Genomic DNA, 71721 nt, shown 5'->3' with positions numbered 1-71721 from the left:
ATGTGGCCGTTAAGTTCAGAACAATAAACTGCAATGTAGTAATACTGGTTCTTATTTAACATCAAGAGAAGCCACAATATGGATAATACTTGAACTCTAGTCACTAATTTCATGTACTAGTGGTACTTTCATGAGATTAAAGTGCAAAGGAAGTGCCAGAATAGTAACACGGCAATATATTTTGAGACCAGACACAATCAAATGCTCACGTCATCAAAAGTACAGACTTAAACTATGTAGGGTTGACCTGTAATAAGTGTTACGCAAATTGGCGAAAATCAAAGGAACTTTCCATCCCAGAGGAAACGTTTGAATACATAATCTGAAGAGAAACTTTTTTATCCAAAAACCAATTTTAACACTAGCTATTTCATGAATTGACTGTCAAATCAACAGAAATTCCATGTACGAAAACATGTAACACCATAAAAGGCTCCTCAGATAACTAAGAAGAATGCACTTATATTGTAACAGGAAAAGATAAACACATAAGATTAAGAATAAGATGTAACAAGACCACGACAATCTAGCCCACAATGTAACCCTGCCTAAACACTGACAGGCCATTACATTTGATTTAATTAAAAGATTTCAAAATCAGTTATAATATCTACTAAAGAAAACACGCTCGACCAGAAACAACCAATAATAATTTATCAACGTCCCTCGCTCTTCAGGTATCATCATGTACCATAGTGGTTAGCTTGCAGCTTCAGGCATGGATAAATAAAATGAGCTGCGCGAGAAATACTTTCCATCTTTTGAACAAGAAATAATGAAATACCAAAGTATCTAAGGAAACAAAAATCTTGAATACAAATTCACAATGTACATAGACCAACCTTTCTCTCCATCTGAGAAGAGCTTCCAAAAGAGGTACAGGTGTATGTCGTGCCACCATAGCTAAAGAATCCAATACTTGTTCATAGGCAGGATCAGATGGTCGAAGGTACTGTCCATCCTGTTAATTTTGCACGCCAAAGCAAGAAGCGGTGTTGGAAAGTATAAGTGAATATTGTCAACTACTATAGACCTGAATGAATGGATATAGCATCTCAGCCATTTGCATAATCAAGAATGGTTGTTCCTAAACGGATAGTTGACCGTTGAGACCGGTGCAGTTCTTGCATGATATTAGCCAAAGAAGTTTCATAGGATTATCAAATTAATCTATCAAAAACAGGTCTGAGATTTTTTGATAAGGCTTAACGCAGTTACAACAAGGCCATTCATGAATTGCTTGCCCTATACTTAAGCATCAGGTCTCCGATTGCTGCAATTCATGTTTGATATCGAGGCAATTCATGTTTGATATCGAGTCACCAGTAATTGAGCCATCAACAATGGGTTTATGAGAAACTCCAGTAACTCTTATAGGCCATATGAGTTAATATGATCCCAGTCTTCTAAGTTCTTACTCTTATAGGCCTTTATCAATGACTTCTTTTTACCTCAGCAATTTTGAAGTCCAGAACGCTAAATCTGCATTCCTGGACTGATGTTATGGTGGTTGGAATCGCTTTGCCTTTGGGATGATCATAAATGGTTTATTTCTTTCATGTAGAGAGATTCTTAGATATTATTCGTTAGTCCAAATGTTACTCTTTCCTTGGATTTCAAAAGTGAAAATTATCCCTTTTAGACTTAGTTGATCCTTGAAAAATGATAATGACAAAGGTAGCTTTGAAGATCAATAACCAGACCAAACAGATGGTGCCACCGGTTGGATTGGTCCTCAAATTTCTTGAACAATTCGCAGTACGTGTAAAAAATTACAGTCCAACCGCAAAACCCCTAGCTTTGGAGGAGTTTGCTACAGTCTATCCGTCCCTGATTACGGGCCAAACAGGGCTTTAAAAAACTGGAAAAAAAAAAAAGAACGAATTAATTCGTGCTAAGCTCTATTTTGATGCTTTTTACTTTGTAATCATAAGCTTTTACGATAAGCTGAAATAAATACACCTTGTCTACCCACAATAACTTGCAACGGAAACTGCATTCCTTTAAACCCAAATATAATTCTGAAGAAAAATAAGGAAGCCCATATACCAGAAAAGCATAAACCTAAGTCAAATCAACAACCAAATCTCGTCACAATTTCACAATTAAGGCACCAAAAGTTCTATTTTGATGCTATTTTACCCTCTAATAATAACCATTTACCATAGGCTAAAATGAATAAGCCTCATTTACCCCAAATAATTTGCAACGGAAACTGCATTCCCTTAAACCCACACATAATCTTAAGAGTAAAATAACGAAACCCGTATACCAGAAAAGCATAAACCAAAGTGAAATCAACAACCAAACTTCGTTAGGAATTCGAAAATTAGGGCCCAAAAGTTCTATTTTGAAGCTCTTTTCCTCTCTAGTAATAAGCTTCCACCATAAGCTGGAACAAATACACCTTGTCCACCCACAATAATTCAACAATGAAATTGCATCCACTCAAAACCACAAATAAATTTGTGAAGTAAAATAGCAAAAAACACATATAAACCTATGCAAACTCAACAACCGAACTTCGTTTGGATCTTGAAATTAAGGCCCCCAAAGTCCTATTTTGAAGCTTTTTTCCTCTCTAGTAATAAGCTTTAACCATAAGCTGGAACAAATACATCTTGTCCACCCTCAACAATTTGCAAATGAAATTGCATCCACTCAAAACCGCACATAATTTCGAAGCAAAACAGGGAAACCCATGTAAAGTCAACAACAAAACTTCGTTTGAATCTCGCAATTAAGGCACCGAAAGTTCAATTTTGTTGCTTTTTTTTACTCTCTAGTAACTAGCTTTAACCAATAACCATAAACCGGAACAAATACACCTTGTCTACCCACAATAATTTGCAAATAATTTTCAAGTAAAATAGCAAAAAGCCCATATAAACGCAAAATCAATGACCAAACTTCATTTCAATCTCACAATTAAGGCACCCATATACCAGAAAAGCATAAACCTAAGTGAAATCAACAACAAAACTTCGTTAGCAATTTGACAAATTGAGGCCCCAGAGTTCTATTTTGGAAGCTCTTTTACTCTCTAGTAATAAGGTTTAACCACAAGCTGGAACAGACACCCTTTTGTCTAGTGTCTACCCACAATAATTTGCAAATGAAATTGCATTCACTCAAAACCACAAATAATTCTGAAAGTACACTAGGTAAACCGATATGAAAACCTATCTGGAGTTAACAACCCAACTTCGTTTCAATCTCACAGTCATGGCACCAAAAAGTTCAAACCTGGGCTTGAGCGGTTTCGATTCGACGCCGGGCGAGAGGGAGGAACCGCTGCAGCAGCGAATCGACGATCAGCTTCGCCGCGCTCCCCGCCTTCATTTCACCTTTTGAGCAACAACAACAACACAAAAATTACAACTCGAACTTCAACACCAGACCCGACATGTTCGCTTATTACTCCGTTGCCTCGATAAGTACACGAGACGGGAATTTTTCGTTCCCTGGAGAAAAGCCCAGGACAGTGGAGAGATCTGTCGGGGGGTATCGATCTGGTTTTGGGCAACAGGAATTTTGTTTCAGTTCTGCCCCCTTTTTTCCCTCTTTTGGATTCCCGGGAAAATAAAACAATTTTACGAGGAGATTTCCTGCTTTTTACAAGTGGTTTATAAAATAATTTACATGTGGTTTATATATTTATATTTAAGGGTATTTTGGCTTAATAAATTTTTTGATTATTTGTTAACTCTATTCAAATTTTGTATTCGTTTATTATTCCTTTACCACTTTTTTTTTTTATGAATTATTGATTTCTTTTGATGGGAGAAATTTTAAAAATAAAAAAATACAATTAAAATATTTAAAAATTCCCTAAAATGAAAAATAATTCAAAACATACCAAAAATAATAATTATTTTATGTTTTTCAATTTTTCGACATAATTTTATACACATAGATCCCTCGAGAATCAATAATTCAAAAAAATTAACGCAAAACTAATAAACACGTAAAGCACTTGAAGTAAGACAAAAGAATAATTTAAAAAGATTGTTGAGCCAAAGGCTTAAAACGCCACTTAACTACTGAGGGTTTATTTGATAATCTAAATTCAGCACTTAAAATTGAATTAATTAAGTAATAAGTGATTCAGTAGGTTTGATAACGATATTATACATTATTTAACAAATTAAATGCTACTTAAAATGTAGGCTAAAAATAAAAAATAAGTAGCTTTGAGCTACTTAATTGTGACTGAATTTTTGTGTACTTGCATTTAATCACTATACCACCACCACAACCACTCCCACCACCACCACCACTCCCCTATCACTCCATCACCACCACCACCACCACCACTACCACACCGCCGCCGCCACAATGTCACAATTGCACAACTATCACTCCACCGACACCACTCACTATAACCATTACACCATCACTCCACCGCCACCGCCACCATTACACCACCACCACCACTCATCGCCACCGTTCATCACCATCACTCCACCACCACCATTACACCACTATCGTCAGCACTCCAACACCACCACCACCACCACTCCATCACCACCAACACACCACCACAATCACCATTCTACCTAATTTATAAGTACATTGTGACCATTAGTAAATTAAGAAATAATCGGAACTAAAATTAATTTAAAATTTTTTTAATTCAGTACTTAATATGTTTATCAAACAATTTTTCAACTTAAAAAAATTGGGGGAATTGCTGTTAAGTGGGGATTGGGGCAATTTATGCCCAATTCATGGGACACTTTTTCCAAATTTTTCAGCCATGGAAAGGAAAAGAATAATTCTTAATATATGGTATTGAAGACAAAAAATACCCCTCTTTATTGTAACACACATTCAAGGAGCAATGAACATACACTCAAGGAGCAATGTACACATACTCAGGGAGCAGTATTATATGATTGAAAGTGCAATATTATGTGATTAAAAGAGCAGTGAAGCTATGTCCAACGATTCCAAGTCATTGAATTTCCACCGATACCTTATACATGATGCCGTTTTGGAAATTTTTTTTTTTTGGTGTTGAAACATTTGGTTTCATCATTCTCTTAGGACTCTTCAACGAGAGTCCTAGAGCTAAAAATTAATTATGATTCTTTTAAATAAAATGATCAGAAAAATAAAATCTTTGCACTAGTTCAACCTGATTGAAAATCGAAACACTTATTTTTTTCATTTGGTTTTATGGTCCTCTTAGAGCTTTTCAACGAGAGCCCTACAGTTAGAAATTAATTATGATCCTTTAAGATAAAATGATAAGAAAAATAAGATCTTTACACCGGTTCAAAATGATTGAAAAATTGGAACACTTAATTTTTTTCATTTGGTTTTATGGTTCTTTTAGGGCTCTTCAACCAGAGCCTTAGAGTTAAAATTAAATTATGATCTTTTAAGATAAAATGATTAGAAAAATAAAATTAATTTTTTTCTTAAATGATCATAATTAGGTTTTTGCTCTAGGGCTCTCGTTGAAAAGCCCTAAGAGAACCACAAACCAAATGAAAAAAATTAAGTGTTTCAATTTTTAATCCGTTCGAACCAGTGCAAAGATATTATTTTTCTGATCATTTTATAAAAAGGATCATAATTAATTTTTAACTCTAGAGCTTTCGTTGAAGAGCTCTGAGAGAAGGATAAAACTAAATGTTTTAACAAAAAAAAAATTTATCCAAATCCAGATTCAACTTAGATCCATAGAAGAGGCAACTTAGATTCATAGAATCGGCAATTTAGGTCAAAACCCAGATTCAACTACATATCGACTCATGATCTTATACAAGGGGCAACTTAGATTCATAGAATGGGCAATTTAGGTCAAAACCCAGATTCAACTACATATCGACTCATGATCTTATACAAGGGGCAACTTAGATTCATAGAATGGGCAATTTAGGTCAAAACCCATATTCAACTACATATCGACTCATGATCTTATACAAGGGGCAACTTAGATTCATAGAATGGACAATTTAGGTCAAAACCCATATTCAACTACATATCGACTCATGATCTTATACAAGGGGTAACTTAGATTCATAGAAGGGACAAATTAAATTCATAGAAGGGGCAATTTAGATTCATAGAAGGGACAATTTAGGTCCAAATCCAGATTCAACTACATATCGACTCATGATCTCATACAAGGGGCAACTTAGGTTCATAGAAAGGGCAACTTAGGTTTATAGAATGGGCAACTTAGGTCCAAACCCAGATTCAATTTAGGTCCATAGAAGGGGCAACTAAGATTCATAGCAGGGGTAACTTAGGTCCAAACCTAGATTCAACTACATATCAACTCATAATCTCATACAATGGGCAACTTAGGTTCATACAATGGACAACTTAGGTTCATAGAAGGGGCAACTTAAATTTATATAAGGGGCAACTTAGGTCCATAGAAGGGGTAACTTAGATCCAAACTCAGATTTAACTACAAATTGACTCCATAAATGGGGAATTTCTTTTTCTCCGTTTTATGTATTGGGAATTTTATTTTCTCCGTTTCATTTATGTGCAATTTCACAAAAACTTGAGGGCATAATAGTCATTTTAGGTGGCCATTTCCATGTATTGGCAATTTCTTTTCTCCTTTCCATGTCTAGATGAATTTGGAAAAAAGTGGTCCATGAGTTGGGCATTATTTGCCCCTCTTACCAATGTCTGGTAATTTTCAGCATTCAACTTTCGGTACTTAATTTGTCAGCATTCAGTTTCAGTTTTATCAAACAGACCCTAAGTCTTAGTTATTTTAGGATTTATCTTTTGGTCTTATTTTGAAAAAAATCGTGCTTATTCTTTCACTCCTTGCTTCTCTTCCAAATCTTCTCCCCTTAAAATATCCAAAAAATTATAAATAAAATACAAATCTTAAGAAAACAAACTTATCAGAAAAACATATCAAGATTATAATTCATCACACTATGATACATGATTATAATAACAAAATATGTCGTTTATATATTTACCACCGTTGATTCAAAGTACAAGTGCTCAACCTCTTTTCCAAAACTTGATAGATGCGGTTATATTGATAAAAAATCAAGTACAACTACATTGTCCAAAGACTTAAAAAAAAAACCCGAAAAAAAAAAAATACAAAGCCCAAAGGGCCCACCAAAAAAAAACCTAAACATCTAAAAAAAGAAAGAAAAAGACATCATTTCTCACCACCATCTTCATTTGTCACATCCATTCTCGACATAACCGCCGCCTTTGTCATCTTTATCTTTAGATTAAAAAAATAATGGTGTATCAAACCATATCGAAGGCCTATTCCGACCACCAGAATCCACCTCATCGATCGCCGAAGAGCCCATAATCGCTCTCCTCAGGAGGAGGGGCTAAGGTGGAGAGCGGTGCATGAGAAAGGAAAGGGAAGGGTTTTATCTTTCTATGACCAGAAAGAAACCCTTAAATCACCCCTCTCTCTCATCTTTCCAAAAACTATGCTCAAGTTCTTTAGGAATCGATGATAAATTCACCATAATAAACTGAATTATCATAATTTAACAAAATGGCCAAACTATTCAAGAATTATGATAAATTTATAATAATAAGAAAGTATAGTAAAACTAATTTTACAATACCCACCGTTGAGATCTGACGCCTTTAATGATTCGAGGTATTGAACACTTTTTCTGCAACTTGAAGATGAGATGATATCGGTTTTTGGGTTTGTTTGATTGTGCACATGGTGGTGGACGACATCCTTTAATACTCTTCCTGTACAAATTAACCCGCTCAGAAGCCATGAACAGTTAACAAAACAGACCTTCACACTGTACAAATTTCTCAGTCTTTTCTCTCTCCCTAATGCACATAATATAGAACTATATATATATATATATCTATATAATAAAACAGAGCTGTGTTTGAATTCAAAGACAACCAACGCTCCAGATTTGTCCCCTCCTTCCTCATAAATCAACGCCCTCCATTCTACAAAATGGCATGCCCGTAAATACTTAACATTTTTTGAGCATTCCCAATCACATATTCCTGTGCCTAATTTGGAAATCTGATTTCCAGACCCTAATTTGAGCATTCAACACCTTGATTTCCAGACCCTAATTTGAGCATTCCTAATTTGGAATGGAATTATAAGAAGTACGGGATTTATAGCCTTATTAATAGGAGTTTTTTTTTTTTTGCCATAATCGTTGCCATTAGGAAACCAATCAAGCATATTTTTTCATGAAGTATGATTTTGATTTAATTTTATTTCCTTTTTCAAAACCTAATTTTGTTACCTTTTCCTTTTGGTTCACAATTTGAAACCTTTTGCAATACTGTTTTTCTCTTTCTCTCTCTTCTTTCGGTAGTTCCTCCACTCCACAAGCCAATTGTTCTTCTACACAGGTTTGCACCTTTTCTCTCTCTCTCTCTCTCTCTCTCTCTCTCTCTCTCTCTCTCTCTCTCTCTCTCTCTCTCTCTCTCTCTCTCTCTATCTAATGTGGCATTGATTTCTTTGTCTATTTTCATATAGTTGAATTGGTTGCCGTTCAATTTCTCGGCCCTAATGTGATAACAACAAACGTGATTGGGGTATTTTTGATGCAATTGAGATGTACGTGAGGTGTGAGCAACTCTTTTTTCCTGCGTTGATTTTTTTGTCTGTTTTCATATAGTTTAATTGGTTGTCGTTCAATTTATTGGCCCTAACGTGGTAACAACAAACGTGATTGGGGTATTCTTGATGCATTTGATTGCAATTGAGGTGTACGTGAGATGTGAGCGACTCTTTTTTCCTAAGAAGTTAGGGCTATTGAGATTCATCAGGTTGTTCCCTCTCGCGGTTGAACCTCTGACAATCCCCCAGATGCTGGTACGCGATGTATTTTTCTTTTTCACTTTTGAATGGGTTTCAATTGGTTCTATTAGTTTTTATTTAACGTTAGTTGCACTTTAAATTGGGCATTGCACTTGCTGAACTTTTGATTGGTTTTCAGTTGGGTATTTTGATCCTCACTTTAAGCCAATTTCTATCAAAATCTTACAAACTCAAGGTATGTAAAAATCATTATTTTTTTCCGTATAATTATCACTCTAAGTTGATTGTCATTGAGATGTAGTCTATCAATTTTGGTTCTTGGTTTGTTTCAAATATTGTTCACATCGCAATTTCCTTTTGTTAAATTCCGTCTGATTGTTAAGAGATTATTATGGCATAATGGTAACTTGAATTATTGTCTAAAAGCTAGATTCAACAGTACCAGAGGGAAATTACCCATCTTCAATCATAGCCAGATTTCATTTTGGTTTCACTTGCATTTGCATTTGGATTAGATTTGATCATGAAACATTATGAAACCAAATTAGCCACTCGCTAAAATAGAAGGGTTTTGTGACAAAAACTAAAGGAATAATAAGCATTACGGTTTTCAACTATGACGGAAGAAAATGGATATTACCATATGAGAGAATCTTCCCATCCATACCAGATGTTACAATCTCTAAATCAAAAACAGAAAACAAACCAATGCCACGTTGAATTTCCATACCACAAGTTACAATCTAAACCAAATAAAGAAAACAACCAATGCTATGTTGAGTTTGTTGTGGACTAATTTGTGAGTACATAATAATTTGATGGTTAGTTCTCATATTTATCAACTAGCCTGTTTTAATTAGAGACTTTATTGTCATAGTTTTTTTTCTTTCTTTTTTTTCATGGACTCATGATTCAAGTAATGGGCATGTTAAAAATGCTCTGTGTTTAGATTTTCATTTGATTTTGACTTTTTTTTCTATGATTCCCTTGATACTGCTTAACATTATAGTCACTGAACTCGGTCAGATAGCTGCAAAAGAAGTTGGCAATAGGATGATGGGGTGATTGGTTTAGTTTTAGATTTTTTTGCATCGTTATTATTCCCTTAATATTGTGGACCGCTTATTATTCTTATTTTGTTGTTTCTCTTGCCCCATTTTTAGGTTTCAGAGAGGTGAACCCTAATGGAATATAATATAGCATTTTGTTTAGTGCTTTGCCACGGTGTTAGATGCAGCAGGGGGTGAATGATAGAAAAGTTATTGAGATTGAATATGATTCAACAATACAAGGGCTGAATAAATTCTTCATATTGAGATTGAGAGATTGAATTTATTTCTGCGCACTCTTAAACTTTCAGTGTCGTTAGTTGTGTCCAACGTGTTTTTGATTGGAGTTGCATTATCGTGGGGAGAGTAATTTTAAGCATCTTCGATTCCACATGCAAACTTTTTCTTGGCAAGGGGAACAGGCATGAGGGGTTGTGTACTGGTGGAATAAAATGGTCTATCAATCTCACGAGTCATGACTGCAAGGGGGTATGGAAGAAAATCTATTCCCCAAGTTTACTACTAGGTTTTCTGTTGCGTTTTTATATTTTCATCGTTGTTTCGAATAGGAAAATGATTCATAATAACTCTGAATTTTATGAGGTTTATGCGCGTTTGATTTTCTGCATGTGGAAGTTAGGAATTAGTAAAATATTTTTTCTTTATTTGCTGAATCAAGTAATTAACCAAATCAATGAGTATGCTTGCTATTTTTTCTTTATTTTCTTTTGGATCAGCAAAAGAATTTTGTTAATTTCTGAACAAAAAGTAACAAAGATTAAACGGGAATGGAGGAGAAAAAGGCATCAACCAAAAACCTACATTCCAACTATGTTGGCATGTGCCTAGGTTAAAAACAATCACATGCCACCTGCTACCAAAGAAAGAAAAGAGTTGGCAAGGAGCCAACCACAAGCGAAAACTATTAACCAAATACATCATCAAGAGCATCATTGTAAACCAAAAAGGGATGAATTTGAAACCACCATATCGCCACACTCAAATGAACTTGGAATCGTTGGACAAAGGGTTGAGATATTGCACATGAGCCCACTATGGTATGTGCTGAATGTTCGAGCCGTGCCTTCAGGCACGGGCATGCACTAGTATATATATATATATATATATATATATATATATATATATATATAGAGAGAGAGAGAGAGAGAGAGAGAGAGAGAGAGATGCACATAATACAGACCTATATATATATATATATATATATATATATATATATATATATATATATATATATAGAAGAAATTAAATAGGCATCCTATATGGCAGACTTATTTAGGTGTTCATCCATGTGAGTTTGAATACTTAAGTCTTCATCCTCAAAATGTTTTTTTGCCCAATATACCCCTAGTAATGTATTAATTAATATATATGTCGAATATTTTTATTTTATTCCTTAGTTATAGGCCTACATTCCCAATCCTCCCAATCTCCCCAAATTATCGGCTTAAAGTAATCCAATTGAAACAGATTATCCTATTTTCACGTTCACGCCTATTATCCTCCCACCATTAATTGGCCCCGACTCAACCAACGGCATAAATCGTCATACTAATTAATCACAGATAGATTTATCAATGCCACCATTCTCCTCCCGTCGGATCTGACATCTGCCACACGGATGAACTTGTTGAATTCAACGGTGTCGTTGGCGCCGACGTCCATGGAGGCAAGTAAGGCGGGGATCCGGTGAGACTTCTGTCGGCGTCCGTGGTGAGACTAGCGGGTTTTATTCCGAGCAAGCAGAGAATGGCAGCAAGCTCCACTATGGTGAGACTTCCGTCGGCATCCATTTCGAAGCGCCGGAATATGTTTCGTAGTTAATCCAGTTTGGTGGGTTTCTGTAATGGATGTGATCTAGTTGCCATGGCTATATTTGGTGAGATTTAGTTTTAACTATAAATTTGCTAAAAAAAATCATGATAATATATAGAAGATTTGAATATATGGTGGGCCTAATTTTTGTACCGAATTTGGATGCTTTCTTGTAAAATTGGTAGATGTTCTTGGTAATTTTGTAGAAATTATTTGTGAGAAGTCTGGTCGATTTGATTTGAATGCATGGTTTGTCTGATCATTTTGTGGTGAAATGGGTCGTGATAAAACATGGTGAAATTGCAGAATTTTGTCATGAAATGATTGTTGTAGTTGATGATCCTCAATTCTCACGAAAATTTATGTTTTATGGTGATTTCACAATTTTTGTCATGATTTCGGTATGTGTTTTTGGTTTCTTTAAATTTTGTCATTATTTCGGTTTAGTATAGTGTATGTCGACATAATTTTACAATACGTATTCATGACATTTTTTTGTTTCATGGTGATTTCATAAATTTCGTCATGATTTCAGTAAGTGTATTTCGAATTTTTCAAATTTTGTCATGATTTTAGCTTAATTTAATTATGTTTATAAGGATGAAATCGACATGTGATATACCATTAGAGAATTAAATTTAACTCATAGTGATAGATTGTATGAGAACTTACGTAGAGGCTTTATTTGGGACTACAAATATAATTTATCATTTTTAGTAACTCAAGTATCTCATTTGACTTTTCTAAAAACTCATAAATTCAACACCTGCTAAGACAAATTCCATTCAATTCAACATTGCAAAAAAAGCACAAAATAGAGCTCAAGACAATCACTGAATGCAACAGAAATGCAGCAAAGTGTATTACATAAGCCAAAGTCATTCCAACATCACAATACATAACCATCTGTGGTCTACCGTTTGCAGTACCAAGTTCAGTAAGCAAAAAACATAACCATTACATGTTCAGTAAAGCTAAAAACTGGACCATTACATGTTCATGACTATTCCATGTTCAGATACAAAAAACAACTAATTGATATGCATTCCAGTTTCGTAAAAGGAATTACTTGTTTGCATCACACAAAAATCGGTTCAGAACTTGACTTGACTACACAAAAAGTTATCCATCACTTGAGAACTTTAATTGATAACCACACAACCACATTCACTCTTATCTACATTTGGAATGATTCTTACAGCCTTTTTCACCTGCACAATGATGACAATATCATTAACATGTACTTGGCAAAAAATTTAACAAAAAACACATAATGCACAATAAAAAAAATATGAAGACTTACAAGTAATTTAGGCCTCCTTGTAGCAGTATTATTCTGTTCAGTTCCTACACCAACGTTTGCAACAATCCCCTTTAATTCGTTTGAACCAGTGCTAAGATCTTTTTTTCTGATCATTTTATCCTAAAGAACCATAATTAATTTTTGACTCTAAAGCTCTTGTTAGTCAACCCTAAGAAAATCATAGAATCAACTATCTCTTAGGCTAATTAATGAGAGCCTTAGAGTCAAAAATTAATTATAACCCTTTAGAATAAAATGATCAGATAAATAAGATCTTCACATCGGTTCAAACGAATTGAAAATTGGTGCAATTAATTTTTCAACCCTGTATAGACCGTTTATATATTAAAAATTTTGGTTAAAAAATTAAGTGCTCCAATTTTCAATTCGTTTAAAGCGGTGCGAAGATCTTATTTCTCTAATTATTTTATTCTAAGGGTCATCATTAATTTTTGACTCTAAAGCTATCGTTAGTTAGCCTTAAGAGATATTTTATTCTACGACTTTCTTAAGGCTGGCTAAGAGCATCTCCAATCCATAAAAAATAGAGGATGGATGTAACACATTGAGGGGAGATTTTGTAATTTATTTCATTTTTTCTTCACTTTTTGTACTTTTTGGGAGAATCTTTGAGGGACCCATCGTCCTTTTTAGAGTTTTGGAGGAATTTTGTACTCCAAATTTACTTTTGATCCTCCATTTTTAGAGGACCAAATTTACTTTTAGAGGATCAAACTCTAAAAAGGACGGTGGGTCCCTCAAAAATTCTCCCAAAAATTACAAAAAGTGAAGAAAAAAGAGAACAAATTATAAAATCTCCCCTCAATGTGTCACATCCATCCTCTATTTTGGAGAAATAGAGGTGGATTGGAGATGCTCTAACGAGAGCTTTAGAGTCAAAAATTAATTATGGTTCAAAAAAATAAGATCTTCACAATGATTCAAACAAATAAAAAATTAGAGCACTTAACTTTTTTTTGCTTGGCTTTCCACCAAAGAGGGCCTTTTGTCTTTTCCCTTTCAGCCCCAAAATGGTAGCGTTTTGAGTCACTACAATTCTGTGGTGACTTGGGTCACCACAGCCCCCCGAGTCCCTGCCAGGTCATGTATCCATGGTCCCACTATATGCCCACGTGTACATCTAACTCAACCATTCTGTTTGGTTTTAGATGGTGGGTGACGACATGTGTTGAATTGATGAGTTTTTATAAAGCTTAGGTGTTTATATAAAACTTAAGAAAGATCAAGTGTTTATGTGTAATTTGTGTGAAAGATCAGGTGCCTATGTGAAATTTTTCCTTTTTTTTTGGGTACTTTGGAATTGAGATGGAACTATGGTTGGTTGGACTTAACATTTTATTTTTTAACTTTCTTTTGTAGCAACTGAATTTTTTCAGCTTTCAGGAAAAATACTACACTCCGACAAGAGGAATTTGAAAAGTAGATAATCATGAACTTACTTTCGGAAAAAGTTAGTATAAAAAAACGAAACAAAATTAAGCTCGAAATTTTGCACTTTGACTTATTTTCGACTTCAGTTTACTTTTATTTTAGGTTTAGATCATATTTTTTTACCTTTTTTTTTTACTCCAGTCGCCAAGCCAAATAAATAACGTAAAAAACTTGTTTCGAAACTAAAGCCAGTAAAAAAAAACTAAAGCCAGTCATGAAGCAATTGAGAGAAAAGGAATGAACTGCCCGCGAACTTTTACAAACTTTAATCATCCGGACGCAATATTTTACCAACAGGACGCAACTTTTACCAAATGGACGCAAACTTTTACTCTATGGATTATGGACGCACACTTTGACTCGATGGACTTAAACTTTTACCAGGTGGCCGCAACCTTTAATTTGATGGTCATTCCCGATCAAACGAATAAAATCTCTTTTATGGAGTATTTTCTAATTTCTACTAACTAGCTAACCAAACAGATCTCCTCTCTCTCTCTCTCTCTCTCTCTCTCTCCTCAGAATGACGACGGAGATGCCGCCTCCACCTCCCAAGAACCCCTCCGCCGCCACCTCCTCCACACCCACCTCACCTGAACCCCAAACCGAAACCCTAGACGAACCATCAACCTCTGCAATGGCTCCTCCACCTCCCAAAAACCCTGTCCAGTCCGACGCCGTTCTGTCCCATTCCAACGGCCGTGAAGAACCCCAACCGACCCCTTCCCAAGATCAAGAAGAGCCAGCAGCGCCCGTCGAAATCTCCGACGCCGGAAACTCCGCGCCCACGCGGAGTGTCGATGGCAAACAAGAGCAGCGCCCGAGTGTTGCGGTTCCTTATACGATTCCCGAGTGGAGCGGACCTCCTGGCTATGATTTCTCGTTGGAAGTTCTTAAAGGAGGCTCCATCGTTGATCAACTTCATGTGTAAGTCTCGTCTCTTCGGCTTTATGTACTCCCTCCGTCCCTTCACATAATGTATGTGTGCGAGCGTGAAATCAACTTCCAAAAACATCACAAACTAGAACGTTTTCGCTAAACTAAATGGACTAAAGCATATGTTTTCACGGATTTCTAGGCTGGTCATTTTCCTCATACATCAATTAAAATACCATTTAGTGGAAACAAACTTATTATTGTCATTAGCCTGTAGTCAAATAATATAGCGGAAACTCCTAGGGGTTGGCCTAGCTTGGGACTTAGGGTTGCTCCCTCCTAAGGTCTTCGAAACCTCTCAAGTGCTATCTCCTTAAGGGTCAGTCTGCTCCGGTTTTAATTGGGCTCCCTCCAGGTGGGCAGTGGGATTGGACCCCCAAGATTAGTCGCGGTGCGCTTAAGTTGGCCCGGACAGTTGAGTTATCAAAAAAAATTATAGTTGGGAACGCACATCACATACTAAAATGTGCATCAATGATTGAGAGCGGGAGCAAAGGGTCTAATGTGATTTAGTAGCTCCATCCCGTATTGTTTGTCCTGTACGGCAGGTCTCCCTCATAAGTTTAATGAGATTTCCAGCGTTAGCTCTTGTTCTCTACCTTTAAGTACTTTTTAATCATTTATGAGGTTTATTTTGTAAAAACTGTGTACTTTTTTCGTTGACTTTTCGTACTTAGCAAATAATTTGGGGCATCCCCAAATAGAATACCAAGGAAACAAAATGGGACGGAGGGAGTATTTTTTGTGTGTTTACTATTTGAATTTATTTTGCCTAAGCGAGAAAATTGAAGATCCATGTACCTCTGTTGATAGATTAGGAGATAGTAACATCATAATGGCGACAAAGTTCGCGACTTAGAGCAGTCCACTAGTTGATGCGAAAATGGCATTGCCCAAGCCATTTTTTAGCTTGCTACATTGTAAAAAAGACACAAAATAACAATGTCAGAAAATGGTTTGGTGCCATTTGGGCACAATCGCAAGTTAAGACCATCGGATTAAGCACTTTCAAAGATTATTAAAAAAATATATATATCGCCATTAAAAAAAAAAGACCATCGGATTAAGCCCATCGCATTTTTCTATGCAAATCAAATGGCTGGATTATGAGGCAAGTTTGGCATTGACTTTGAAAAAAGAGTGGAGAGGATTTTGCCATTACTGATACCAAATTTTAGCTTTGGGATGAAATTTGACATTAGGGTGGACCTGCTCTTACAGCATCTCCATTGGTAAAGCTGAAATTTGGTTGGCTATTTTAAATAGGAATAGATCAATTTTCTAAGCAACGCTGCTTGGATAGCGGACTAGCTATATATTACCATCACAGTATCACCAACTTTTGATGTTGAATGTGACATGAACTGATGAAAGTATTTGGCACAAGTCACAACCGTTGGCAAAATTAAGTAGCTAAAGCTGATTGAGCAATTGCCAATTGCTAAGAATGGCCGGCCAAATATAACACCATTTTGAAGTTTCGTGCCAAATTGTAGCAATAGCAACCCAAATAGCTGCCATTGGAGAAGCTCTTATATACACCAAGCAGGAACCAACCACATGCGCGTATAGGATCCATTATCTGATGCTGTGTCATTTAAGAGGTCGCCACATATGTTACTTTTGTCGTTGCATTATTCATTGTGAAAATAAGTAAAGTTCCCAGTTGTAATTTGTATGCATATGAGTAAGAGTGCAGGAATTAGGACTTGGATTCTCATCGTAGTCAAGTATTTGGTTGAACTAGTAACCAACATTTGGATTCAGCTGAGCAAAAAAAAAAAAATTGGATTCAGGTTTACATTTGGAAGCCTAACTTATCTATTGAATACTTTTCATATATCGGTTGTATTCTAACAAAAATTTGATTTGGTTTCATCTAGTCACGAGAAGGGGGCTTACATGTTTGGGCGCGTAGACCTTTGTGATTTTGTTCTCGAGCACCCAACCATTTCTCGCTTTCATGCTGGTATGAATCATCTTCTCCTGTTTTGTTCATTTTCTTTTCTTTTCTTATTTTTCCTCTGCCTTTTCATTAGCTAAAGAAAAGAGATGTGGGATTTTTTTCTCTCTTTGATGCGGCACCATTGAGCTTTTTTTTTTTAAATGACTAATGAGTGACATTAGACTACAGGGTAGAGGATGAGTTTACTACACACAAATCACTATAAATCACATCCACGAAACCAGTGTGCAAACTTAAATCAATGATTTCTCCATGACTGGCTATCACTTAAATAACTCTTGGATCCAAACCCTTTGATATTACCAAAAGATGTCAAATTTTGTATTCCTGCTGATGTAGTTCGAGCCTTTGAGGAGATTGTAGAACTTCAAACTAGGTTTAAGACTTCTAGTCTTCAACCTATCTAAAAATCAAGGCAGGAAAGTAGTTGGATGTGGAAACGACGCTATGGCTATACACGATTTTGGGGTCTTTATTGTCTAAGCTCCATGTTACGAGTCCAAATACCCAGTTTGAAGTATTTTCATTTATTGGATGTGGATAGAAACGAGTACAATATGCTATTCTCTATGAGAAGTTCAACATCAAACTGTATGTCCATCTACAAAAAACATCAAACGGTGTGTAGCGCTGACCCACTCCAGAATCACATAAGATGTTGTTGTCTTGTTAAGGATGCCCTAGGTAGTGCATACTTTTTCTTGCATATTTTTGTAAGATGGCTGAGACCATATTTTAGGATTTGCATCCCTTCTTTTTACTGTTTTACTTGTTGATCTACTTTTAAAAGCAGATAAGACTTAAGAGTGGTTAAATGGATCTCTTTTGTATTGTTGATTTTTCACAGAATGTATATTCATGGCCAACTATGTATTGGGATTTGATACTGGAATTACAGTAAATATGAACCAAACATGTAACATGTATTGAATTTGTAGTGACAGAATTAACACAAAAGTGTAGCATTGTGGCTCTTCTTCTGTATGGAGGAAATAAGTCCGAGTAAATTTTATTGCATTAATGGAAAGTCTACGAATGGCGATGTTATATTGCTTTGAGCAAGAGGTTCTTTGTCTACAATGATACTTTGGGTGTCAGATGTGTAGAACAGTTTTCTGATGGATGGAGTTCTAAATTTGTTTTGCTGTACCCCCACAATACAGATATGCCTTTTAATGCAAAAAAAAAGATTGTGTTTGTCATAATAAGGGCCAGATGGTTGATTACTCAAATACCGAGCAGGCGAGCACGGATCACATTAAGTGTATTTGACTTTAATTCTTGTAGACTGTTTTTCTTTTGAGAAATGTTAGTAATTTGACGATGGGCGTGATTTCTAATTTGGTTATGTGACCACATGTTTCATCTATGCTAGTTCTTCAGTTCAAGAGAAATGGAGGTGCTTATCTTCATGACCTTGGTAGTACGCATGGGACTTTTGTAAACAAGAATCAGGTATCTCTTTTGTTTATAATGAACTTGCTCTCAAATGCATGGCAAATTTTCTAATCTATGTATTTTTTTATTTTAAACATGCAAATGACTGATAATGAGTTTTCCATTATTTGATAGAGTTGGTATTTTTTTTAACACATTAGATGGACGTGATCATCCTTAATTCCAATGTTCCTATCAATCATCTATTCTCCCTCCATTTATGGCGATGTTGAAATCAATCAGTTATGGTCCCGGCATTTAGGGTTTATGGCAATTTTGCAATCAATCATCTACATATCAGATGTGGTGTATTTGTTTATTCATTTCTTAGTTTGGATACAAAGCACTTTGATGTCTCTGCATGAAAGCTTGGAAGATTGCCTGCTTGCAAATCTCTCTCTCTCTCTCTCTCTCTCTCTCTCTCTCTCTCTCTCACACACACACACACACACACACACATTTAACTGTGCATCAATATGGAATTTGGAGAGTGAGAAGCATTAGTGCGTTAGGGCATTTAGAGAGAGACACCCAATTTCTATTATTGCAGAATGGTGTACCATGTGCAAGAGGACCGAGGAGAGCTGTCATCACCTTTTTTTGCATGTGTTGGTTGGCTTATTGCAAGGATTGCTTCGGAGGTGGAGATTGAGTAGAGGTTCCTTCTCCTTGCAAACATATGTTTGTTTTTTTCGGTCAAGCGGAAAATTTGCAAACATATGTTTGTGATCGATTATAGCACTTCTGATATATATAAGAAGGTAAGGTGTCTTTGGATGTGCTTAGGTTGCTCGCAGATGTCAGTGTTATGGTTGGAAAGTGTCACTAGAGATAAGGAGGAAGGCTTGGAAAGTTTATGTTAAAGCATCCAACTCCAAACCAATTGGCAAAGAGTGGAGCGGCCGCTCAGGCTCATATACTAGTTTTGGAGGAGATAATTAACCAATGTGGGACAAATGCCAACACTCCCCCGCACATGCGACCCCTGATTCGCACGTGGAGAGGTCAACAAAGCATCCGGAACACATGGATCACAATTAAACAAAGTGCAACTATGGCACAAACAAAGGGGAAAAGCCTCCGAAAATCTAGCTTTGATACCATGTTAAAGCTTCCAACTCCAAACCAATTGGCAAAGAGTAGAGAGGCCGCCCAGGCTCATATACTAGTTTTGGCTTCGCTTCTTTTTGGGTCTCCCTCTCTTCCATACAAGGGGTCATATTGTATTTGATTAGTGGGAATGGGAAACTAGTCTATGAGTTGTAGTTTCTTTTTGACATTTCTCTTTTGTTCTTTTGAGGACTTTTCGTCCCTTACACTCCTTTCGTTTTTCTTCTTTTCTTTCCAATACTATATATATGTATGTATGTATATATACGTTTTCCAAAATTCCTTTGTTTCCCATGTGGGTTTCCTCTTGCTTATGCATAATGCCTGTGTGTGTGTGGACCAAAATTAAGTTTCAATTCGAGTGCCTGCATTAGATATTAGGGTTAAGCAGTTTGCAAACTTGGTTGGTAAGTTTAAATTCATTATTGCTGAACCACCCAAATAAGTGACTTGTCTTTTTTCTTTTTTAGAACTTAGAGTGTTTGGGCCAGCTTACGGCACCTTGACTAATCTTTGGGGGACCAATCCCACTGTTCACTAGCGGGGGGGCCAATTGAAGCCGAGGCAAAGCCCTGTTGCAGAACAGGAGGCAGCTGTTCTGGATCTGTAGGAATAGTAGATTAGTGGCGGAATTATTGAACCTTAGTGCTTTTCTAAACTAACCAATTGTTTATGTCGTGAAAATTGTTTGAGTTTGTTGTACCAACAGTAATAGATATGGTGGAGCATTTTTCCTGATTGATAGATATTCTCAATGGTATTAGGTGAAGCCAAAGGTGTTTGTCGATTTGCATGTTGGAGATGTGATTCGATTTGGCCAGTAAGTACTTCAATTTCCACTTTTCTTGTGATACTAATCTCTGACATTTTTTCTTTGGCAACCGTTCTGGTTATTCTTGAATGATTTGTCTATACAAGCCTACATTCATTTTTGGTCCTTAAAGTATGCGCTCTGTGGCACTTTGGTCCCTGATCTACTTGTTTCCCACAGGTATAAAATGTGTCTATTGGTCCCCATGTCTAACGCCATCCTGATCTTTGAAACAAGGGTATATTTCAGAGAACACTTTTTTTGGAAAACTAATATGCCAGTTATACCCTTGTACAACAAAACACAATAAGTTGCGCACGCATCATATGCAAACGTAATTATTCAAGCAAAACCAATTTTACCTTCCAGTCATATTTCAAGACGTTTTATCATTCATTTGGAAAAGGTTGTGTTCAACTTAACTATATCGCAGAGCCAATGCTTTGAAAGTTCAACTGTTGTGCAAATTGGAAAACAGACCGGGTCAAGAGTCACGGGTTCAAAATCTGATTAACTAGACTCAAACTATGGCAGCATGAGTTTTTTTATAACCAGCAACAAGAGTAATTTTGTTGTGGAAGATGAAAAAGATACAAGAGGGGGGGAAAAGAGGTCCACCAAAGGGGGATTAGAACCAAACAATGCCTCAAACTACCTGTCACAAACCGCCCTCCAATGACATCATCATTACCTAAAATATATAGTTTAAGTTGGACCTATGTAAAAATAATGGTATTACATATAGAAGACAAATTACCTAAGATCCTGAATTTTCTGAAATATTCTTCTATTGCCCCGTTATTTGTAAATGAAAAATCATTGCAATTTAACATGTCTATGCTACACTTGGTCCAAGAAGGATAGGATGCAGCTAGTTATAAGGAAGGGAAATAATGATGGTTGCCCTTTCCCTTACCAGTTAAAAGGGAGTCAATGGAGAATAAAATCTGATTTTATTCGTGGTTGCCATCTAACATTGGTCAATTGCTTGAAGAATGATTGTTCTATACTTAAATTATCTCCCTCGTCTTTGCAGTTATGTTGTCTTGGATGTTTTAATATCTGTCTGCATTGATAAACCCTTGCGTCTTGCACTTGTTTCATTGGTCCCACATCAAATAGGTATCAATGACATTTGCATGTGGGCTCTTATAAAGTCTTTCCATTCATTTAACAAATGACAAGCCCCCACTCGTGCTGAAAATAGCTGGCAGCAGCACATTGTAGCCAACTGTACAAAACTGGCTGCTTCAGCTATCTGGGAATGGTTTGCATTGGTCAACGGATGAACTACGGTGTTAACTGTTTTTTACAGAGTACTCCAATTTTTACTCCGAAATGGTTCTGGTGGTTTGTGCCGACCGGACTAGGTCGGGTTTTAAAAGCAGTGGTTAGAATCATGCTTGAATTAAGCTCACTCACCTGAACTTACCCATGCACTCAGCCACAAGACATTCCTCCCCATATTCTCCCTTGTTTCAAACTGCCTTAGAATGCCCCCCTAACCCCATAACTCACCCTTTTCGTATACCTTAACTTCTTGCTGCTCAACCCCATAACTCAACATGCCACCAGCCATCACTGTTGGCCACCACCACGATCATTCTCTCTCCTTTGTCTCCCCCTTTTCAGCCCTCCCTGCCAACCAGGTCCATGGCTAAGTATCCCCTTTGCTGGCACCCACCACACTACCACTGAGTTCCACTACCTTGTTATTGTTTAATTCATTGGGGATGAAGGTGAGCTGAGTCAACAATGGGGTTAACTGATGGTGACCGAACTTGATAATTTGGATGGAGTGTTTAGTGATATTTCAAAAAATCTATGCTTCTGTCAGAAATTGGACGATGTCAGGTGTAGAAAGATTGTGGACCAATTGGCACAAATCAAATCTTTGCTGGCCAAAAGTGTCCTTTAATATCCTCTGTAATCCATCCCATCGACTAGGCAAAGATGGAAATATATATATATATATATATATATATATATATATATATATATATATATATATATATATGTTTAAATGAAGTGTGGTCATGTGTTTGGTGAAGTTTATATTGGTCTTTTGTATGCATAATGTAAGCCTTGGGCCCGACAATTTTTCATGGTTGGGGAGTCCACATATCGTGGTTGTATTCAAGGCATGTTAGATTCTTGGGGTTGAATAAAGTTAATCAGTTGAAGGTGCTTATACGAACTTAACTTTTGGGCTTTCAATATGTCTTTCCATTTTTTCCCCTGCTCATTGGTTCAATTTTTATTTTGTGCAGGTCATCTCGATTATACATACTCCAAGGACCATCTGAGTTAATGCCACCAGTAAGATTGTTTTACCACCTGAATTTTTGCTCTGTTCTGTTTTGTATTGTTTTACCATTTTAGCATCTATTTATGATCGACTTTCATTGGGCTTTGGTAGTTCAACACGATGCTGAAATAGGTTCACTTGTGTATAAAATTCGTTTCTTGCTTACTTCTTCCTTTCTTCCAATCTTGTTTGATTAACTGATGGGTTATTCCCTAGGTCTTTTATTATAAATCTGTGTAGCTCCTAATCCACAAAGGAATTTTCAGTTAGTGGGTCACAATCATCTCTTAGAATAATTTGACAACTCTCTTAACCGTTAAGAATGAGCTTTGTTATGCTGGAGCCTAAGTTTCAGTTCATATACCCCAGCTTTTCCTAGTGACAAAACTAATTATTTGACAAGAAGTTGGAAGTACACGCACTTAAGTGTTACTATGATATATTTTCCTCTTAGATTTGTCTTCTATATTCTAATAAACAAGTTCATATATACATTTCCTCTTTTGATGATAACAACATCTAGTGTTGTAAGGAGAGAGATGATTGTTTAGGCCCTTTCGTGACCTGCAAATACCCATGTTATCATCCTGGCTTTTCCTGTGAGATTGTGTATGTCTTGATGTTATCATACAAATATTTTTTGGTAGGAGTTAGGCTTTGACCTCCTTCAGTGACAATATCTCTTAAGCTTTTCCTCCTTAAAAACTGAGGCATGCATTGATGCGACGGAACTTTCGTCATCATTATGCAGTATTGCACAGTGTGCAACATGCTGTCTCCATGTTTTGTACCGTAGAGTGTAGACTATTTTTGGTATATGAGGCCTGATAACATTATCTTGTTTCCTGTGCTTATACGGAGTATTAGTTAGTATTGCATCAACTAATTTTTGGAGTTATGGTTGGAACAGGAAGAAGTGGGTGTTTTGACCTATGTAAAATGGCTAGCCTGCATTTCTACTGCTACTATTGGTTTTGTTATACTCCCTCCATCCCTAATGATTAGTCCTCCTTCCAATTTGGGATATCCAAAAAATGTAAGTCCTCTTTGAAAAAAGTCCGCATCAATCTTTGAATTTCCAAGGCCATCCTTTTAGATTAAAAAAATTGAGAATAAAAGGTTTTTGTTGGGTAATCCCTTTGAATTTGAAGCTGAGGGCGTTTAACTGCAAAACAAGCATCTCCGCAAGGACTAACATTGTGGGAGCGAGGGAGCATATTATTGTTATCACAATATCTGTTGACATCTAAATCATTGTCATGTGTCCACACATGTGTGCTTTGCTATTGTTACAGCTTATTGTGTTGCTTGTATTGAAGGAACGGGACTTGAAGAGCATAAAAAATTCTAAGATGCGAGAAGAGATGCAAGATATGAAAGCTTCACTTTTGCGAGCGAAGCGTGAAGCCTCTATTGCTGATGGTGTCTCATGGGGCATGGGTGAAGATGCCATAGAAGAAGCTGAGGTTACCCTTCTTACCATTTCAAATGTAGAACACCTTGATCAGTTGTGGGCATGCATTTGTACATGTTAATGGTGCTCGACAAAGCTGCAGTTATGCTACTGTATGTTCTGTTCTTTACATGGATTGCATAAATGTCTGAGCGCACAGTTGCAATTCTTATGGTACAAGCATGAGGAAAGAGTCAGATTAGGTACATAAGAAGCAACAATTAGAACCATTTTTTTTATTGATGACTATTTCTGCAGAAAAACAAGTAACTTTGTTTGGGATGTTCTTCTCAGTGCAGTTTTTGTCACTGTTGTTTTCTAAGGGCATCAGAATGGGCAAAACTATAGTACTATTGGCAACTTATCATAGATTTTTCCTCTCCTTTTAGGAACTCATTCGTAAGAACTAGGCTAGAGATACATGTCTCTTTTGGCACGCGCAAGAGCTTCAATTGAACACTAGACTTGAAAGGAGGGTGTTGAACTCCCAACTTAATGAGTACCTCTTTCAATGCCCTTACAACTGGCCCAGCGGTTTTCAAAGTTTTATGCTTGAAAATGAGCAAGGTTGTACTATAAGGAATGTTGAAAGTCTCTCTCTCTCTTTTTCTTTTCTTTTATAATGTTCTCGTCTTGGAGAGGGGCTTATTTCTTTGGAGTGGGGGAAATTCTTGAGGTATCGCCGGGTCTGGGCCCTGATTCGGTTCTTCTTGCAAGCAGCATGTGTTGTCTTACTGCTCAATTATAGTCGGGGTAGTGCTTACCAGTCCATGCAGCCATGTTGTTTTCTTTGAAGAATATGTATTATTTGTACTTCCTTTCTTGTTGTCACACTATGGAGAAAATAAAGTTTATCCCATTTATCTGTCCTACTAACCAAAGTGATTTTGGATATTCAGGAAGATGTTGATGAAATTAGTTGGCAAAACTACAAGGGGCAGCTCACAGAGAAGCAGGAAAAAACCCGTGATAAAGTTATAAAAAGACTAGAGAAGGTTAGTTTATTTTGTGTTTTTTGGAATCTTTGACACTCTCATTTTCTTGCTTGTATTTTGGATCTCTCCATTGCTTCCAATTTTATTTATTCAAAGTAGCTTACACACGCAAAAAAACATTCTTTAGATTACCTTGCCAATTTCACACTCTGTTGTTCTCAAATATTGTATTCTCTGAGAATACAATATTTGTTGAATATTCGTCTGAATCCCTTTTAAAAATATTCAGTCATCTTTTTATTATGTGGATATTCGAAGAGAGAGTACTATGGATGTACTTTCCCATAAGTTCTGCTATTAGTCAAGTTCTGAAATTGATCAATTCTCTGTCTTATAAGTTAGTCTGCATTGTCTCCTTCGTAAATTGTAGGGTTTATGCTTTGTTACTACTGAAGTGTTGCTCTGTTGCAGATTGGTAATATGAAGAAAGAAATAGATGCTATTCGTGCGAAGGATATTTCTCAGGGTGGGTTGACGCAGGGGCAGCAAACTCAGATTGCTCGGAATGAACAGAGAATAGCCCAGGTATAATGTCAAAAACTAGTGGAAGAATGGTTATCCTCTGTTCTTCCTTGATCGGCTACAGTATTAAGTCCTCATCAAATAATCTGGTTGAGTTTTTATCTATCCTTCGTAGTATCTTCTCTTCTTTTGTTTTTTCATTCTTGGAATTTCTTTTTTGTTTTGAATTTTCTCAGATAATGGAGGAGCTTGAAAATTTAGAAGAGACTCTAAATGAAAGTATCCAAGAAAGCTTAGGTGCTCGTGTTGGGGGAATGTCCCATGCTAAGAAGAAAGGAGTGGCAGAAGATGAAGAGGAATATTCGAGGTACTTAGGAGTGGTGAACTTCTTGTTGTGGAAAAGTAAAACAGAAAACTTTGGGTATTCAGTTAGCTAATTCATTGTCGTGATGATGGTCATTAAATTAACATCACGGCCATGAGGTAATATTTTTTTGTGACTCCACCCACATGGTTCTTTATGGATTGGATACCTGTGTGACTCGTTTAAAAACAAATGCACAAGGAACAGTATGCATAACAATACATCTCTCTCTCTCTACACACATATATATACACATACGTAAGTATATACAGATATATCTATTCTTTTTCTCTGATGGCCTCTAAGATCTAAATTTTGGTAGAAATCAATGGATGACTATTAACGTCTAAATTTTTTCTTGGGAATTGTTTAAACTCCATACTGTCTAATTGTCCAGTGATGAAGACGAGTTTTATGATCGTACTAAGAAGAAGGCTTCTAAGCGTAAGGGTGGTGAAAACCAGTCAATTGAAACAGCTGATAGCCTTCTTGATAAGAAAGATGCACTAACTACAGAAATCGAAGAGAAGAAGTTGCTTCTGGAGGAGAAGGATAGGATGGAATCAGAAAATGCTGGAGAAGGTGCTGGAGATGCTCTTGATGCATACATGTCTGGATTATCCTCTCAACTAGGTAAGCTATTCTGCAGATGATATAATCTTTTCTTAGCTTTTGTTCATTTGACTGTTAAATATAACCTGTTGAGATTTAAGATTGCAAAATATTCCCATCATTCTTGCCATCCACTGAAGCTCACTGAATTACTTGACGCAACACCACCAAGGCTTATCAAACCTTGTTGAGAAAGTGATGAACTCAATGGTGGGGTCAGTCATGCATTGTCTTCCTGTTCACTGAACAAAATGTGCTTTTTGGGGTAAAAAACAAGGTACTTTTAGTAAGTAGAATTTGGGAAAGAACGTCCAAACACCAAATGTTTATGGTGGTAAAGAAACAAGTACATAAGATTCGTATGGCATGTACGATCCACATATTATAACATGGGGTTGAATGCCAGATCCTGTGGGGCCGCATTTCCAATCTTTGTGGTTGTAGAAATTGGTTGGAGGAATTATCCACATGTTGGATAACTGGTCCCCCAATAACTTGGGATATAGCATACTTAAGGAGAAGGGTATTGACTGTATTGTAACTAAACTGAATGTTAGTCTGGCTAATCAAACATGCCTGTACGGAATGTAGCAGCAAATCTATCTACATAGACAAAAGGCTACAGGGAGCTTTATTCCAACCACCGAAAGAGGAACAATGATCCTCACTGGAGGCAGTGACAACTGCTTTTTGCTAAAAAGAGCATAATCCAAAGGAAAAGGCCTGAAACAAAAAATTATTTACTTGTACGAAAACATAAAAAGTGCAAGGGAATTGATCCTCCAACCAAAGGAGTTACGATGATTCTAATTGCTTCTTTATGATTAAGAGAACAACCAAAGGAGTTACGATGATACTAATTGCTTCTTTATGAATAAAAGAACATAATCCCCTCTAATTGGCTACTACATTGAATGATTTTGCGACTTTTGGAAAGAGCTCCCACCAAACTACACTACTCAAGGACTCCTAGAACAAATAGCTGATCATGGTCTGACCTAGAGGTCACTTCTTTTTTATCCAACAAAGCCTACTGGAGCCCCTGAACATAAAACCATCTTGCCGATCAAAAAAAAAAAAAACGCAAGACCATCTCTCTCTCTCTCTCTCTCTCTCTCTCTCTCTCTCTCTCTCTCTCTCTCAGAGCTTTGACACGAACAATGTTGGGGTACTGGTGTATATATTGTAGAATGCGGTCAACATATGTTAGATTCAACTAAGAATTAATGTATAATGTAGTTGAAGACATAGTTCTGAAAAGTACAGGGCTTTTACTTTGTAAGATTTTTGTTGCTGGTTGTTTCACAGTACTTTCATTAAAGTTGAGAATTTCTTAGTCGATTTAATTGCATGTTTTATGTAGAATCTGTGATTTTCTGGTAGTGGTTCGTGTTGTGGTCTGTGTGGTTGTCTTGTTTGCAACTCATCTGTGACCTTCTATCCTTCCCTGATTGCAAGCCTTTTCTCTTTTCCAAATTTATTTATATTTATTTTGCTGTCAGTGGTATTATGAGAGCACTGAGCGGCCACTTTGTGCATACATTGCCAAAGGTTTAGGTCTGTCTCCAATCTTCCCCCACCCATAACCTCAATGATTGGGGACTAGATGGGTTCTGTTATGGTTATTTATATTTATTTTGCTGATTTCCTGTATCAAATGGCAGTTCTTGACAAAACTGAGAAGCTTCAGAACGAATTATCAACTCTTCAGTCAGAATTGGACAGGATAGTCTACTTGCTGAAGATTGCCGATCCAGCTGGGGAAGCTGCTAGGAAAAGGGAATCAAACTCACAAGATCCAAAACCTAATCTGTTCAAAGTCCCCACCTCTGCAAGTGTGAGAAAAACAAAATCAGAGCCAAATAGAAAGATTGAATCAGAAAAATCAGTGAATAGCTCCGACAAGAAACAGGACACTACTAATGTGACGTCAGGCAAGAAGCCAGAAGAGGGTGAGGTTATAGTTGATAAAACAGAATGCAAAGCTACTGAATATGTTGCTGTCAAGCCTCAGTGGCTTGGAGCTGTTCAAAAAACAGAGACAAAAGAGACTCAACTGGAGGGCCCTCTAGAAATGCAGGAGTCTGATCAGTTTGTTGATTACAAAGACAGGAAGAAGGCTCTGGAAAATCAAGATGCTACACAATTGAACATGGAGTTGGGGATTGAAAATGCAGCTCCTGGTCTTATAATAAGAAAGCGGAAGCAGGTTGTCAATGAAACCAAAGCTTCCGAACATTCCACAATTGCATCCGAAGGAGCTGAAAGTAGGGCAGAAGATGCTGTGGCACTGTTATTGAAACATAAAAGAGGATATTACGCATCCGATGATGAGGCAGGCCAGAATACTGAGGATATTCCACGTCGGAAAAAACCTGGGAAGGATAATAAAAAGCCAAAAAGAGTGCTTGGTCCAGAGAGACCTTCATTTCTTGGTGGCGAAACAGATTATGAAACCTGGGTGCCTCCTGAAGGTAAAATTCTTTGGTTTCAGTTATTGACAATCACTTTATTGCATGTTTTTTTTATGTTTTCATTTCTGATGTTATGCTTGTGGTACTTTGGCCAGGCCAATCAGGTGATGGACGGACTTCATTAAATGAGCGTTATGGTTACTAATTTTTTTTGCATTAACAACGTAGCTATTATTTGGGCTCTTCAAAGATATGATGTCACGCCTTGAGAAACTGCACGTGGCACTGGCTGATTATCAATTCCTTTGCATTGGATTGATGAAGCTGTTGATTAAGTCAGATGGCTATGGATTAGAACTCGCTGAGAGCTGCCGGCTTGTGGCATTATGCATCAGTGGAAGGAACACCTATGTAAGGGTTAAATGCTTCTTGGTTACTATAGTTGCTTAAAAAAGGTAAACTCCTGTGTAGAAAATGAGGTGTATAGGCTCTTGCTCCTAATTGTGTCGGATAACTTTACTGTATATAGCTCTTTCGTAGTTTTCTCCTCTTACAAAAATATTACACAAGGCCTTCTGGGATTTGAAATTTTCAGATTCGAGATTGTGTAATAGGCTACAGGAAATTGCATACAAAGCTTTTTTGAGATTCTGTAGTTTCTTTGTAAGGCGATAACATAATTTTGAAACAGCCTATTGTGATTAATGGTCTCAAAGACCATAAGCTTGCACAGAATCACTTAGCATTGCCCTAAAGACAGTTGCTACGTAGAAAATGAAAACGGAAAAAAACAAAACAGAACCCCCCTACTACTAACCATTCAAAGTAGAGTGATACAAAACCAGAAACTGAAACGAACACTCCCAATGGTCTCTGCTTCCATGCACATACAGATAATTGATTCGTGCTTTTACCTTCTCTACTGAAGTGAATCACCATTGTATTCTCATTGAGAGTTCCAGCAGATGACTTTTTCATTCAAAATGGTGATAATTGGAGCTCCACTAAATAACTTAAGTTGACTAAAAGTTGAATAGATGGCCAAACTTGTGCAAAGAAAACGGACTGAGAAGATTTCCACAAACTCCTTTTACACATGTTAAAAGAGAAAAACAATGAGGGAGATTTTGAAAAATTGCACCGTACATGTTGGGGGACAAGTAGATTGTGATCGTCAAAATAAACAAAGAGAAAAAACAAAATGAACGAGGCTGACTGATAACAGGAGAAGATTTATCAACACTCTTACTGGCGATAACTGCATTTCTTGGACTATTAAATTCATTTACAGATTTCTGTACAACATATACAAGATGGGAGCTGGAACAACTCATAATAACAGCAGTATAGATCCAGCAGCAACTGCTGCAACTATGCAATCCCTCATGGAACGGAAAATTGCAACATTTCATGCATGTTATGTCATCGCCTGAATCAGAATTTCTTCTCTCAACTCACTCTACTGTACTGCGGGTTGGTACCTGAATGACTTCATCAAGTCGAAAGCTTTGTGTCCTTGACAATTTCAAGGCGTGATTTGCAGATGAAGATTGAACGTCGATCTCTCTCTTGATCAATGAATCCACTTTAGAAAAGCTTAGATGCCATATCTCTCAACGCTGGAGGACATTCTCACAAGAAAGTGTGAGAAGTGCCTCAAGTCTCTCACAGATTATATTCAGAGAATGTCCTCTTTCCTTGCGATGCCTATCAATGTAGCAAAGCAAAACAGACATGGTGAATCTGTACAGTGCCACTGTATCACTGGATAACAAGAGTAGCTTATGGTCAGATCAGTTGAAGAAGTACGGCGACTCTATAACGTCTCTCATATCGAAGTCTCCCCGTTCGGGCAATGGGGGAAAAGATAATGTAGGAAAAGACGTTTGAAAGCTCTCCAACAACTGTTCAGAAAGGCACAAAAGTTCAGTTCAACTTTGGTCAGTGTATAAGAATAAATTCAAAATTTAAATATCCATAAAGTAGCAAAACATGCAATATAAATAGGGTTTACTGATTGCTTTGGAGTCTGAGATACAAGATAGAACCATCAATTATACTGATACACTAGAGAAAAGAAAGAAAGACAACTAAGAAACCAAGAGACCCAAAAGGAGGAAATGCCAAGAGTGAAGTTAACATTATGCACTTTTCCACTGAAAGTCTGAAAAGATGATCTACTCTTTCCCATGTGGAAAAAAAGAAGCCCCGATGGAATATTTTGACTAAGAGAGAATTTAAGACACACCAATATGTTCGAGGACCCGTTGACAAGACCTAAATATGTAGAGATTTCAGCTTAGAACAGGTTTTGTTAGACCTCGAGGTGAAGAGCGAAGGCTTAAGACCTCACCAATTACTGGTATTCAACTAGAATGCCTCCTACAAAAATCTAAATGATGGATTTCAAAACTGAAGATGGTCAGTGTACCATACATTCTCCAGTATGGGAGTTTCATATAGTTCCACAAATTTTTCCCGTAGTATTCTGTTCATTTCTTCCACATCACAAGCATGCGTCCAATATGAATCATGAACCCCTGCGACATATAAACAATTAGGAACTTTACACAGAGAGAGAGAGAGAGAGAGAGAGAGAGAGAGTCAGTTAAGAAAGGGGAAGCATTAAAAGAACCTGCAAAGTTCAAGCCTGCTTTTTTGCAAGCAACCACAGTCATCATCATATGTGAACCATCAAGGGAATGAACGAAATTTGGTGGAAAAGCTGTCCTCTGCCGCTTGACCATGATCTGTAACAGTATTTTGGGTAATTGACAATTTGCACACTGAAATCTTGTGAAAATAGGAAAAATTGGGAGCGGAGGTTGAGCTAGCCTAAATATCACTTCTCAGTGGCAAAATCGCCGGGAAACTCAAGTTGGCCTAATGGGTACTTGAAAGTTGAGACCAGGTTAAATAGAAATTCCCTTAATATCATCCAACATGTTGCACCACTGTCCCAAATTGCCTCACATACTCACATGGTTGGTGCAGAAAGTTATAAATAGGATAGACGGTTGTAACTACCATAACTCAACTATGCTTATCAGCTGTCTTATCCTAACAAGTAAAAATTGTTACCTTTCATGCAATTTATTTATATCAATTAACCTAGGTAGGAAATTGCACTGAAATATAAATTAGATAGCACAAAGTGGAAAACAAGATAGGGAGAATTATTGCCTTCTCTGTTTCCCGTTGTAATGTCAAAGTCTGAAGTGAAGTCTTAACCTGCACACAAAACACAAAACTAAACTTGAAAATGTCTTTCGGTTGTCACCCATGCGATACGGAATAGTGATAAGCTAACAGTAAGGGGTCATCAAAATTCAACACTCGCCAGATGCCTTCCTCGTTTACGGTAAGGCTGCACAACAGGAAGTCCAAGGGGAGTCGTCCATTCCACTGGCTGATTCTCAGAGGCAATAATCTATTCACAAGAGGCAAATTGAATCCATGAAGTCAGGTGAAATTTTGGTAAAACAAACACGGGAGGGATAGGAATTCAATGCTTCTTTGTAAATTACATGAATGCTGGAATAAGTGGAAGTTACCTATTCTTTGTAAATTACATGAAGTCAGGTGAAATGATTCACTTGTCTGACTCAAATCTCAGAAGAAGGCAAATTTACTTATTCATTGATTATTTGTGGTCGGGATGCATCTAAATGCAATGTCCTAACATCCAAATAAAAGAATACGCACTTGTAGTATATGACCCATTAAAATTCTATAACAGTCATGATTATCATGTACTACAAGGAAGCAAAATTTAAAAGAAATAGCGCACGGCAGATTGCCCTATTACCATAGTAGTTAAAAACCTCCGATTCATGATATGTATCTTACGATATGTATAGTCTCCTTCGGAGAATGATACGTATCCCACACTGTATTCTTTTTGTATAGAAATCCTATGATACAACCTCGTATCCTAGGATTTGTACACGTATCCTAATTTGGTAGGTATCGTCTGACTAATTGGGAAAAAGTCGGACCTTATTTCAAAAAGCAGAACCCCATCTAAGCCACTTGATCTAATTATGACATCTTCCAAACCATTTGATAGAAATTCAATCTCAATGTAGGACTTGTATAGAAGAAAGAACCAAACTTCGATTGTGTTTTGTCTGACTTTTCTTTCCCTAACAATGGGAACAAAAAGCCTTAAGCCCCATTTGAGAGACTTGAAATTTTGCATCCTAAATTCTTTGTTTTAAATGTAAGCATAGTTTGTTGGTGTTATTAGGTGTATCTATTTTTTAATTGTGTATATATATATATATATATATATATATATGTATATATATATATGTATATATATATATATAAAAATTATGATTAACATTGTTGAAGCATAAACTAAATTTAGTATTTTGGCACAAGAAAGTTAAAGTCCAAACAAGTCCAATTGACAAAGCTCCAATTGATATAAGATATTATTGAAGAAAATATAAATATCTAGTTTTTAGAAACTCTAAAATATCTAGCTCTAGAAGCTCTAGAATATCCTTGTGAAATATCTAGATTTTTTGTGAGAATTAGTCACATGTGTAATTCTAGAATTACCTCAAAGTTTATCTTGTATGAAAATATCTTCGTACTAGAGCCTTCCATGGAGTAGTATAAATAGGGATGGGTTCTAGCCATTTTGTACCCAGCCAAAAAAAAGTTTGAGTTCAAGTGTAATACAAATACTCTCCTTCCCCACTCGTCTTTAGTTTCTTCCTCTTCCAAAAATCTTGTCCAACTAAACAATAAAAACTCCTACTCTTCCATCAAAAATAGATAAAAAAAAAAAAAAAAAAAAAAAAATAAAAAAAAAAAAAAACAAAAAAAAAAAAACACTTATTGGGGTGGGTAACCACTGCCTATTACTAGAGTAGAATTATACAAAGAATCTTGTAGCCACCACAAAAGATAGTGTAGATGTCCCCTTGTTGCAGAGCACTAGAAGAAACTATGTTTACTACTAAATCAGTCTCGGTCTCTTAGCCTCATGATTCACACGATTATCTCCCAACTCTACAAGTGCAAGAACCGAACAAACTCTTCCGAATAATCTTGAATTGAATGCATATAGCATTTAGCACTAGGGGAAAAAAAATGATATGCACCTTACCAAAACTTCGTCAAACACTCGATGGAACAAGTATTGCACACATTTGCTTGCTAATCTAGTTTTGTCTACACCAATACCACCCATATGACTGCATATATACACACTCATTTATGCCCAACACGACCGAGTCACAGACTTTAAAACTTAGCCTCAAGCATGGGGGAGATAATCTGAGATGAAGACCGCCATCCGTCAAATATCAAGTGCTATCGGTATAATGATACTATCACAAAATATGATCATATTCGTAACAAGTCCATATCTAGTAAGTGGTTATGGAACTTATAAGTTTCACTTTTCAGAGAAAACCTTAGAATCTATCTGTCACCAATAGAATTGACGGTCAACTGCCAAAAGACCACGATATATGCCATCAATGATCAAACACAAATGTGATGTTCCATCTTCTGGACAAGGCAATACTTATGAAGCACTGAATCACCCCTTAATCTCAGAGGCATCAGAAAAACATCATGTCAATTGTGCGCAAACAAAGTTAAGGTAGTGTTCACTTGATACATTCGGCAACATACAAAATACAGATGAACTGGGTAGCTTTTGACTGGTTAATGGAGCCAATTAAAGACACTGTTTAGGTGCTAACTTTCAAACTGAATGCGTAAATAAATTGAACAGAAAAATTAACTTTCAGTGTGGTGTTGTTAACTTCTGAAATGAATTCATACATGAATTGGAAAACAAAGCCATCCACGTTAATAAAAAGAACAAGTTGAAAAGCAAAACATAATTTCAACACAGCACTTGAGATCGCATAATCAAACAAGACTCCAAAGCACTGACACGACAAATTAAATCAGAGAAAATATATTCTGCAGAGGAACAAAAGTTTGGACATTGGTGCTCTAGTAAGGAGATTATTTGTTCCATCCATCAGACAACAGAGGAATTAGTCTGTCACAACCACAAGGCAAAGAAGCATTTCAGTGGTTATGACATTAAATTTTCATGAAGCCCAATATGACCATTTACATTATCATGGCAGCAAGGCAAGTCAAAATGATTAAACCAAATAAAAGTGAGCTCAATAATCTGAACATAGGATAGATAGATTCATTAAATTGATTGCTCTTTCATGAATTGTAATCTCTCCTTGACACGAAAAAACGAAAGCAAAGTAAAAAGAGAAAAACAAAAGGAGGAAATTACAGTGCTTAGAAAGGATGGAACACACCTTTGCACAGTCACCAAGCCAGCTCATGATACCACGAGCAGCTTGAAACATCTCTCCCAATGCAGTCAACGTGATCTGCTCAACCAGCAAGAAATAATACTCTTACAATGAAATTGTAAAATAGAATGGATGAATGAACATGCATATGATATCAGTCTTTTTTAGTGCCTTCTCAACAAATGGACACTTGGAAAAGAAAAAACTCCAATGCTAATCATGGATGCACATATCAAATTTGTTATCTGACCATGCAATGGTTTAGAGTCTAGTGTCATATGGTTGAAAGTAGAGTCTAATTTAGTTGTTATCAGAAATATGTGCATGGTACTGCCCTTACTTTTGCAGCATAACAAGCCGCACCAAAGAGCTCTGTATCATCCTCGATGGCATTGCGTTCCTTCAACCTTCTCTTGATCTGATCACGAGCACCAATGTAAGTGACACCATACACCGATGTCATCACCGTCTGCTTCACTAATTTCCTGTCCACCTAGATTAATTCCAGTTATCAGTCCAACAGTGAGAAATAAGTAACTAAAACATGGCAATGAGCATCCAAAAAAAAAAAACTCTTTATATTTCCTGTATGAAGCATGGACGAAAAAACAATAATCTGCCATTAAAACATCATGGTGAGTAAATGACATGTCTTCTATGCAAGGCAGGCGGAGTCAGGATTGCTCCCACAGAAGCGTGATGCGGCATCTACTTGTTTTATGTGGTCGGAAGAAAGGGGTATCTGGAGGTTCCACTTTAGAAGTCAAAAGAATTAATGTTGGCTCATTGTTATATGGGTGTAAAGAGTCCTTCCTTATTTCCATGGGTACATGGGTGTAGTTGTGTGGCAGAATTTACATGTTCCTGTTCATATTTTAGATTAGTAAGTGTGCATAGGTGTTAGATTATTATGGGTTTATTTGTAATTAGGTTATTAGCTGTTCTATTATGTAACTAGTTCATTCCCTAGGACCATAGTATAATTAGTCTAACGTGTTGTATAAATACTTACGTTGTATTCAATTTATGAAGTGAAGTATAACCCTAAATTTCTACGTCTCTTAATTTCACATGGTATCAGAGCGGTAGAACTGAGACCTACCTGTCGTTTTTCCCTTCCGATCAATCGAGACTCAGCAACTTCCGTCCACCGTCGAGTTTTTCCGGACCCAGTCGATGAACCCAGTCGCCTTGCCCTCGTTGACCGCTCTCTGACGCCGACGAGCCTTGTCAGCACCTCCGTGGTCTATTCCGCCGCCGTACAACATCACTCCAGTCAAGCCCGACGATTTCCGACGCCGTACGACCCTTTTCGACCTTATACGCACCAGATCTGCCTGTTTCGACGCCGTCTCTGCATCTCCAAACCATTTTTGACGACACCTGAAGTTCGCCAGACTACCTACGACCTCCGACAGGCTTGACCCAGTTCCGTTCCGACCTCGCCTACACTCGCCGGACCTCCGACGGACTGTTTCAGTGGTAGAACTCTTTGATTTGGAACAGTGGTAGTGGCAGGACTTTTTAATCTACGTATTCGGCACTGTTTGGCACTGTTCAGCACTGGCAGGAGCTTTCACAGGTGTTTTTTTGGATATTTATCTGGCACTTGGTATTGTTTTAAGGTGTTTTAAAGGTGGCACTTGGATCTGAATATTTTATTTTAAGGTTTTTTTCTGCAATTAGTATTGTTTTGGGGTGTTTATTGCTAAGTTGACTGAGTATTGTGGATTCGGATTTGTGGTTCTACTGTTAAAATGTCATCAGAGGATAAAAACAAAGCTTCCGTTAATACAAAGGATGAGTTGAGTCGCGTAGGGACTCTGGATATTTGTCATATTAAATTGGATGGTACCAATTATTTGATTTGGTCTCGCACTTTCACTTTAGCTATTGAGGCCAAAGGGATGTCAGAGTTCATTGAAGGATTGAGGGCTCTGTTACTCCACCTATTGAAGCTGTTGAACTAAAGAAGTTCAAATCTCAAAAATCGTTGGTTATGACCTGGTTGTTTAACTCCATGAGAGCTGATATTCGTCATACTTTCTTGCTCCTTGATACTCCATATCAAATTTGGACTACTGCAGCCCAAACCTATTCGCAACAAGGTAATGATGCACAGTGTTTTGAGTTGAGAAAAAGACTTCGTACATTGGAACAAAATCATTGCCCCATCTCTGTATACTTTGTTGACTTGAGTGAAGCATGGCAGGAATTTGATTATTATCAGGGGTTTCAGGCTGTTTGTGCGGTGGATGCTGCTAATTGGTTAAAAATGATACAGAAAAAGCGTATTTATGATTTTCTTGCTGGCCTTGATGTAGAATATGATCCAATTAGAGTGCAGGTGTTGGGTCGTGTTCCGTTTCCGTCTTTAGGTGAGGCCTATGCTATTGTTCAACAGGAGGAAAGTAGGAGGAGTGCTATGGTGCATACTCCTACTTCTGATCGTTCTGCTTTGGTTGCCATTCCTCAGGATCAGTTTGGTTCTAATGCTGGGCTTGTTCCACAAAGTGGTAAGTCACAGCCTGGTGCTAGCAGTGGGCCAATTGATCGTGAGTCACTCCGGTGTGATCATTGCCACAACACTGGCCATACCAAGGATTTCTGTTGGAAGTTACATGGCCGTCCCTTTCGCGGGCGAGGGGGTGGACGCGGTGGTTGCGGTCGTGGTTTCATGCATTCTCAAGCCCAAGCTCATGTTTCAAAGTCCACAGCTGCCACCTTGCCTGATTCTAGGTTCAATACTGGAGATCAGGCACCTTCTGATCATGTTAGTGGATTTTCTCAGGGGGAGATGCAAGCTCTCAGGCGCCTCATGGCTCGGGCTGATTCTCCATCTACTATAGCTCCCACCTCCACAACAGGTTCCACGTCATCCTATTTTGCCCATACAGGTATTCCGGCTAGTGCATTTACTGCCTCTTCTGCTATTCCTTGGATTATAGATTCTGGTGCCTCAGATCATATGACAGGTTGTTCTTCTGTATTTGATTCTTACTCTATTTGCTCTGGTAAGGATAAGGTCAGAATAACAGATGGATCATTCTCTGCTATTCCAGGGAAAGGTTCCGTTCGCTATTCTCCCTCTATTTCCCTCTCTTCAGTTCTCCATGTCCCAAACTTTGCCACTAACCTTCTGTCCGTTAGTAGTCTTACTCGTTCTGCAAATTGTTCAGTGACCTTTTTTCCTACCCATTGTGTTTTTCAGGAACTGGACACGGGCAAAGTGATTGGCAATGGTAAAGCACATGGTGGCATTTATTTTTTGGGGTCTGCACCTCGTCCACCCCTGTCATGTGGTCTTGCTCTACAAGCAGATACGAGTTCAGCTCTCTCTATGTTACATCAGTGGCACCGTCGATTGAGTCATCCCTCTTTTGAGATTTTAGAAAAACTTTTTCCTACTTTAATTAAGCATTGTTCTAGGAGTCAGTTTTTTTGTGAAGCCTGTGAGCTTGGAAAACATAAACGTTCTTTTTATGCACCTATTAATAAACAGAGTGACTTCCCTTTTATGGTTATTTATTCTGATGTCTGGGGTCCTTCTCCTGTTCCCTCTCTTGGTTTTCGGTGGTTTGTCACTTTTATTGACTGTTATTCTCGTGTGACTTGGGTGTATTTACTTAAGTCAAAAAGTGAAGTATTTTCTTGTTTTAACTCTTTTCATGCAATAGTGCGCACTCAATTTGACACGAATATCAAAATTCTCCGTAGTGACAATGGCACCGAGTATATTGATAGGAATTTCAGGGCTTTTCTGGATGACAATGGTATTCTTTTTCAGACGACTTGTGTTGACACTCCACAACAAAATGGAGTTGCTGAACGCAAAAATCGTCATCTTGCTAAAGTTGCTCGCTCTCTTTTGTTCACCATGAATGTTCCCAAATATTTATGGGGAGAAGCGATTTTGACTGCAACTTACCTTATTAACCGTATGCCCTTCAGTGTTCTCAACTTCAAAACTCCCATTGAGTGTCTTCTTGGTAGCTTTCGTATCATGACTCTTCCTCCGAGAGTCTTTGGTTGTGTATTGTTAGAATAGTTAGTCTTTGTCCCACATCGGATAGTTGGAGTTATGTAATAAGTCACTAAGTAATATAAATAAAAGCTCTCTCTTGTGTTAGGGTTAATTAACACCCTAAACACTTCTTTCTCATTCTCTAAACAACATGGTATCAAAGTGGAATCTTAACCTTAATCCACCACAACCCTAGCCTAAACCCTAGCCTCTGTACATAATCCCTAATCATAGCCTAACCCTAACCCTTGTTCACCGGTTAAAAAATAAAAAATAAAAACCCTAACCCTTGTTCACCGATACTGTTCACCGCGGGGTACTGTTCATCTCTGTTACTGTTCATCGCGGTACTGTTCATCGCGGTACTGTTCATCGCGGTACTGTTCACTGCTGTTACTATTCATCAACACTGTTCATCACTGATTTTCAACTCTGATAATGGTTTTCTAACTTCGGTAAGCCTTTGGTTTATGGGTGGTTGTTTTGGACCCGTTGTAGTAATCACTTGGTATATGTTGGTGATGTTACGGATCTGTCGTGTTTGGTACTTGGTTGCTGATGCTGTTGGTTGAGTACGGGTTCTTGATTAGTTAATTTTTGTTGATTCTTATTGGTTGTTGCCTCTTCATTGTTCGGTAAAATGTCTGAGCAAAAGTCTGATTCTGTTTCTAGTTCTACTAATGGCGTGGCTCGTTCTTCTCGATTTCGGGAGAGGTTGTCTATTACCTCTACACTTTTGAATGGCAAAAATTATACTGTTTGGGCCAAGGCTGTTGAAGTTTATTATTTGGGTGAGACACTATATCATATTTTGACTGATGACCCTCCCGCAGCCACTGCTGCCACATATGGGGCATGGGTGTCTGAGGATGCCCGGATTCGATCTGAGTTATGGAATAGTATGGAAGACCATATTTCTAGCACATTGGTCTTCTTACCTACAGCCAAACAAGTATGGACACAGGCTCAGGAAATGTATTCTGGTGTTAACAATCTCCGTCGCACATATGATCTTCATCAGTCATTCTTTTCTATCTCACAGGATGATTTATCCTTGGAGGCTTATTATTCCAAGTTTCGTGGTATTTGTGAGGAGCTCAATATCTGTGAGCCTATTTCTGCTGATGTTCAGGTTATGAAGCGCCAACGTGAGCGTATGCAAGTGAGTATCATCGACTACTTATGGTCCTGTTAGTAATCAGCTTTTGGGGTCTCGAGATTTACCTTCCCTCAGTGAGGTTTTTAGTCGACTTCGTCAGTCTTCTGTATCTGTGCCTGTGCCACCTCTTGATCGTTCAGCATTAGCTTCCACTGTATTTGGTGGTTCTCGTGGCCGTGATCCTGGGTTCAGTGGTCGTGGTCGTGATTCTGGAGATAGTGGTCGTGGTTTTGGTCGTGGTTTTGTTGGTCGTGACTCTAGTTTTGGTACTCGTGGAGGTCGCATGTCCGGGGGAGGTGGCCGTGGTCGCGGCCGCGATTCCCGATTTTGTACTCATTGTCGGGGAACCAATCATACGGTGGAGTTCTGTTATGATCTTCACGGTTTCCCTCAGGCTCATCAGGTTGTTATCTCTCAGGATGCTGGACAGCTTACTCATTTTTCTGCCGCCAATGTGGTGACTATCTCTACGGAGGAGTACCTGCGCCTTATGTCATTTCAGTCTCCAGCTGCGGGTTCTTTCTCTACTGCTACGCTTGCTCAGAAAGGTCCATCCACTGCTTGTGTTGCATCTTCCTCCACTCCTACTCCTTAGGTTATCGATTCTGGTGCTTCTAATCATATGACTGGTACTTCTACTCTGTTTTCTCACCGTCAGTCTGTTGGTAAACCATCTCATGTTACCTTAGCAGATGGTTCTACCACAGAACTTACTGGTTTGGGTTTTGTTCCTGTCACTTCATCTCTTACTTTGGACTCTGTGTTACATGTTCCTAGTTTTCCTTTTAATCTTATGTCTGTTAGTAAACTTACAAAGTCCTTAAACTGCTCCATCACATTTCTTCCTCATGGTTGCGTGTTTCAGGATCTAAAGACGGGGAGGAAGATTGGTGGGGGTACTGAACGTGGAGGTCTATATTACTTTGCCAATGACATCTATCCTGCGTCTGCTGCCCTTCGGTCATCAGTATCACCATATCAACAACATTGTCGTCTGGGTCATCATTCTCTTTCAAATTTGAAACGTCTAGTTCCATCATGTAGCAATATTAAGGATTTGCAATGTGAGGTCTGTGAGTTTAGTAAACACCGTCGAGTGTCTTTTTATCCTAGGATTGAGCGTCGTGTGTCGCGTCCTTTTCAGTTAGTACATTCGGATATTTGGGGTCCTATTCATGTTCCCACTATCACTGGTTTTCAGTATTATGTTATTTTTGTAGACGATTTTTCTCGTGTTACATTTCTTTATCTTATGAAAACGAGATCAGAATTGTCTTCTGTTTTTAAGTCATTTTATACTGAAATAAAGACTCAGTTTGATACTTGCATCCGTATACTTTGTTCAGATAATGCACGTGAATATTTTCATAATGCTCTCTCGCTTTTTTGATGATCATGGGATACTTCACTAGTCTTCTTGCGCTTGAACTCCACAACAAAATGGGGTTGCTGAACGTAAGATCCGACACATATCTGAAATTATGCGTGCCATGTTAATACAGATGCAAGTCCCTAAATCTTATTGGAGTGATGCTGTTCTTACAGCCTGTTACTTGATTAACCGTATGCCCTCCACTGTTCTTGGTGGTCAGATACCCCACAAAGTTTTATTTCCTAGTCGTCCTCTCCACTCATTACCCCCTCGGGTATTCGGGTGCACATGTTATGTTCATGCGCTTGATCCTGACCGCGACAAACTTGACCCCCGGTCGATCCGGTGTGTCTTTCTTGGTTATTCGCGCACTCAAAAAGGATATAAGTGTTACTCAAATTCTCTTCGTCGTCATTTTGTATGTGCTGATGTCACCTTTAATGAGTCATTGCCATTCTTCTCAGGTACACCTGAGTCCGAGTATGTTATTCCTGTCAATGTTCCTCTTATTCCTGTGCCACCCATGCAGGTATATGTTCGTCGACGACATGTGTTAACAGCCCCACCGGTGCCTACCACTGCGCCTCCTCCGTCCCAAGATCCGGTTCCACCACCACCACCACCATCACCTCCTATCGCTCTTCGCAAAGGTATTCGGTCTTGCACTTCTTATCCTATTGCTCGGTTTGTTTCCTATGCTCATCTGTCTCCATCCCTTCGTGCTTTTACTACTTCTGTTTCGTCCATTTCTGTTCCTCACATTGTTCAGGAGGCCTTATCTGTTTCTGAGTGGCGGACAGCAATGGAGGCTGAGATGTCTGCTCTTCATGACAATGGCACTTGGGACCTGGTTCCTCTTCCGCTCGGAAAGTCTCCCGTTGGATGTCGCTGGGTCTTTACAGTCAAGTATAATCCAGATGGCACAGTCGAACGGTACAAGGCCCGTCTTGTGGCCAAAGGTTATACCCAGACGTATGGCGTTGATTATGCGGAGACCTTTTCTTCCGGTGGCCAAAATTTCCTCTGTTCGGGTTCTTATTTCTATGGCCGCTAATCTTGGTTGGCCCTTATTTCAGTTGGATGTCAAGAATGCGTTTCTACTGATAGAAAACAGAGAAACAGAGACGGAAAATACTGATATTATTTCTGAATGAATTACAATGAGGTGAGTACATCTTTAAATAGAGTAAAGCTATGCCTAAGAAAGGAAGATTACAAGATTTGATTACGATATGATTACCCTATGATTACGATATGATTACCCTATGATTACGCTATGATATGATTACGATATGATTACCCTATGATTATGCTATGATTTGATTACGATACATGTCCTAAAATAGCATATTACAAGAAGATACAGAATATATATTCTAGATACAGAATATATATTCACACCCCCCCTCAAACTCAAGGTGCGAGGGCAGAGAGCATCGAGAGTTTGTCAAAGAGAAAGCGGAAACGAGCAGCGGTATGGGTCTTCGTGAAGAAATCAGCCAGCTGCAATGTGGAAGAGACGAAGGGTAAAGCAATGGTGCCAGACTGAAGATGCTGACGTATGAAATGACAATCAATCTCAATGTGCTTCGTGCACTCATGGAAGACCGAGTTGTGGGCAAGCTGAATAGCACTCTTATTGTCGCAGTAAAGAGGCGTAGGAGTAGTAACAGAGACCCCCATATCGGAAATAAGCCAGCGAAGCCAGACGATTTCAGAGGTAGCATGGGCCATGGCACGATATTCAGCTTCCGCGGTGGAGCGAGCAACAACAGATTGCTTTTTGCTTTTCCAAGAGATAAGAGAATCGCCTAGAAAAACACAGAGGCCAGAGGTAGATTTGCGGTCATTGACATCACCTGCCCAGTCAGCATCAGCATAAGCATGGAGGGTTAAGCTTGATGTAGAAGAAATCAGAAGGCACTGATGAAGGGTACCACGAAGATAACGGAGAATACGTAAGAGGACAGCCCAATGCGTAGTCCGGGGGGCAGAGACAAACTGACTAACAATGTGAACTGCATAAGAAATATCTGGCCGAGTAACAGTAAGATAAACTAAGCAGCCCACCAATTCGCGATATTCCGTAGGATCCTCAAGGGGGACACCATCAGAGGCAGAGAACTTGGCATGGAGTTCAAGGGGAGTATCAACAGTCTTCGTATCCGTGAGACGAGCACGGTGAAGAATATCAGTAACATACTTGGACTGTCCCAAAAGATACCCCTGAGGAGAGGAAGCAACTTCAATACCAAGGAAATAACGTAGCGGGCCCAAGTCTTTCATTTCGAACTCACGGAAGAGATGACTTTTGACTTCAGCAATAGCAGTAGAATCAGAACCAGTGATGATCATGTCATCAACATAAAGTAAGAGAAGTACCAGGCCATGAGAGGTGCGACGGAGAAATAGAGCAGAGTCATGCATGCTGGGCGTGAAGCCAATCTGAAGAACAACATCCTGGAAGCGTGAATACCAAGCGCGAGGGGACTGTTTCAAGCCATAGAGAGCACGACGCAAGCGACAAACCATACCGGAAGGATGAGAGAAGCCAGGAGGAGGCCGCATATAAACCTCTTCAGAGAGATTGCCATTGAGAAAAGCATTCTTTACATCCAACTGAGAAAGAGGCCACTGGTGCACTGCGGCCACTGAGATCAAGGTGCGAACAGTGGTCATTTTGGCAACGGGGGCAAAAGTTTCCTCATAATCAATCCCATACTCCTGAGAAAACCCTTTAGCAACTAAGCGGGCTTTATACCGTTCTAAAGAACCATCAGAATGAGTCTTAACCTTGTAGACCCATTTGCAACCGATTAGATTCTTACCATCCGGAAGTGAAACCAACTCCCAAGTTTGATTGTGAACAAGAGCAGTAAGTTCAGCTTGCATGGCATCCATCCAATTGGGATCATTGCAAGCTTCTTTATAGGACCTAGGCTCAAAATAAGTGTGAATGCGGGAAAGGAATGATTGATAAGAGGATGAGAAACAAGTATTAGTAAAGCCATATTTTACCGGTGGTTGACGATTGTCGCGGACGGGATACCGGCGGGCAGGCGGATCAGGATCCGCAGAGGCAGATTGGGGAGCAGCTGTAGAAGTTGGACGACGGGTGTAGACCTGGGTGATCGGAGCACGACGAGGTGATGCTGAGGGGGCTGTAGAAATATCAGATACCTGAAGAGTGGAGGTGTACTCTTCGGGAGGCACATCCAGATCCATAGGAAATGGGTCAATATGGATCAAGTCTTCTTTGGCTACTGGAGCAGTGCGAGGTGGAAGAGTAAAATAGGGAAGACGCTCTAAGAAGACAACGTGCCTTGAAACATAAAGCTTTTTGGTCACAGGATCATAACACCGATACCCTTTTTGATTAATGCCATACCCTAAAAAAACACCTAAGACACAGCGGGTGCTGAGCTTAGTGCGGTCTTTCTTGGGGAGGAGAACAAAACAGGTAGAACCAAACACTCGAAGAAGAGAGTAATTAGGAACCTGACCATAAAGCCGCTCATAAGGAGAGCTACCAGAAAGAAGAGGGGTGGGCATCCGATTCAGGAGATAGGCTGCAGTGAGAACAGCTTCTCCCCAGTAACAGGACGGGACGGAGGAAGATAGGAGTAGAGACCGAGCAGTATTAAGAAGGTGACGATGTTTTCTTTCAGCTCTACCATTTTGGGCAGGAGTGTCAGTGCAAGACGATTGGTGGATAGTCCCAAGCGAATCTAGGAATTTATGAAACTCTGAAAGTGAATATTCCCCACCCAAGTCAGACCGAAGAATTTTAACCGATGTAGAAAATTGATTTTGAACCATGGCATGGAAATTCTTATAAATCGTAAAGAACTCAGATTTGTGTGTCATTAAGTAAACCCAAGTATACCGACTAAAATCATCCACAAAAGAGACATAATAGACAAAACCACCTTTAGTAGCAACCGGAGAAGGGCCCCATAAATCAGTGTGAACAAGCTGAAAAGGCGAAGTAGAAATAGAGGTACTTTTATTAAAAGGTAAAGCTGACATTTTTGCAAACTTACAACCACTGCATTCTGAAATATTACTGACTGAAATATGACCCAAATGACCTGACTTAACTAAAAGTTTTAGACGTTCACTAGACAGATGTCCTAATCTAGAATGCCAAAGATAAAATGGAGATGATTTATGATCTAAACAAAAAGATGACGCAGCAGTGGAAGAAGGTTTTATTGGGAGATGCAAGTGCTCCAAAAGATAGAGATCACCAACTCTACGGCCTGCCCCAATCTGCTTCTTGGAATCCCGATCCTGCACAACACAACCAGAGGAAGAGAAAACAACATCAAAACCAGAGTCGGATAATTGGCTGATTGAAAGTAGGCTCAAAGACAACTGAGGAACATAAAAGACATTAGGAATAGATAGTGAAGGTGCAGTAGAAGATAGAATGGAGCCAATAGAAGCAACATGCATGGGAGAACCATTGGCTGTGGCAATACTAATAGGAAAAGCAGATGGCACACAATTACTAAGAAGAGACATATCAGGAGTTATATGATGAGAAGAGCCAGAATCAAAGATCCAAGTGGTGGGTTGGATACCTGAGGTGGGAGAACCACGCAAACCTGAGTGAGTGGTAGTCATGGCAGAAGCTTGGGGGGAACCCCCTCGAATGGCTTCCATGGAAGCCTGAAACTGTTGAAATTGCTAATAATCAAACTCTGGAGGTGCACTACTGGAGGCCGGTGCTGCCAAGGCTGCAGGAGGGCGAGAATGCTGTTGTGGTGCCCGAGACTGATGCGGGGCATGAGGACCAGTTGACTGAGTAACATTTCGTCCCTTTGGCTTGGGACGGTTAGGGCATTGATGCTTCCAATGACCCTTCTGATGGCAATAGTTACACTCATCTTCAGGAATTTGAGGCCTTGGCTTGGCCGCAAATTGGACAGGATGAGATGCTGGAGTGGGCGAGTGATGTGTCGGATATTGGCCAGATGGAGCAAATGGAGCAGCAAAGACAGACTGTGAGGGAGGTGCAAGATTAGCCACTTTGAACCGCGTTTCCTCAGCGATAAGCTCATGAACAGCACCATCTACTGAGGGCAATGGAGACCGATGCAAGATAGCCCCACGAAGAGGCTCAAACTGAGGCCGAAGGGCCATGAGAAACTGAACAAGTCGTAGTTCCTCACGAAATCTGACATAACTATCAAGTAGCTGCAAATCTGAAGGTTCCATGAGAGCTAACTGATCCCAATAAGTAGTCATTTCGTTATAAAATTCTTGAATCGATTTATTGTTTTGGGTGGTGTTTCGGATGGACATTTCAAGCTCATATCGTTTAGCAAAATTTGATTCAAGATACAGAGCTTGTAGATAATCCCAAACTTTCTTTGCTGTGTTATATTTCGAAAAATTCATGCCAATACTTGGTTCTACGGAGTTGTGAAACCAAGTCAAAATCTGTGCATTCCCTGTGTTCCATTTTCCCAAGGCAGTGGCATACCCTGGGTCTTTTGGATCAGAAGGAGGTAGCGTAGAACCGTCTACATATCCCCACATTTCTTTACCAACAACAAAATTTTTCATCACATGAGCCCAATAGGAGTAGTTGTTACCGGTCAAACGAACACTAATAGCCTGATTTTTATCGCCAGACATGATGCTAACAGAGAAACGCAGTCAAAAAAGAAAACAGAATACCAGAGTACCAATCTGCCTTAGACTGGTTCGTCGGAGTTGTAACAGACGTTGCCGGAGCTACTGCAGTGCCTGTAAGTGCTGCTGGAGGTTGTCGGAGTGTGGGTAGGTCACCGGCAGTTGGAGAGGGATGGGTGTCGGCTGCTGTGGGTATTTCTTGTGATTTGAGTTGCTGAAAAACAGAGAGATAGGGAACGATAGTAGCTGACAGAGGGAAAGAGATTTGAGGATAGAAGACTGATTGGAAAACAGGTTAGGGTTTCGGAATCGGCTCTGATACCATGATAGAAAACAGAGAAACAGAGACGGAAAATACTGATATTATTTCTGAATGAATTACAATGAGGTGAGTACATCTTTAAATAGAGTAAAGCTATGCCTAAGAAAGGAAGATTACAAGATTTGATTACGATATGATTACCCTATGATTACGATATGATTACCCTATGATTACGCTATGATATGATTACGATATGATTACCCTATGATTATGCTATGATTTGATTACGATACATGTCCTAAAATAGCATATTACAAGAAGATACAGAATATATATTCTAGATACAGTATATATATTCACATCTACATGGTGATTTGCTCGAGGAGGTATATATGGAGCAACCTCCTGGATTCGTTGCTCAGGGGGAGCATTCTCAGGTGTGTCGCCTTCGTAAAGCTCTTTATGGTCTTAAGCAGTCACCTCGAGCTTGGTTTGGCAGATTTAGTGATGCTGTGTTGCAGTTTGGTATGCGTCGCTCTCATTCTGATCATTCTGTCTTTTCTATTCAGTCCGATCGGGGAAAAGTAGTGTTGATTGTGTATGTGGATGATATCATTATTACTGGGGATGATCAGAAAGGTATTGATGAGCTGAAACACTTTCTACAACGTCAGTTTCACACCAAAGATTTGGGTAAGCTGCGATATTTCTTGGGTATTGAGGTAGCAAGATCCAAGGAGGGGATTAGTCTATCCCAGAGAAAGTATACGCTGGATATTCTAGAGGAGACTGGTTTATTGGGAGCAAAACCCGTGGAGACTCCTATGGATCCAAACGTCAAACTGTGTGTCGATCAGGGGGAGATATTTCCTCATCCAGACCGTTATCGTCGCTTGGTAGGCAAATTGAATTATCTCACCAATACACGGCCTGATATCTCATTTGCTGTCAGTATGATAAGTCAGTTCATGTCAGCCCCTCGTCTTCCCCATTGGGAAGCTTGTCTTCGTGTTGTGAAGTACCTCAAGCCTAATCCTGGACGTGGTCTATTCTATCGTTCAAATGGTCATTTGCGTGTTGAGGCCTTTACCGATGCTAATTGGGCAGGATCACCGTCTGATAGACGGTCAACAACTGGATACTGTACTTTTGTTGGTGGAAATCTAGTTACCTGGAAGAACAAGAAACAAACTGTTGTTGCTCGATCCAGTGCTGAAGCAGAATATCGTGCCATGGCTCATACTACATGCGAGGTTGTATGGTTGAAAGCTTTGCTCGAGGAGTTGGGGTTTAGCGTACAATTACCTATTCCTATGTATTGTGATAATCAAGCAGCAATACATATCGCTTCGAATCCGGTATTTCATGAGAGAACCAAACATATCGAAGTAGATTGTCATATTGTTCGGGAGAAGATAGATAGTGGCGTGTTGGCTACCCCTTTTGTGTCTACAAGAGCTCAATTGGCAGATATCTTCACCAAACCGTTATTTAAACCACGTTTAGAGTTATTATGTAACAAGCTGGGATTCTGTGATATTTATTCTCCAGCTTGAGGGGGAGTGTTAGAATAGTTAGTCTTTGTCCCACATCGGATAGTTGGAGTTATGTAATAAGTCACTAAGTAATATAAATAAAAGCGCTCTCTTGTGTTAGGGTTAATTAACACCCTAAACACTTCTTTCTCATTCTCTAAACAACATGTATGTTTTGTTCATGCTCCTCATCCCTCTGGTGGCAAGTTAGGTCCTAAAGCCCATAAATGTATTTTCATTGGGTACTCTCCTACCCAGAAGGGCTATAAGTGTTATGATCCGTCCTCTAAGAATTTTTTTGTCTCTATGGATGTTACTTTTTGGGAACAGACCCTTTTTGCTCTCCCTCCACTCCATCTCTTCAGGGGGAGCATAGGCATAGGCAAGAAGAGATGAGGGAGGTTTATAGTCATGGTCAGGGGGAGGAATTATTTTTTAATCATGGTGAAGGGGAGAAGGGAAACTCTGGAGAGGAACCAGTATCTGTAGAAAGAGCAACACATGACATTGGTGGTGATATCGAGAACAGATCACAACGGTGGCAAAGGCCTGACTTGCAGGTCTAGACTAGAACTAGACGGAAAAATGGAAAGCTCCCCTGTGTGATGCCGCCTTGTCAATCACAATTGCCTGCTCCAGTTCTGGATCCCTCAGCCGACTCATCTGGTAATGAATCCTCTCCCATTGAACCTCCTTTTATTGATTCTGATAATCTTCCTGTTGCTCTTCGGAAAGGTGTCAGGTCATGCACCCTACATCGTATCTCCCAGTTTGTTTCTTATGATCGTTTATTTCCTTCGTACTATGCATTTGTTTCGTCTCTTTCTTCTATATCTATTCCACAGAATTAGCAGGATGCGTTCATGATACATGAGTGGAAAGGAGCTATGCTAGAGGAGATGACAGCTTTGAAAAAGAATGGCACTTGGGAGTTGGTATCACTTCCAAGAGGAAAGAGATCAGTGGGATGTAAGTGGGTTTTCACTGTTAAGCAGAATGCTGATGGTACAGTTGCAAGATACAAGGCGAGACTTGTAGCCAAAGGTTTTACACAAACCTATGGCATTGACTATGAGGAGACGTTTGCTCCAGTAGCGAAGATGAACATTGTGCGGGCTTTGATTTCATGTGCTGCCAATCTGAATTGGCCTCTTCACCAGTTTGATGTAAAAAATGCTTTCTTTTATGGTGAGTTAGAGGAGGAGGTGTATATGGATATTCCACCGGGGTTTTCTTCCTCAGAGACTGAGGGAAAGGTGTATAGATTGAAAAAGGCTCTTTATGGGTTGAAGCAATCACCTCGAGCGTGGTTCGACAGGTTTTCAAAGGCTATGTTGAAGTTTGAATACAAACAAAGCCATGCAGATCATACTATGTTCATCAAAGGAGGTGCTGGTAAGATCGCTGTCCTTATTGTTTATGTTGATGATATGATAATGACAGGCGATGATGTGGACGAGTTTGTTAATCTCAAGTCCAGTCTCGCTCAAGAATTTGAGATTAAGGATTTGGGACCACTAAGATGTTTTCTTGGAATGGAAGTGGCAAGGTCTGATAAAGGTATTTTTATCTCTCAACGAAAGTTTATACTTGATCTCTTGGAAGAAACAGGTATGTTGGGCTGTAGACCTGCAGATTCTCCTATTGAAGCAAATCATCATCTTAGTGGAGATGTGCGGGAGCGCACTGATAAGGAGAGATATCAGCAACTTGTGGGTCAACTGATATACTTAGCGCACACCCGACTGGATGTTACTTATGCAGTAGGTGTTGTTAGCCAATTTATGCATGATCCTCGTACTTCACATCTGGATGCAGTTTACCGTATCTTGAGGTATCTCAAGGCTGCTCCAGGGAGAGGAATTTTGTTTTCTAATCATGGTCACCTACGGTTGGAAGCATTTACTGATGCCGACTGGGCTTGTCTTGTGGATGATAGACGTTCTACTTCTGGCTACGGTACTTTCCTTGGGGAGAATTTGATCACTTGGCAAAGTAAGAAGCAATCAGTGGTTGCTAGGTCTAGTGCAGAAGCTGAGTATAGAGCTATGGCGCATGGAGTTTGTGAGCTCTTATGGCTCCAAACAGTTCTACGTGATTTGGGAATTTCTGATAATGGTCCTATGAAACTCTTCTGTGACAACAAAGCTGCCATAAACATTGCTCATAATCCTGTTTAACATGACAGAACGAAGCACATAGAGATTGACAGGCACTTCATCAAGGAGAAGCTGAGCGAGGGGTTGATATGCATGCCTTTTGTGAGATCCGAAGATCAATTAGCTGATATATTCACAAAAGGACTTGGTCGCAAGAGTTTTCATCCCATTGTGTTCAAGTTGGGCTTGATTGATATCTTCGTGCCAACTTGAGGGGGAGTGTTAGATTATTATGGGTTTATTTGTAATTAGGTTATTAGCTGTTCTATTATGTAACTAGTTCATTCCCTAGGACCATAGTATAATTAGTCTAACGAGTTGTATAAATACTTACGTTGTATTCAATTTATGAAGTGAAGTATAACCCTAAATTTCTACGTCTCTTAATTTCACAATAGGTTTCCACCTTTTGCCGTTAACAGTGATTTGTTTTAGCCAATAATAAGTTCTCTTATGGTAAAATACAATAAGTTCTCTTATGGTACTAGAGAGAAACATAGACCTCCCCTCAGGTTTCTTAAATAATAAAAACCCACCCCACCAAGATAGTAGGCTGAAGCCCTTGACGACAACATTTGGAAGGTGGGTGCTCCTACTAAGGTCAACTTTTTTGCACCGGCCGCTGCTTTGAACATGATCCTCAATATACATATTTTGATGAAGAGAGGCTATAAGCTGGCTTGCAGACATTGCATTTGCCGCAAAGAGGACGTGATGATGGATCATCAGCTTGTACCCTGTGGGAAATATTGTTGTATTTATGTGATCCACTAGGAGATGCCTGCTTTGATCGGACAGCTGATAAAAAGTCGGGGATTTGAATGCAAGTATAGGAGGAAGAAACTAACAAGTCGGAATGATAGCTCCTTTATATGAGTCATTTGGTGTTTATCTAGCGAGGCAGACAAGAGGTTTTTTTTAAGAGTCCGAATCAGCTTTCCAGAAGTTGAAATCAGTTTTATTGCACAGTTTTCATGTTTTTGGAGTGAAGGTTCCTTTTATGAATCCTTTTGCTTCTCTCTTGTGGATCTCATCTAGAAGCACAACTTTGGTGTTAACCGCAAAAAATCAATATTGTTTTTTCATAAAGGCTGCACCTCTTCTGCACGCATTCTAATTTCTAATATTCGTCCTTAAAAATGATTAGTCATCGTCGTAGTAGTGGTATGAACCTGATTCATTAAGATCCTCGCACGCAAAGCATCTGGAAATACTGCAGGATCTTTCTGAGCATCTGTCCTCATTATGCCAAGAACTCTGCATAGAAAACTCGGCATTTTCAACATTCAATTATCAACTGAGGTGATGTAACTCTTGTAACAATGATGAGCACTGTACATTAGCATTGTATACCAGTCAGTGAAACCTTATGAAGCCTATCATAGAAATGCATCAAACTTTTATTCATGTTTCTCAAGTTCAATACTAATTGTTCACAGCCTTGTTCACTCTTTCAAAGAAGTCCTGTGAGATATCAAAAAATATTCCAAATCAAAGCTTTGTTTTTAAACTTTGCTGCAACTGCAGGCTCCTTTTGTTTGTCCATGAAAATAACCATTTAAAAACCAATGCAAAATGACGCAATAGTAGTCACTTGATGTTATAATCAAATTATCTCAAGTCTTTCGTTTCCTATTTTCCTTGAGGCCGGCATTTGGATACTATGAAATTTTTATGGTCCCGCTTATAGCATATGTTACAGTAATGTAAATTTACGGAAGCCCACCAAAAAGGTTGGCACGATGATCTTTCCAGTAAATTTTAGGTACTTTAAAATTTGAATATCTATGTAGAAAGGAAATTCCATCAAAGTAAATTCTTTCTAGAATCATAAATAGCTCGAAAGTAAACAGGTTTCTAGGTTATCAGCCTGGTTGAGACTGGAGTGGTAACTACATGACTCACAGCTCTTTGGATGTCATTTTGCATCGAAGACATGCCTACTTCCTCTCTTTCAGTGCCAGTTGCCACTTAAATCTAAGAAGGCAAGGGTTCCCAAATTTTCTGGTTTCGCTTGATTCAGCTTCCATTTGAAGTATCTTTTCATTTTTATTTTTTATTTTTGCAGAATGCATAGAGCTTAAACCTGATAAAGACACATGGGATCTGACTACCACATATTAGTAAAATCCTATTTATTGCAGCTTCCAACTTGCCTCCGGGAAAAGCATAAAAAACAGGCTCGAAATGGAACGAATCTTCTGTGACCTAAGTCTTATCTACATAGATATGGAGCTCAACCACAACTAAACATCCCAAGGAAGCACAAATTAAGAAAATGAACCATCTAACGATGTTGCACACATCCTTCATAGTGGAAGGGCTACTTACCTAGCAGCTATTCCAGAGTAAACATCAGCAGGTTTTTCTCCAGCGATCAAATTAACTGCACCTGCTCCCAACTGAATGGGGAAAAAACACATCAGATAAGTAAGATATAGGCAACCGAACAGGAAGTACAATTTTCACCAATGAATAAAAAGTTGGTTTAAGTTTCCTTAGCTCAAATGAAAGAATTAATGTCGATGTCTTTTCCCCTATCCCAGAAAAAGTTTATTCTTACCAGATTTCTCCATTTTTTGTTTTGCAAGTTGCTTAAATTCATAAAAGTTGCAGGCATTTACAGAACTCCCGTAGTAGAAATGTCTGAACTTTCTATCCTTAGCTGCAGTTGTTAAAATTTTGTAGGTGGGTTCAAGCCTGAGCAGGAGAGTTCATCCCCAATATAAGTTTAATCATTTATGTGGCAACACTGCAAAGGAGTCTTCTTTCTCCTATGCACTTAATATCTTAGACAGCCATTTCAGGTAGTCAGGGCACAGATAGTCCTAAACTCATAATTAAAAGAGCAGGCTCCACGAATGCTTTTCCGCAACCTTCCCCTAATTTGCTGTTCAGATTTCACAGTTGTGAACCTTATCGGACCTGAAAAGGCCCATTACTGCAATAGCAACGCCCAAAAATAACTCAAGCTGCAATACATTCTTTGTTGTTATCTCATTCACTTCATACATTCAGCCGTTGATGTGATATCAGTTAAGGTAGCATTTTAAATCTGAAGTGATAAGATCCCAAGTGCTTAGTCTAAGTTCAAATAATGGAAAATGAGACATAACAATGAGTGGTAAGATAGATAAAAGTAGATTCAATATTATTAAGTAGGGGGCGAGAAAAGTCAAATCTCACAGGTAGATCATTATTACATAAGTTTCTTAGTTTATTGCACTTATTATTTTCTGACTTCCTTTATTATTTGTGGTGGGGGTGGATTTACGTTAAGAAACCGCCAAAGCTTTGGGAAGGATTTCATGACGAAATATAGGAGAATCAGTGGCAGATTTGTGGACTCACTACAAGTGGTGCTTGGACCCCCCCACCTTCCAGAGAGATTTCCAAGATTAGAAGTTGGAATTGAGGTATCTCTTGCCATACTTAAGGAGGTGTCAATCCAAGCAGGGGCGGAGGATATACTTGTCTACCTGAGAATGAGAGGTTCTCAGTATCATCCTTCACCGAAAGCTAGTTGGAAAGGAGGAAGAGAATTTAACGCACAGGGGGATCTAACACCACGCACATGCCATGATTTCTGATTTTTTGTGTTGCCATATTTGGCAAGTAAACCAAGAACTCAATTCCAACTCAAAACAAAAGAAGGCCAGTCCTTAATATAAGAAGGAACAGCAGAAGCAATTGTTATCAAAAAAACCAAAAGAACACCAGTACCTTGTCTCTTCCAAGGGCAGCATAGTGCTGTAAGCCATTGCAGGAACCATCCTGTGAAATCAAGCAAGAGAGAAATAAATTGAGAAACAAAGCAATAACCTCTGGGCAAGCTGCTTCAAAGAATATAATAAACTCATAGTAACAACTATGAGAGTGAATTAACTTGAATAGCAATTATCCTAGACAGTTTTCAAGTGGAGGTACACATTTTCAGTTCCACATAGCAATCCACTAATAGAAGCTTGCAGTAGAAGAGACAATTCCTTCAGTAAGGAAGCTGTCTGAGTTCATCTCTTGTTACTTCAGTATGCCAGTGGGGTACATGAACAAAAAACATTAGAATCCCATCGGTCCACGACTCCACGGATAGAACAGGAATAGTTTGCAAGCATCAGCAGACCCTCAAGAGCAATAGCTTGTGTAATACCCCATGTAGACCACCCACCCAATAACTTGGTGGAATCTGACAAGTAACTTGTTGGAGCCTAACAAGGTGACCCAAAATGCTTAAGCTCAAGTTACTAGTAGTGGCCTACATGGTTTATCATATACACAAGATCACCAATGCAGACTTTCGATGTTGGGTGAGGTGTTACAATCTCCCCAGCTTATGGCCTCGCACACTCACAAGGGGTTGAGCACTAGAGGCTCTACGATATTTCGCGGGTCTTTTCCCAACTGAATAAAGTCACCATACTATTTTATGGGTCTTTACTCTTTTGGCCACACAAGGTCCCGAGCCCACACGATCATGTCAAGGGATTACTTTGATACCATTTGTAACGCCTTGTAGACCTCTGGTCCCCTAGAAACATAGCCAAAATGATTAAACCTAAGTTACTGGTAGTGGCCCACAAACACATCATTAATCATACACCTAAGATCACCCATGTAGGCTTTCGATTCTGGGACAAGGTTTTACAGCTTACACATAGTTACAGTAGACAACATCTTTTTCATGAATACAAAGCATCGAGAGCTAAAAATCTACAAAAACATGGTGAACACAATTAAAAAGAGCCATTCCTAAACAAGTAGATTCATCATGGTCATGCATTGGGAGTTTCATATCCATACGCTTGTATAAACAGGAGCATTGAGCCTCTTTTGGCAAGTGAGCCATCGTCCATATTTTGGCATGCCAAGACGAGTTTGCCCCTCTTCATGCATATCCTGTTTGTCCTTACATGCTTGATTGATGGGCTTGAGTAATTATGCCGTGTTTTCCGGATTACCATTTTCACCTTATCAGACTCTTCATGTTTTCCGTTTGTGTCCTATGAATGTGTGAGTTTTGTCCGGATGTGTAGGGGCTTTTTAGGTAGAACACAATTGTGTAGTGTGAACACAATCAGAATCAAATCCTTATTGCAATCAGAATCACAATCGTCCGAAAATCAATCAAACAGGTGAGAACCCAATTGTGTAGTATGAACACAATTAATTCCGACCACATGCACGGGAAAGAGGAGAGAGAGAGAGAGAGAGAGTATAGATGGAAGGAATCAGAATCTGGATTTTGTGAGGCAGGTGAGTGAGAGAGAGAGGGGGGGGGGGGGGGGGGTGTGGATGGGAAGATAGAGAGAGGAGTAGGTGGGGAGAAGAGGGAATGCACGTGAGTTGTCAGGTGTTTTAATTGTGTTCAGACTACACAAATAAATTCTCAATGAGCGCAAATTACCTAGTATGCATTAAACACAACTTAACCATTGTTCTCTGGAATGGCTCAAAATTAAATCAAACTAAAAGCTTAAACTGCAAATATGACCAAATCTAGTGCATGCAATCAAAATACTACCTGGTGTACAGGAATATGAGAAATGGTTGCCTCAGGAGATGAGCTTCTCAGAGCTTCAGAGAGATTAATGCACACAGCCAAGAACTGAAATGGATCTTCTGCCTTCAACCACCAGCGCTTTCCTTCAAGAGGTCGGTCTGCAGAGTCAAATATCTCATCCAAGTGATTTTCAGTAAATGCTACACGACCCTCAAGCGATAATTTGTCCACACCACCAGCAAAAAGATTAGCCAAATGTATCTTCAGCCATCGTAAGCCTGACTCTCCAAGAGGACGTCCATCTGCAAATTCCAAAATGCCACGACACACATCTGAACCAAGATGGTTTAAGTAGGGATGCATTGGATATGCGCGACCTCGAAAATCCAGGTTGTGTGGATAGAAGAAACCTTCTTCATCTTTCATTTTCCGAGCTACCTGCTCCCCAAAAAAGAAAAGTCATGGTTGATGGTTCAACCTAAGAACCAAATTTCATATAGTTCACATTAAATGGCCAAACATTTCTTTTTCATAGGAGACTGAACCGAAACATTTCTTTTTCATAGGAGACTGAACCGAAACATTAGTGGAATCCCGACATTCCAATGTTCCCCAACACATTCCAAAACCCTTTGAAATCGGAAATCTGCGAAACATACCAAAATATTGAGTTGTTTCTATACCTATTCAACAACGACAATTTCATATGTTCCTAAATTTTGTTTTACATTTCAAAAATTTTGTTTTATATTCCTAATGTTCTGGCCACATTTCAAACAGTTTAGGCCACCTTTCAAAAATGGTTACGAAAAATTCTCTTTTCCTTGGTAACTGAAGAACATAACAATAGCGAATATTGATCCTTGTATTCAACTTCATTGTATTTTGTTCATAACCTCAACAAAAGACAAGAATTGATCTTACAGCAAGTTTAAGCTCTAAATCGCACCGCTGTGAATGTCTCTCCCCATTCTCCTTTTTCACAGATCTAACTTTCCACTTCCACTTCATCAGCAGAGATTCGTCTTCCGTATCTGGTTTATCCGGTAAAGGGATCTGCAAGGCAACAAGTTAACCAGAAACATTTACTTACTCTATTTCCTTGTGAACAAAAACCATTTTTCCGCGTACGGAAGAACTGAACTTATTGGCACGTAACTTGAAATTCGTTTACATAAGCTAAAACAAAAAGCAGCAGACTATGAGGAAACTTTTATGATGGAGATACAAAGTTACTTACATCATTACGGTCAACCAAATCAGCAAGATGACCTCCACTAGCCCATATCTTATCCACGACACCAAGGACCCTCTTATTTACCCTCCATTTAGTCCGCCCAAGTGTATCCAGGGCCTGGACAGTCAACAACATTAATACACCATCCTTTCTAAAGATAAACGCGAAAAACATTCAATAACAAATAGCATGTTCTCAAACCTCAAAAACTGGTTGTAGTTGCTCCCTAGGTGTCTTCCTAATCGCTTCGCGTTGTTGTCTTGCTCCATGCGTGCGCATGACATAGGATGGTAGGAACAAGTGACCTCCCTTGTCATATCTGCACATGGTATATATCAGAAGGTCAGAACAAACAAACAGTTGTGGGTTCTAGATGTGCTTCTTCAAAGAATTAAATAAGTAGCAAGTGAAAAGCTTTACAGAACTTCATTTAAGTTTAGTTAAATAGAAAAGCTACGTCATGTCCACTATGTCATCGATCTTCAATCACTGAGATCAAGATAAAGCATTGACTAAGGACCGGAGTTTTCACTGTGCCACCAGAGAGAGTAGTCTCTTGAAGCTGAGATACAGTTTTCTTGTTTTCTGACTTTTCTCACACCTCCTTACCTACACTTGGAACAAATCATAAAATTTCTACTTAGTTGTTCAACTATGCTTTTACCTTGACTATCCGTTGGTACTCTCAGTAATACCTAAACTTCCTGAATCATTGCTTAGCATACCACGGATTTTGTGTGTAATTTAACTTTAGTATTCTGTTAAAGTTGATGAATGAGTACTTGCTATATTGTCATTAATTTCCATTATAATAGAAATCTTCTTGTTACTGCCCTATGTATAGACTTTGGGAACATTATGCAATGCCACTAAGGAAATTAGCTTGGTACCCCCCAGTACCATGCACATGATGTAAATGGTAGGGGGCAAAAGATGTAAAAAGTAACATTTAAAAATCTACTGTCTGCCCTATTCAAGTAGCTTAATCAATTATCCGAATCTGATTCATCAAAGATTGAGCAGTCACAAATAAAATCACCACCACATAAAGAGCAAAAAAAACTTCAAATTGCATACCCTGTCCACTTGACTGGTGGAACTAACATCGGAATATAAGGGATCACCATGTGCCTGGCCTGTTTGAAGAAAGAGTAGTTTTAGATATATCACACACACACACACACACACACACACAGAGAGAGAGAGAGAGAGAGAGATCTCAAAACTGCCGTCAGAACTTCAGTAAAACATGTGAGCTTAGTTAATCAGGAAGTTATTATATCACCATATTAGTGGTTTGAAAGTATTGACAAATGACATGGGAGAACTAAGAAGCTAGTGCACAAGTAGCTTAGGTTTCTAGGGAAAGTTCCAATACAGGTATAATTACAGAAGAATAAGAAGCAAATATTGAGTTTACTCACAGTTCTTTCCAGGCCCTTGAGAACCAGCGGATCACATTCAATAACACCATATCTTCTGCTAGTGTTCCTGATTAACACAAAACCATAATCCAAAGAGTTGACGACTAGCCGAAAATATATCCAATAAAAGAGAAAGGGGAAACAATTTCTTTACTTGGCGTTTCTCACTACAGTTTTTAATGTGTGTGTAAATGCGGGACGAATATCAGGTGGACCATCTGCTAATTGATCAGCTGGAGGCTGTATATAGGCAGTTTGCATCAGCAATTCAATTAGACGGCTCCCAACCTGAGAAGTACAAGGTGGATAGAACCTTTATGCAAGCAATACAGATGAGGACTAAAATCATTTCTGCTGATAGTTTCAGAAAACCTTTTAACCTTAGCTCTAGCATCCTGGCTCCAAGGCTTTGACTCATCCTGCTTCTTCACTATCTTGTTCACTGCATGCAGCTTTTGTTTTTTAATCAAATCAGTTACTTTCTTCTGGAGTTTAACTTGTTCTTCAAGTGCACTACTGGATCCATCTCCATCAAGTTTTGTATTTTTATCAACTTTTTTCTTCTTTGTTTTCTCCAAAAACTGGTGTATCCTTACCTGATGCATGAAACAACAAAGTAAAAGGTACATGGTCAATCTCCATGAGAGAGAGCCCATAAACAGTAGTGTGCCTGAGATACTAGACAAGAAAAATTGTGAATGTGCCCAGCACTTAAACTCAGGAAAGATATGGCCATAGGATCGAAGTTACATTTCATGGACAAAGGAAGAATCACATCCAACACATAAGTGCAACAATCAATCCCATCATGCTAACCAGGAAAAAACAAGGCAAATATGTCAACACCCAAAGTACAAGGGCATGAGTACGTAGCGGTAGCTCTACTCCTACAGAAAATTTCTAGACCAAAGTAGATCAACACCAGGAAAGGGTGGTCAAATATCTCAATATTGAAGTCAAATAAACCTATGTGCAGTATGGCCCCCGTCGTTCAACAAGTAATTGCAGCTTTGCAGTTGAAGGAGCCTCTTGCACTGTGCTCCCCACATCAGAGATTCAATATGAGAGAGAAGTGCAATGCCAATTCATGTTGCATGTCAGTGGAAAATATTTTATTCGATATATTTCAGTACTCTCACCTTTGTCATAATTTCACCAGTACATAATGTCAAACTTCTTGAAAATGATAACTAAACATTTCATTTCATAAAAGACCATTCATTACTCGATAACATATGCATTTTTTCTCTCCTCTTTTCCCACCCAATGGCAGAATGAAAAAAATGTTACACATTAAAAGGGGTCCTACCGGAAAGATAGATAGTAATTGGAACTTAATAGAGACTCAGGTTCCATATCTATCTACTCCTTAACTAACACTTCAAGAGTTTGAAAGATTGATCCACTAGCAATCATGAATAAAAGTAACTAGTTAGTAGCTACTCATGTCCCATGTTTGCATTTTTTTCTTATTCCATTTCCGAAGTTCCACATATCTATTATGAGTCTAATACACGGTGCCTGAGACACCTATCTTTCCATTGTAATGCAAGTTAGAGACTGTCTTGTACACTATTCCTCTGGTTTCTCTTTTGTCAACTCCAGCAGGCCAAATATTGATTTTCATGGTACAATGAATCTAAACCAAGATTTGGATCTGGAAGATTTCTCTATGTTAGTCTATTTCTCACCCTTTTTTGCAATCTCATCAGCAATCAGATGTTCTGAAACTATTAGTATGTCTTACTATGCCAGAAATAAATCGTCCAGTATGACTAATTAACATACAAATTAAATTGGGTATTGTCTAAGACTTCATGATCTTATCATTCTTATAAAAAAAATTGGCTAAAATGTAACCATAACAACCACCAAAAATGGTTCCAATACTGCACTAAATTACATGTGAACCCTACGGTCTTCCTATGATTCAACAGGAAACACTAATTCTATGCATCTACTTTTTACCATTCCCCCATTTAGTTCAATGTCCATGCAAGGAAAAAAAAAATGGTTCCGATATCACACTGATGACATAGAATTACATGTGAAACCTCATTCTTTCTACTATTCAATGGGCAACAATACTACTATGCATATACATTTACCCTTACCCACACCAATAAGCTTGTATAAGGCTTTTCAGCATCCCTACATCTAAACTGAAATACAAACTTCAAATGCAATTAATTATGCTGTCTATGCATGCCCATATAGGAAGATTTAACTAGAAAATCTAAACTTAGAAGTTAACTTTACACCATAAACTCAGCTCCAAGTAATCTCTTAAAAACACTTTTCAACAATCAAGTTAAAAAATGGAGGAACAATTTTTTTCCCTTGCATACCTCTTGCTCAATAGCTTCACCTACGAGACAAGCAGCTCCTACCACCTTGGCTCCACCATGTTCACCTCCAGTCATCAACAATCCCATCAATTTATGCATTGTAATAACCGACATCATATCAGCTGGTAACTGATCAAAATACGGTGCATAGGCCGCCTTATTCTTCCCTAGGCGGCACAATTCCTGCTCAGCAACAATTTTCTCTCTCAGAGGATCAAACCAACCCAGAAACAAGGACTTCATGTAAGGCAAACTGGGTGCTAGCTTTTGCTCGCACATGTCTTCTATAAGCTCCTTGTACTCCTTCGCTGCTTGTTCCCAAGCCTCCGTCTCTATCTTCACCTGCCGCTTCCTAAGCATATTATATATCCTGGGACTCATTCCCCACTCCTTTCTCTGCCTCGCCCGCCTCCTAAATGCCCCCTCTCTTTTATCTTCTTTCTTAATCTCTTCCAACAACTCATGAACCTCATCTCCAACTGGGGCATCATCTTCTGCATCCGTAGACGAAATCGAAACGGCCTCGGCAACGCTCATATAACTTTTGGGACATAACCCATTAACACTAACTTGATTTCTCAAAAACCCAAAACTGGGTCTCCCCAAAAACTCATCTTGGGGCAAGAATTCGCCATTTCGACGGAAACCCATGTCGGGAAATCCCATATCAGGGCCAAATTTCATCTTTTCTTGGAAGATAGAGTCCTGTGAAACCCCTATGGAACTGCAAGCACGAAAGAAAGAGTGGGGATTGAGGGAATACCTTACTGGGGTTTTGGACGAGACTATCTTCAATATGCTCCTCCACATAACTAGGTATTTCTGTGGTTGCAAAAACGAGGGTTTATGGACTGGAAGGGAGTGATCAATCGTTATAACAAATGGGGTTTGGCCATTGGACATCAAAGTGTTTCAAAAAATTTGCGGGAGAAATGGCAAGAAAATCAAGAAAAATCGGTTCTGTAAATGGGTTCATCAAGAATTAGGCAAAAGAATCAAGAGATCAAAGAATATGAGAGAGAGAGAGATAGGGAGAGAGTACGTGGGTAGTGTGGCCGACTATAAACCCTTGATAAACCTTGTTCTGGCTGTTAGAAGTGGCTTTGAAGCGCCAACTTTAACCGACGGTACTGATCAAAGCCTAGTTTCAGAGAAGATAAAGAAAAAGTACACATGAAAATAAAGTGAATTATCGAACAAAAATTAATTCTCATTTGTACATGGAATTTAATTGGAAGACAAGTCAATGAGTGAATTGAATTAACCACAAATGAAATTGCCTTTTACTCTGCTCTGTTTGGAACTTATAGAAAAGAAAGCAAAAGAAAAAGGAAAGAAAATGAGAGAAAAATAGGAGGCAAAATTTATTATTTATTGAATTTAATACTTTTATTTTCTTCTTTCTTTCTCATTTAAACAAACAATGAAAGGGAAATTTTTTTAATTTTTCTTTTCTTTTCTTTTCTTTTCCATAAGTTCCAAACAGGGTTACTTACTAGGGAAAAAAGAAAAGATTATTGTGCACTTTTAATTTGGTTACCAACTTGGTTTCAAGCCATGAAGGCGGCAACAGAGGTGTCCATATTGGTTTTTATCGGATCTTCTTTTTTGATAGTTTTTATTTTGAGAAATGATAATGCCAAAACAGTTTTTGTTGGTGTCAAAATTCTAGTGTACAAAAGACTTGTATCATGTGCAGTACAAAACTTTTATGCATTAGAGTTTTGACACCAACAAAAAAAATTTGGCATTATTACTACCGTTTATTTTTATTTATGTCACTATTTAGATCTAGTTTTTTTTTCTCCCTTTGTGGTGTTGTTGTAATTTGTTTAGTTCGCTCTTTCTCAAAAAAAAAAAAAACTTGGTTTAAATTTTTGCTGGATTTCGGGTTGGTGTTATACACTGCGCACCTCCACCATCGGATCGTGCATCTGACGGCTCAAATCTCATCTCGGCAACCAACGATCGAGAGCCGTTCATTGCCGAGATGAGATCTGAGCCGTTGGATGCACGATCCGATAGCTCAGAGGTGCACAGCATGGTGCTGCGCACAACATGGTGCTGCGCACAGCAGTGCTCAGCACCATCCCCCATTCGATTTTTGCTCTTTCTTAAAAAAAAATGCTCCATAGTTTCGAGCCGAGGGTAAACTTTGTTGGAAAATTCTAAAATCAGCCTAATGGGCTGACAATAGTGAGTATGTGAATGTGTATTAAAGGGTATAAAAAGTAAAGCAAAAATACGTGTTTTCCTTGTCTTCTAGTGTGCTTATCGTCAGCCCAATGGGCTGACAAAGTAAGACCGAACTTTGTTTACTTATTCGGTCTTGTTTTGAAATTAGCACACATATTAATTCCTGGTAATTGTAGATGAAATACACCATTAATTCACGGTTGGGAATTACGGAGTACTTTTTATTTCTGGACCTAGAGGTAAAAAGCCCCACATATTAATTCCCTGTGATTGTAGATGAAATACACCATTGATTCACGGTTATGTTTAGTAAAAGATGAAAAATTATCATGTAAATCGGATTGCTTTACACATAGAAACAGGATTAGACATATAAAAAGAAACGGGGGATTCGAGAGCTTTCTCTCTCACCTTGAAAGAGAAGAATCTAGCTTCTTTGCCGTCTGTTTTTGGACTGCAAAGTGTCGTCCGTGTAATCCTAACCATTCAAAAGTGTTTTTAACGGTTCAGATATTAACAAATTTCTTCCAAGAAACCCTAAAAGAGTTTTATTAAAATATGAAACGTTGAACGCAAAAATGAATGACTACGATAAAACAGTAGCAGAGGCCTCTCCGTAAGCCGGTTCCAGAAAGAATGTACTCCCTCATTATCCTTTATGAATTTATATTCTCAGAATAATTTCGTTCTAAATACTGTAATGAGTGGTATTGCTCTATTGTTATGAATGATATTGATCTAGTCGTCCTCCGGCAATTCTCTGACAAAAATCCGGCGAACTTTTGTCGACATTCCGGTGAGAAACACAACCAACATTCGCGGGAAAAAGAAGTGGAATTTACCTTCCGCTTATGTTCTCCCAATCCCCCCGGGGGGAGGGGAGAGCTGTCCCCGCTGTCCCCCCACACCCCCTCCCAACTGTAGTGTTTTGAAAGAGTTCAACTTGCAATTCAAAAAAACCACCTTTTGAGTTCAACTTCTTTTACTACTACAGAAGAAGAGAGTGAAATAATTTTCTGGTCCTTTAGTTGGATAATTTACTTCGCCACATGATATTTCAAACGACCAATCGAACGTGAAATATCTATCGAGTATTCGTGTTCTAACACTACTTTTTTTCCTTTTGTTGTCGAAATGAAGTGTTATGGACTAAAGTTATGTTTTGGGGTCGGAAAAGATTGCCTCCCCTTACAAAGTTACAATCAATTGTCAAAGGCAATGTGATATAGACACAGACACAGAATATGTTACATGTTTTCTTCCTCAAGCATATTCATTCCCTGTAAAGGCAATTTTGTTTGTGGCACTGTTGATTATGGGTACTTCATCGAGAAAACGTGCTACAGATATCCCGACAGATCCAAACACAGATGTGTTATAAAAAAAGCGTGCTCAGGTGTGGGTCCATGTGTTAGACCCATGTGCGTTGAACAATCAAAACACAATTGTGCCAGGATCTGCATATGGTCGTCTGCGTCACATATCGGAAAATCAAAGATCCTCAAATCACAGAATGCTACACACGTTGGAAACACATAATTCATATTCCGTATTCTCAATTCATCGACTGCCATCAACTAACACCGCCCTGAATCTGCTTTTCCTTTTCCGGGGCACCACCAACATGAATGACCAGAAGACCTGTAAGTACATAATCCAGGATGATGTTCACAACTCCCAACTGCTGGATTGATTCATTTTCTTGGCATACTGGTTAGGATACAAATGATATAGATTCCAACAAGTCATCGGTCAAAACATCTAAACAGAAGGGAACATGTCTTAATGCTCAACAATCTTCAAAAAGCAACCAAAAGAGCACAAGTAATGTTCGATAGGTTTGAAATGTACAAATAGAGAATGTGCAGGGATTAAACATCCCGCATCCTAGGTATTTCATAAACCCTACTCCATATCCGCCCCTGAAGATATGGGGAACAGAAAATTTTACCCTAACACCAACAATGGCCTGACAGAAAGTTCACAAGCTACAAAATGGTCAACAAAAACCAAACTCGCAACAAAAGCAAAACAGTTTTCAAAATGTGACAACCAATCAAACAATGAGGGAGAGAAGTAAGGGTCAGATTTATTAGTTTCGACAGAAAAGTTTACAAGATACATAATCTGCCTGGATAAATTAATGTACTATTGTCTATCAGGAACACGAAAAGACATTTTCCCAAAACCCAATGAAACCAATAGACTAATTAGAAAAGGGACAAATCCAGAAACAACCTGACTTTTAGACTGACCTTTCTTCCCATCCTCAGACCCCAGCTCCAGTAGGCTTGAAACAATCGATATTGCACAATCCCACCGACCTCATCATATCTCCAAAGCTGCCACCATTTCATTCCAAAAGTCAGCAAAACTAGTATTATATCGTAGGTAAATCACAAAATTGAGCAAAATGTGTAGTGAGAAAAAACAAGTTATTCAATATTGAAGCCAGTATAGTTTTTGTCCCACCGATCAATGCTGTTCCTCGCTTTCTCCGGTTGATCTGTGCTGTTATTTGCTTTCTCAGAATGATCAACACTCTTTCTCAATCTTTCTCTCCTGTCTATGCTGGATCTTGATCTCTCCCTTCTGTCTATGCTATGTCTTGGCATCTCTCTTTCCATACTTGGTCTAGACCTCTCCCTCTGATCTGTACTTGATCTTGGTTTGTCTCGACAATCCGTGCTGCATCTGGAATTCTCAGAATCTATACTCAATCCGGAATCAGTTCTCAAATGCGCCGATTTCTCGATGGCTGAAATAAACTTCCTAAGATGCTTTATGTACTCTGGGTAGATCTCCAAGTCACAATGATTCCCTCCTTTAACCCACAATGGTTCATACTTTTCTTTACATCGCTCCCACAGCTCCTTACCATGGGAGCAATCCACAACATCATCGGCAGTTCCCTGCATGAACCAACAGTCAAAAACAGAGATAAAAAAGCATCTAAACAGAAGCATGGTTCGAAATTAAAGGTCACACTTTGTTTATTATTATACGTTGTTAAAGCATCAAACTGAAAAGCAATTGGCAATGAGTGAAGAGGCCGCCCAAGCTCATATACTAGTTTCTAAGGTTATATTAACCAATGTTGGAAAAGCTCTTGACACTCCCCGCACGTACCACCTCTGACTTGCACGTGGCGAAATAATATTGGGATCATAACAAAACAAGGGGCACTTATGACACAAACGGGGCAATCAATCACGAGAGTATTGCCCAAAAGTTTCTGAAAGCCTAACTCCTAACTATACCATGTTAAAGCATCAAACTCACAACCACTTGGGAATGAGTGGGGAGGCCACCTAGGCTTGTGTACTAGTTTTGGAGGTTATAATTAACCAATGTGGGACAAGCTCTAACATATATGTTCAAGTAATCAAGTTTACTAATGGCACTGAGTTTCTGCTTGCATAAAAGTCAAAGTGGCATGGTAGTGAAACTCAAAGAACAAGGCAGACTTATATCTAATAGCCAATAAGACATTTTACACAATGTCACAAATTTCCAAAAAAAAAATACATGGGTCTTGACAGTACAATACAATATATGTACTGTTCATTCACAGACCAACAATACTATAGCTATGAAGTGTGGATTCTGATAGGTACGAGAAAATCTAAAAAAAAAGAAGATAAAGAGTACGGTTAGGATACATTATGATTAAAAGACATTTTTATAGCTTTTAAAAATTGTATGACCCATAATGACAAGAACAGAGATCAATAATTGTACTTTTCCTCATGCAATATTGTTGTATAGAAGTCTACTTGTTGGTAAATTATTGAAGTATAATTTTATCGTACACACGAATGACACGATAAAAATGTTTAAAAAAAACTCTAAAAAAGAAGATATTTCCCAGGATCTCACAATGTCTCTCTCTAGAAAGTAAGTTAAGTGCTACAAATCTATCATGTTCATCATTCCTAATCCTAATGGCTAACAATTTTACTCTACTACTGCTATGTAAGAAGTGCCACAATCTTAATTTCATAACAGTTCGGATTCATAAATAATATTTAAATATATATATATTGTGGATACTTCTAGGATACGTATCAGCAAGTATCGGTATCTGATATTGTGGATACTTCATAGCGTATAATATATGTACTGCCAGCGCTGGAAACTTAACTAACAAGAAATATTTTTTCCAGACATAAATTCTCTGAAAGTCCAAGAAAAAACTGCAATAAACGTACTCTCTCTCTCTCTCTCTCTCTCTCTCTCTCTCTCTCTCTCTCTCTCTCTCTCTCTCTCTCTCTCTCTCTCTCTCTCTCTCTCTCGCTCTCTCTCTCACACACACACACAATAAATATGACTACAGTTGATTGTAAAAACTAAGCTGTCTTGATAGCTGCCACAAAATGCTTGTTACAAATAAGAAACCCCTGATGTTCTAGTATAGAGCGTTTGGTTGTGACTTTTGGCTTCCCATACCTTAATATCGCCACGTGTCTTTAGCTAACCTTACAAAGAAGTAAGAACCAGTAGGAGAGATGGAAGTGTCAAAAGATCGAGGCATTCGAAGTAGGAAAAGTTTTAAAAGGAAGTTCCTCCTATTGGCTGTTTCTGTTGTATTCTTTTGAGGGCTGATGGTGGCCAGTGATATACGAAGGAACTGAAAGGGTGCTTTTGTAGTGCATAAGAAATTTGCCGAGCCAGGGTCATAGGTCGGAGTAATTCTTGGCTCTGATCAAGTCAGTGTATATATTCCAGGGGTTTATTTGTGAAAATGTGTCTTCCCCGTACAGATCGCATAATCCACTCACCATTTGTTCTGGGAAATTCTTTGGAAAGAATTTCCCACACTATAGCCAAAGCACGGTTTTCTAGATGAATCGTAATTATTTCTATAAACATTTGTGCAGCCAAAAAGTACTTACCTGTATTAACCTGCGCCTAGAAATAGTTTGGCTTCAAGAATTAATTAGTTGAAAGTGCTAATAAATGACATCTCAATGAATGAGTGACTGGACATAACTACACCACAAGAAGCGAGTAATAATAGACCACATAAAATAGAAATCTACAACTAATTCTGTAAACCTAGAATAGATAAGGCACAAATGCAAATAAATGCTGCAGTTTCGGACCTTTCGGTCAATCCATTCTAAAACAGCAGCAATCAAGTAATTTTAATGTGAAATTGATTAATTTTTGAAACTTGATTCGCTACTCATCTTATTAGCTCATCAAACCATAACAAAGTAACAAAGAGAATATGGTAACATTATCATCTCCAGAAACATAGAAAATTTAGAATACTCACATGAATTACTAACACGGGACATTTCACCAATGGGATTTTATCAATATTCTGCACCACGAAGAAGCATTAATCAGTAATCTCAAACCATTATAAACCATTAAATCTCAGGTTACGTAATTGCACAGTAAAAGAAAACCGGACCTTATATATGTCAAACCAGTATGTTCGCTTCACGGGATACATGACTCGAAGTCCAGATAAGATTGGACTGTGAAGAACAACAGCCCTCAATCTTGGTAAACGTGATGCCAAGTCTAACGTGGGTCCACTTCCAACAGATTGCCCATATAATATAACATCCTCCTCCTTAACCCCATAAGTTTCTTCTAGGCATCTATACGCAGCTTCAATGTCCGCATAAGTATTCTGCTCGGTTGGCTATCAAAACAGAAAATAGCACAAGCTTAAGAATTTAAATTGCACGGGTATAACTCCTAAACACTCCTCCAACTAATCTTTAATCATGTCTTACCTTCCCAGTGGACTGTCCATACCCTGAGTAATCGTATCTGCAACAAAGAAGAAATTCCAAGTTCTTACATAGCACTTCAAACCTCAAATCGTCTTATTTCCAGTGTGTGTTCATCTACCTCATACTTAAATTCAGCCTAACGCCGTCACCAAAACCCTTTAAGCTTTCTAAATCAGAAACAAATATCATTGAGTTTTTTTTTTACAAGATCCAGCTATTGGGTTTTCTGAATCAAGATTTGGAATTGAAAAGGCAACAAAAAGAAAAGGAAATAGGTTTTCTTTTCCTAATATATCCCCACCACAGCAAACCAATGGTTAGTTTTTCGAAAAGAAATGCACACAAGCAGTTCTGAAAAAAGACTACCCGCCCACTTTATCGGTCATTTTCAAGAAGAAATTTCAAATCTCCAGCCAACCTAAACAGTTTTGCAAGTACAAGGAAAAACATGTGCTACTTTATCGCACAATTCTCAATTGACTGTATCAAGATTTAAAAATATATATATTGGGATTGCACAGTCTGCATTATCTAAGGAAACAAAATATCATCCATCGCAAATATGATCTGATCAATTTTACTCAGAAATCAACAGATTATGCTTGCAAATATGCAATCTGTAAACATGACAGACGATACACAATCATGTACTTGTGATTCAGGATCAGCTCCTCTCCATACATAATCACTCCTTAAATTGTCCTGTTTAAGTTTAAAATGTATATGCTATTCATATTACATAACAAAATGCAACTTGCTTACATGCCTATCGATAATCAATCAAGTTGACTTTTCTGCAAGATGAACAGTTAGGATCCCAGTTGTGGGCCCGGAATGAATCCACAAAATAGGAGTACAAAGAGGTGTAGAGAGGGATTGGGTACGGAGAGGAGCTGATCCACTGTGCAAATGCTGAAGCTTTTCCGTGTAAAAATCAAATACAAATAAATCACAGAATTTGTATCTTAAACTGAGTCAACTCACCCTATCAAGTTAACTCAGAGATAAATTCTCCGTTCACTGAACAGAAAATAAATTGAATTCTCAAGAATAATACATTTTTTCTAGAAAAATATTCAAATTTTTTGAACGAGTTCTATTACTATATCCAAAAGTTTGCATTTTTCTCGATAAAAATGCATTTTTTTACTATTAAGTTCTCACTTTAAGACCGGACAATTGTGTTGGGACGGACAATACCAGATTTTGAATCTTAAACTGAGTCAACTCAGCCCATCAAATTCTCAGTCCATTGAAAAGCTAAAATATCACTGAATATCAACGAATTCTTTACTTTAATACATTTTTGTAGAAAAATACTCAAAATTTTTGAATGAGTTTGATTAATTTATGCAAAAGTTTGCATTTTTTTCGATGAAAATGCATTCTTTTTAATAAGTTCTCGCGTTTCAGACCGGACAATGACGGACAATCCCAGATTTCGAATCTTAGACAGAGTCAACTCACCCCAACAAGTTGACCCGGAGATGGACCCTGAGTTCACTGAACAGCTCGTACATCTGACC

At 38.5% G+C, this 71721-nt stretch overlaps 4 protein-coding genes across 11 annotated transcripts in view; 1 reads left to right on the top strand and 3 right to left on the bottom strand.

The window, feature by feature from the left end:
- Positions 1-3595, bottom strand: part of LOC131304552 (uncharacterized) — a 20304-nt gene extending 16709 nt beyond the window's left edge. The window contains exons 1-2 of one of the 2 annotated variants that reach the window (XM_058331818.1): positions 3247-3595; positions 843-961 (exon numbers count right to left, since the gene is read on the bottom strand). In XM_058331818.1, the coding sequence (XP_058187801.1) occupies positions 843-961; positions 3247-3342 (215 nt within the window). In that variant the 5' untranslated portion in view covers positions 3343-3595. Of the gene's footprint in view, positions 1-842; positions 962-3246 lie in introns of those variants that run through there. The other variant, XM_058331819.1, reaches the window with a different exon arrangement.
- An 11268-nt stretch (positions 3596-14863) lies between these two features.
- On the top strand, positions 14864-29923 carry LOC131304551 (uncharacterized). Of its 5 annotated transcripts, none has more exons than XM_058331817.1 (13): positions 14871-15331; positions 17224-17309; positions 18682-18761; positions 20618-20673; positions 22935-22983; positions 24268-24438; positions 25325-25420; positions 25832-25945; positions 26119-26249; positions 26644-26879; positions 28523-29332; positions 29501-29517; positions 29586-29923. In XM_058331817.1, the coding sequence occupies exons 1-13, from the start codon at positions 14928-14930 to the stop codon at positions 29589-29591; spliced, it is 2256 nt and encodes a 751-aa protein (XP_058187800.1). In that variant the 5' UTR covers positions 14871-14927; the 3' UTR covers positions 29592-29923. The 5 variants fall into 5 exon arrangements, with proteins under 5 accessions (XP_058187799.1, XP_058187800.1, XP_058187797.1 ...); XM_058331814.1 differs by having other exon boundaries at positions 29428-29517; XM_058331816.1 differs by having other exon boundaries at positions 14864-15331; positions 24292-24438; positions 29428-29923.
- Positions 29924-30327: 404 nt separating this feature from the next.
- Positions 30328-63390, bottom strand: LOC131304550 (DNA-directed RNA polymerase 2, chloroplastic/mitochondrial-like). Of its 2 annotated transcripts, XM_058331810.1 has the most exons (19): positions 62247-63390; positions 60279-60494; positions 60053-60186; positions 59899-59965; positions 59552-59610; positions 58676-58793; positions 58478-58591; positions 58162-58293; positions 57259-57675; positions 55461-55511; positions 54069-54139; positions 52910-52994; positions 35924-36076; positions 35587-35661; positions 32613-32702; positions 32456-32503; positions 31908-32022; positions 31709-31812; positions 30328-31176 (listed from the first exon to the last, which is right to left on the bottom strand). In XM_058331810.1, exons 1-19 carry the CDS (start codon positions 63147-63149, stop codon positions 31066-31068), a joined length of 3063 nt encoding a protein of 1020 aa, XP_058187793.1. In that variant the 5' UTR covers positions 63150-63390; the 3' UTR covers positions 30328-31065. The 2 variants fall into 2 exon arrangements, with proteins under 2 accessions (XP_058187793.1, XP_058187794.1); XM_058331811.1 differs by lacking the exons at positions 30328-31176; positions 31709-31812; positions 31908-32022; ... (1 more) ...; positions 32613-32702; positions 35587-35661 and adding an exon at positions 52279-52535 and having other exon boundaries at positions 35930-36076.
- A 3116-nt stretch (positions 63391-66506) lies between these two features.
- The window catches only part of LOC131304549 (uncharacterized), a 5701-nt gene continuing 486 nt past the window's right edge, over positions 66507-71721 (bottom strand). The window contains exons 1-6 of one of the 2 annotated variants that reach the window (XM_058331808.1): positions 71663-71721; positions 70196-70232; positions 69865-70101; positions 69724-69771; positions 66915-67354; positions 66507-66784 (exon numbers count right to left, since the gene is read on the bottom strand). The exon at positions 71663-71721 is cut by the window's right edge and continues 486 nt beyond it. In XM_058331808.1, coding sequence (XP_058187791.1) covers positions 66712-66784; positions 66915-67354; positions 69724-69771; positions 69865-70101; positions 70196-70232; positions 71663-71721 — 894 coding nt within the window. In that variant the 3' untranslated portion in view covers positions 66507-66711. Of the gene's footprint in view, positions 66785-66914; positions 67355-69723; positions 69772-69864; positions 70102-70195; positions 70233-70313; positions 70595-71662 lie in introns of those variants that run through there. The other variant, XM_058331809.1, reaches the window with a different exon arrangement.

The sequence above is a fragment of the Rhododendron vialii genome, chromosome 10a (genome assembly GCF_030253575.1).
Source record: "Rhododendron vialii isolate Sample 1 chromosome 10a, ASM3025357v1".
Classification (NCBI taxonomy): Eukaryota; Viridiplantae; Streptophyta; class Magnoliopsida; order Ericales; family Ericaceae; genus Rhododendron; species Rhododendron vialii.
Note: the sequence above shows the minus strand (reverse complement) of the source record. Positions and strands in the feature narration are given on the sequence as shown.

Excerpts from the sequence above, each read along its gene's own strand:
- LOC131304551 (XM_058331814.1), top strand. The coding sequence starts at position 14,928 with ATGACGACGGAGATGCCGCCTCCACCTCCCAAGAACCCCTCCGCCGCC. Across the intron at positions 25,421-25,831 it reads TTATAAAAAGACTAGAGAAG|ATTGGTAATATGAAGAAAGA; the intron begins GTTAGTTTATTT and ends GCTCTGTTGCAG. Across the intron at positions 26,250-26,643 it reads GATGAAGAGGAATATTCGAG|TGATGAAGACGAGTTTTATG; the intron begins GTACTTAGGAGT and ends CTAATTGTCCAG.
- LOC131304550 (XM_058331810.1), bottom strand. The coding sequence starts at position 63,149 with ATGTCCAATGGCCAAACCCCATTTGTTATAACGATTGATCACTCCCTT. Across the intron at positions 32,504-32,612 it reads GTAAACGAGGAAGGCATCTG|GTTAAGACTTCACTTCAGAC; the intron begins GCGAGTGTTGAA and ends TTTTGTGTGCAG. Across the intron at positions 31,177-31,708 it reads AAACTCCCATACTGGAGAAT|TTGTTGGAGAGCTTTCAAAC; the intron begins GTATGGTACACT and ends CTTTCTGAACAG.